At 39.5% G+C, this 70,552-nt stretch overlaps 7 protein-coding genes across 14 annotated transcripts in view; 2 read left to right on the top strand and 5 right to left on the bottom strand.

Annotated features, from left to right (window-relative positions):
• LOC117591243 (zinc finger protein 236) overlaps positions 1-3,607 on the top strand; it is a 3,680-nt gene extending 73 nt beyond the window's left edge. Inside the window, exons 1-3 of one of the 2 annotated variants that reach the window (XM_034284422.1) lie at positions 1-1,326; positions 1,393-2,170; positions 2,224-3,607. The exon at positions 1-1,326 is cut by the window's left edge and continues 73 nt beyond it. In XM_034284422.1, the coding sequence (XP_034140313.1) occupies positions 73-1,326; positions 1,393-2,170; positions 2,224-2,807 (2,616 nt within the window). In that variant the 5' untranslated portion in view covers positions 1-72 and the 3' untranslated portion in view covers positions 2,808-3,607. Of the gene's footprint in view, positions 1,327-1,389; positions 2,171-2,223 lie in introns of both variants that reach the window. The other variant, XM_034284421.1, reaches the window with a different exon arrangement.
• The window catches only part of LOC117591246 (protein commissureless 2 homolog), a 22,967-nt gene extending 7,980 nt beyond the window's left edge, over positions 1-14,987 (bottom strand). Inside the window, exon 1 of the mRNA XM_034284425.1 lies at positions 14,184-14,987. Coding sequence (XP_034140316.1) covers positions 14,184-14,739 — 556 coding nt within the window. The 5' untranslated portion in view covers positions 14,740-14,987. The remainder of the gene's footprint in view (positions 1-14,183) is intronic.
• A 17,185-nt stretch (positions 14,988-32,172) lies between these two features.
• LOC117591266 (glycoprotein-N-acetylgalactosamine 3-beta-galactosyltransferase 1) lies at positions 32,173-34,038 on the bottom strand. 2 transcript variants are annotated; one of them, XM_034284460.1, is made up of 5 exons: positions 33,490-34,033; positions 32,904-33,431; positions 32,755-32,848; positions 32,407-32,703; positions 32,173-32,352 (listed from the first exon to the last, which is right to left on the bottom strand). In XM_034284460.1, the coding sequence occupies exons 2-5, from the start codon at positions 33,311-33,313 to the stop codon at positions 32,191-32,193; spliced, it is 963 nt and encodes a 320-aa protein (XP_034140351.1). In that variant the 5' UTR covers positions 33,314-33,431; positions 33,490-34,033; the 3' UTR covers positions 32,173-32,190. The 2 variants fall into 2 exon arrangements, with proteins under 2 accessions (XP_034140351.1, XP_034140352.1); XM_034284461.1 differs by lacking the exon at positions 32,173-32,352 and having other exon boundaries at positions 32,626-32,707; positions 32,762-32,848; positions 32,904-34,038.
• Positions 34,039-34,401: 363 nt separating this feature from the next.
• Positions 34,402-37,535, bottom strand: LOC117591265 (glycoprotein-N-acetylgalactosamine 3-beta-galactosyltransferase 1-A). Of its 4 annotated transcripts, none has more exons than XM_034284455.1 (4): positions 35,906-37,535; positions 35,087-35,192; positions 34,748-35,032; positions 34,402-34,685 (listed from the first exon to the last, which is right to left on the bottom strand). In XM_034284455.1, exons 1-4 carry the CDS (start codon positions 36,412-36,414, stop codon positions 34,548-34,550), a joined length of 1,038 nt encoding a protein of 345 aa, XP_034140346.1. In that variant the 5' UTR covers positions 36,415-37,535; the 3' UTR covers positions 34,402-34,547. The 4 variants fall into 4 exon arrangements, with proteins under 4 accessions (XP_034140346.1, XP_034140348.1, XP_034140349.1 ...); XM_034284457.1 differs by having other exon boundaries at positions 34,550-34,685; positions 34,744-35,032; XM_034284458.1 differs by lacking the exon at positions 34,402-34,685 and having other exon boundaries at positions 34,916-35,012.
• Positions 37,536-40,513: 2,978 nt separating this feature from the next.
• On the bottom strand, positions 40,514-43,685 carry LOC117591262 (protein commissureless 2). The gene is made up of 2 exons (XM_034284451.1): positions 43,048-43,685; positions 40,514-42,042 (listed from the first exon to the last, which is right to left on the bottom strand). The coding sequence occupies exons 1-2, from the start codon at positions 43,511-43,513 to the stop codon at positions 41,501-41,503; spliced, it is 1,008 nt and encodes a 335-aa protein (XP_034140342.1). The 5' UTR covers positions 43,514-43,685; the 3' UTR covers positions 40,514-41,500.
• A 13,840-nt stretch (positions 43,686-57,525) lies between these two features.
• Positions 57,526-59,481, top strand: LOC117591249. 2 transcript variants are annotated; one of them, XM_034284432.1, is made up of 6 exons: positions 57,526-57,763; positions 57,811-57,955; positions 58,008-58,139; positions 58,201-58,356; positions 58,408-58,666; positions 58,720-59,481. In XM_034284432.1, the coding sequence occupies exons 1-6, from the start codon at positions 57,639-57,641 to the stop codon at positions 59,097-59,099; spliced, it is 1,197 nt and encodes a 398-aa protein (XP_034140323.1). In that variant the 5' UTR covers positions 57,526-57,638; the 3' UTR covers positions 59,100-59,481. The 2 variants fall into 2 exon arrangements, with proteins under 2 accessions (XP_034140323.1, XP_034140324.1); XM_034284433.1 differs by lacking the exons at positions 58,201-58,356; positions 58,408-58,666; positions 58,720-59,481 and having other exon boundaries at positions 57,529-57,763; positions 58,008-58,054; positions 58,114-58,146.
• Positions 59,482-61,739: 2,258 nt separating this feature from the next.
• On the bottom strand, positions 61,740-67,522 carry LOC117591263 (protein commissureless 1). 2 transcript variants are annotated; one of them, XM_034284453.1, is made up of 3 exons: positions 67,065-67,518; positions 66,484-66,977; positions 61,742-62,675 (listed from the first exon to the last, which is right to left on the bottom strand). In XM_034284453.1, exons 2-3 carry the CDS (start codon positions 66,902-66,904, stop codon positions 62,092-62,094), a joined length of 1,005 nt encoding a protein of 334 aa, XP_034140344.1. In that variant the 5' UTR covers positions 66,905-66,977; positions 67,065-67,518; the 3' UTR covers positions 61,742-62,091. The 2 variants fall into 2 exon arrangements, with proteins under 2 accessions (XP_034140343.1, XP_034140344.1); XM_034284452.1 differs by having other exon boundaries at positions 61,740-62,675; positions 66,484-67,522.
• Between the last annotated feature and the right edge of the window lie 3,030 nt (positions 67,523-70,552).

Here is a 70,552-nt window from a genome sequence, read left to right as displayed (position 1 = left end):
CCACAGAATTTGTAAAAGAAAATCAAGCTAAAAGAAATTTAAACTGGATATTGAGTGCTAATATTCCTAAAAATGGCCAATGTTTCAGTGCCGATGCCGTCGGTGCTGAAAGCAGCAAAAAAAACAAATGGAGACTCAGTAATGGTGGCTGCGTCGAATTCGGCAGCGTTGGGTGACAACGAAGACTCTGATGAGTCCGAATTGGAGGAAGATGACGATTTACTTGATGATCCTGACGATGTGATTCTACAAATCGACAGCGAGGACGAGGCCGAATTGGAGGCGCAGCGCATTCGCTTAGATGTGAAAGCTGCGGAAGCCGCAGCTGCAGCGGAGACAGCAGAAACAACAAAAAAGTCGCAGGTTGGTAACGGTAATAAACAGAAGCAGCAACATCAGCAGCAGGCGAATAACAAAGCAGCGTCACGAAAACCTCGTGGACGTCCTCCTGGAACGGGAAACAAAAACAAACGGAACAAATCGGGTGGAAGAAACTCGAGGTGCTCCGAGGCCTCCTCAGCATCCTCTTTGGTCGCCGCCGAGGTCTTGGCAGATGAAAAGTGGCATCGCTTCTTCTACAAATGTTCCCTCTGTTGCAACCAGTACGGCGACGGACTGTCTCTCTCCCGGCACTTCCAGAAGGAGCACTCGGTGCAAGACTGCCATCAGGCCAAGCGCAAGCGTGCTAGAAGCAAATTTTCTTCTAGCGGAATCGAGTCGACGCCCCCTCTTGATATGTCCAGCTTGAATTTAGGTTATTTGAAGCCTTGTGCCCAGCTGCTGATAGAAGGGGAGTCCCTGTTGCAGCTTTGTTTGGCTTGCAACTCCCAGTTCGTGGATGTGAAACATTTTCGCCGTCATCTGAGCGAGCAGCATGGCTACTTTAAGTTGCTCGTACCTAAGGAGGAGCCCACAGAGGTGCCACCCACAGCTATGGTGACTATACCTGCTGCTATAGCCATGAGCAAGTCCAGTCCGCAGTTTCAGTTGCCCGTCCCAGCACCGGACACCCCACCGCCCGAGCAGGATGGCAAGGACTCGTCGGGGACTGGCTCGCGCAATGATAAAGATGATCTCGAAATATTAAACGGCATGGTGGCCAAAATGGCAGCCGTAAGGGGCAAGCAGAACTGCGATCACAAGGTCAACAAGATCATTATTAAGGTGCCAGGTGTGGCTAAGCATGGCAAAAAAGTTCATGATCAGGCAGAATATTCTAAGCAAACGGAAAAAGAGCAGAAACGTCTAGACAACCTGGAGAACCCTGAAACAAAGAACCAGGAAAAGTCGGAAAAAGCAGTGCAAGATCCGCAGCAGCGTCCAGAGGTAAGTTTGCTTTTAGGATACATGCTACTACATTGCTATTTTTGCATCTTGTTTTTCGCCCAGGAGATTGACCCAGCCAAGCGGAAACGTGCTTGCAAAAAATTATTACCGTCATCCTTGGATCCTGAGAAAAATATAAAAAAAGAGATGGAGTCAAGCGAGCGTTGCATGCGCAAGACTCGAAACTTTGTCGACTATGTAATGGATTTGAAGGATGAGGAGGACGAAGGCGCAGAGGAGACTGAGGGCTCGTCTGCCACAGTTTCGCCTCGAAACAGCTCGAGCGATGAGAGCCTATTCTCCATTAAACGGGAGTCAATAGAAGAGTCTCAGAGCACTGGTAGGCTCATACACACTTGCAACTTTTGTGGAAAGACATTTCAGCGCTTCTCACGCATGCAAGATCATCTACGAATCCACACAGGCGAGAAACCATTCATTTGTAACCATTGCGGAAGAGCTTTTCGCTTGAAGATGCGTCTTGCAGAGCATAAGTTGCGACATCGTACAGAGAAGGCCTATCAATGCGAAATATGTTCCATGCCCTTGGCCACCAAACAAGATCTATCACTGCATATGCGGCATCATAAGAATGACAGGCGGTACAAGTGCGACAAATGTGACAAAGGTTTTGTGCGAAGCTCCGATTTGGCCATCCATGTAAGAATTCATACTGGAGAAAAACCGTATGCTTGTGATCTGTGCGGGAAGGCCTTTCGGGCTCGTCAGAACCTTGTGGTGCACCGACGTACTCATTTAGGCGATAAGCCGATACAGTGTGAGCTTTGCGAGAAACGGTTCGCAAGGAAGATTGACATGCGAGTGCACATGCGGAAGCATACAGGTGAATAAACTTTATTATTTTAAATTTACTTGGAACTGAATATGATTTTATAGGTGAGAAACCTTTTAACTGCGAATCTTGTCAGCGTGGCTACTCCTCCCGTGTGAATCTGCAGCGTCATCAACAGCGCGAGCATGGCAAAGGCTCGCAAAATGCAGTACGAAAAACGACCGGGCAAGGAAAAGACATAAAGGAAGCGGGAAACGATTCCATCCCACAGAATGAAACTCAATCCAAGACAGAGCCAGGAACAGAACCAAAAGAACAGGAAAAACCTGATCTGCGCCGCCCGCGGCGTGAGCAAAAGATCTCTGCTCAGGAAAGACTACTGAATGATCTGAAGCGCAGCTTTTGCTCTCTACCGGAAATAGCAGGGGAGTCTTGTACAGGAAAGAACGAATTGGACATGGCTAAATTTCCAACTGATATCGGGGCTGGTTGCGTCCCTCCCGCTCAGGTGTCAGTCACAGTCTCCTTGCAAGTGGAGGCCGCAGCTAATGTAGAAGATGATGAGAAAACTCCGGAGAAAGAGAATGCCATGTCAAGCGGATCTCAAGTTGATGGCAAGTCAAAAACAAATCGAAAGATTACGAGCTACTTCACCGTCGTAGGCCAGCAGGCAGAGACGAAAACCTAAAGACTTAAGTTCAGGATCCACAACTACTTTTACTTTTACACCTTAAGAAGCCACAGTACTTTGAAATTTCGAAAAGTTTACCTAGCGTAGACCTGGCAATTTGTATTTTTCATATAAGAAATACATCCTTGCGTCAGGGACTAAGTATTCTTTTTATACAAACTATATATAAATATTAAGGTATAGTGAATTATTCTAATTTTTTGGTTTGAAGGAAGAGACACCCAATAAATCGTCGATGTTGTGAAGTACATATAATCCTCGAGAACAAGAAAAGACTACTTTTAAAAAGAAAAATGATATTTGATATAAAAATTAAGCAAGAGACTGGAGAGTATATTTTTATTTTTAAAATTATATGTACAACTATTTTTATATTGGGAGCAAAGGTTAAATGTAAAACGGCAGTAGATTATTTTATAAGCCGGAAATTATGAAAATATTTGCCAACTCTCAAGGAAGCTAGAGTTACTTGTCGAACTTTTAGTGTACAAACAAACAAATCCGTTGTAGAAATGCGGATACTACGCTAACACTACTGTTTCAATGAAGTATATAAAATGCAAATAATTTCAATCTTAACGAGTTGCCAAATAAATTACTCCAATAATTCCTCAAATGTAAACCTATTAATTTTTAAGTTATAAGTAAAAAAAATTGCATTCGGGAGAACACTCTTTCCCCCGAAAAACCCTCTATCTCAGAACAATATTTACTACATTTAGTTTATATGCATTTATGTCACAGTTTATGTAATTTCTCGAATCATAATTGAAATGGAAAAGACAATGAACAATGAATCGAAAAATGTTTTTCTTGAACGATTGTTTTTTATACCCGGTACTCGAAGAGTAAATAGGGTATATTGTATTTTTGGGGAATAACGGTTGTATGTAACGCACAGAAGGAAACGATTCCGACCCCATAAAGTATATATATTCTGTAGGGAATGACCATATCTATCAGATCACCAAATTGGGATCCGATTGGATCATTATTATAGCCAGCATGAAGAAATTAATTTCCAGTGGCTAAACCCACCCTGTCCCGCAGCTTTTGTTGTTCTTTTTACATTCTCTCATTCACACTCTGCTTCTGCTTCACTCGGCCCCTGCCTCTGCCCTCCCACTGACGATGCCTCTTCCGACTTTTAACCCACCCCGTCCCGCAGCTTATATTTGTTTTTTTTTTGTGTGCGGGCGCTGCCTCTGCCGCGAGTCTGCAGTGTGTTGGTCTAGGGAAGGGCGGCGAGCTAAAGGAGCGTGTTGGTGTGAAAAGTATTGTAGATGTAGATGACAGATAAAGAAAACATTTAAAATTTGACAAAACATCGCTAAGGTGCAGATGTAGTGCTGAGTGCCGGGTATAACAGTTGTAACGCGTAAGAAGCGTCTCACACGTCCCCTCTCGTTGATAATTGAATTTGTGGACACTTACTTTGTCAAGTATTTTGAAAGAGTTTTTCAATCTTTTTTTAACTCTGAATATACGATATTTTTAGAATTTCTTTTTCGACCTGAATTATTTGCTGTTATACCCGGTACTCGAAGAGTAAATAGGGTATGTTGTATTTCTGCGAATAACGGTTGTATGTAACGCACAGTAGGGAACGTTTCCGACCCCATAAAGTATATATATTCTTGATCAGCATGAATAGACGAGTCAATAGAGCCATGTCTGTCTGTCCGTCCGTCCGTCTGTCCGTCCGTCTGTCCGTCCGTCTGTCCGTCCGTCTTGTTTGTCGGCTAGTTCTCAGAGACCATAAGAGCTAGAGCCACCAAATTTTGCATCCAGACTTCTGTATGCTCACACTGTTACAAGTGTATTTAAAAAAGCCCACGCAAAAGGGCGAAAACCTCCCATCCCTACAATTTTGAAGATGACAGATGAAGCAAAAATGTAAAATTTGACAAATAACCGCTAAGGTGCAGATATAGTACTGAGAGCAGGGTATAAAAGTTGTGACGTGTAAGAAGCGTCTCACACGTCCCTTCTCGTGCTTTTTTATTTGAACCCATAAATGTTTCAGTTATCTGAATGTGATGTGTCTGTCTGCTGAGATTCGAGTAGAGAGAGTAAATTCAGGACTACTAATGGGGTTCGATCCTGTCCATTTCTTAGTGCCGACGGTGTTACACGTTGAAGTTATTCAAGTCAAATACTCGATAGATTATGTACATCTCGAAGTTTAAAGAGTTCCATCTCTTTGTATCCTTTTCCGTATTATTCCTTCTTACTTTGTTCTCTCTCTTAATAAAACGCGTGTCGTGTTCACATCGTTCGTCATGTGTTCTCATTTTAAAATTTCATCTTGCAGTCAATTCACGCTAACATTAATTACTTGCGAGAGATTATAAACAAGAGTAAAATAAAGACATATAGTATGGAGCTTTTACTGAATAAGCTAAACATATTTATCCGGTAAATTCCATAAGTTTATAAATTCAAATTATCTATTGTACAATTTCTCAGATGTGTTTGACGTATAAAAGGAACCAAAACTATTTTGAAATTAAGAATAAATTCACATTTTGGCAAAATACAACACGATATTTCGTTCTACGTTGTCCTGCAAGAACTGCACCATCAAGTGGCCCATGCAAAACCAAGCCAAAGCCTGTTACGCGCGGAACCCAACAGAACGCCTCCCGCCCAACCGACCCTGGGGCGCTGCCGCATGACGCGCGGCGCGTTTAACCGAACCGGTCGCGAGCATGCAGGAAAGATAGATGTTAGGCTTATATTCGTGGAAAATTAGAGCTAAACAAAAGTAAACTAGAGAAACTATAGCTAAGCAAGCAAAATTAGCAAAATTAGAAACAAGACAAAACTAAAATGAAACTAACTACGGGAGAGGTAGGCTAGTGTAAGAGATTTAAAAAGAAGAAGGGAGTTAATCGAGGATATAATGTGATAGGGGGAATTATAATCCGAGCATAAAATCTTAAAGGGTAGTGTAAGGCATAATTCGATCTGCACACTGGAAGATACAAAGGAATATAGTTTCTAGTGGGTCTAATGGGAATCGTAAAGTTTATGCGGCTCAGCAAGTCAGGGCTGTCTACATCCCCCTTGATCAAGTTGTGCATAAAAATTACACCAAGCATTTTTCTACGACTAACTAAGGATGGAAGATTTATTAAAAGAAGTCTACTACGGTAGGATGGCAGTCTCACAGTTGCATCCCAGTTGAGGCCCCGTAGGGCAAATAATAAAAAGTTTTTCTGTACTGATTCAATACGGTCTTGATGTATGTTGTACTGAGGGCGCCATACACATGAGCCGTATTCTAAAATCGGACGAACAAGCGAGATATAGAGAGTCTTCGTTATATAGGGGTCATCAAATTCCATTGATCACATCTTTATAAACAAGCACACCCATGGCTTTATTTACCATTGTAGAAATGTGTTCAGAAAAACTTAACTTGGGGTCTATTTGAACAAAAAGATCATCAACCAATGTAATTCTCTCAAGAGAACTACCGCAGAGGGCGTATGGAGCCACTAAGGGGTGGAGTTTGCATTTCGAGGCATTAAGGTATAACATATTTGCATAACACCATGACTGAAAGTTATTGAGATCTGATTGCAAGCGAGAGTGAAATGAAATGTCCTTATACTGGACGCAGAGCCTAACATCATCCGCATACCTAAGTACTCGAGAATTTGTTAATACAGAAGGCAGGTCATTAATAAGGAGTGTGAAAAGTAAGGGCCCTAAATGGCCCCATAACTCCAGAAGTAACCAGAACAGGTAAAGATAAGGAGTTTTGGAAAAGGACTCTTTGAGACCTAGAACACAGGTAGCTAGAAATACATCTCAAAAGATAGAGCGGAAAGAAGAGAATGGTTTACAGAATGGAATGGATGTAAATAACATCCGTCTGCAAGTTACCTTCGAAGCCTTTAATGACGAAGGAGGTGAACTCTAAAAGATTAGTGGTTGTTGATCGTCGCCGTATAAATCCGTGCTGATCTGGAGATATAAGTGATTTGAGGTGGAGCGCTGGCTGCATGTTCTCCGAGATGATCGATTCGGTAGCCGAAATTTTGGGGGAAACCACAAAGCGACGTCACACAGGGAGAAGCTCAGAAAAGGCGGAACACGTCAGATCGTATATCTGGGCAAAGACGCCAACGGATAAATAATGTAATACAGCAGGCCCCTAATCAAGGGGAACAAGAATATGCAAACTTAGCCGAGGCCGCGGTTGCGGATATTGACGAAGAAAGTGACTCGGCTGGCGGCAACGACCTGTTGAATTTTTTAGGGAACGCTCCCAATTGCCGTTTGTCGAGCGACAGTTGGCTGGCAGAACACTAAAAATTTTAATCGACACTGGTGCACCTAAAAATTACGTAAAGCCCGTAAAGGAGCTGAAAAACGTAATTTCGGTCGACACCCCCTTCACCGTGAGCTCGATACATGGCTCCAGTGAAATAAAAAACAAGTGACTAATGAATATTTTCGGGCAAAACGCCCCATTTTTTTTGTTAGACACTCTAAGTACGTTCGATGCCATTATAGGTTCCGATTTGCTAACGCGAGCGGGAGCGGCATTGAACCTGCGCAGTAGAACAATCAGATACGGAAACTTTACTGAACAACTTAGGTTCCACAATTGTGACAATGTAAATTTCACCAAAGTCGATGACCTGGTGGTCCCAGGCTCGGTAAAATCCGAGTTTAACGAGAAGGGACTTGTGAGACGCTTCTTACGCGTCACAACTTTTATACCCGGCACTCAGGACTACATCTAGATGTAGAAGACATCGCCAACCACTAGATATCGTTCACTTTACAGAACACGTAGTAAAAAGCCTACTTAATAAAATGCTTCAAACAAATTGGATCAGTTAATATTTTCCAATTTACGAGATATTTAAAACAGCAATAAAATTGGTACATTCTTGGACCGATAGGTTTCATAGCAAATTTTTCGAAAGTGGCGCCATCTATGAAAATTTCTTGTATGCAACTTTGATGGTCACTCTTTTTCTACTACAGAGCGTTTAAAACCGAGTCTTCGTTAAAAGTCGGAAGAGTCAACGCCAGGGGAAGGGCAGAGGCAGGGGCCGAGTGAAGCAGAAGCACAGTGTGAATGAGAGAATGTAAAAAGAAAAACAAAAGCTGCTGGCCAGGGTGGGTTTAGCCATTGAAAATTAATTTCTTCATTTTGGCTATAATAATGATCCGATCGGATCCTAATTTGGTGATCTGATAGATATGGCCATTCTCTACGTTTTTAGTTTTCTTTTATCTTCAAAACTGTAGATTTGGGAGGTTTTCGACCTTTTGCGGGGGCGGAAGGGGGCGTGGCTCATATTTTAAATAGACTGGTTTCAGTGTGAGCATAGAGCAGTCTGGATGCAAAATTTGGTGGCTCTAGCTCTTATAGTCTCTGAGAACTAGCCGACAAACAAGACGGACAGACGGACAGACAGGCATGGCTCTATCGACTCGGCTATTGATGCTGATCAAGAATATATATACTTTATGGGGTCGGAAACGTTTCCTTCTGTGCGTTACATACAACCGTTATTCCCCACAAATACTATTTACTCTTTGAGTACCGGGTATAAAAAGATGATACTGAAGAGAATTAAAGTTTTTTCGACCTCTAACGAAGCGCTTCCCTTTAACACCTCAGTCGTCGCCACCATTCCAACTGAGAATGACGAACCAGTCTACTCGAAATTACACCCCTACCCTATGGGAGCAGTTAACAAAGAAGTCAAAGAACTGCCGAAGGACGGCATAATCAGGCCATCTAGGTCGCCATACAACATCCCAATTTGGGTTGTAGACAAAAAGAAATCTGACGTCAAAGGCAACAGGAAAAAGCGGCTGGTAATCGACTTCAGAAAACTGAACGAGCGAACAATTGCCGATCGATACCCTATGCCGAGCATACCCATGATTCTAGAGAACTTGGGAAAGGCAAGATTTTTTACTACCCTAGATCTAAAATCAGGGTACCACCAGTTATACATGGCGGAAAAAGACCGTGTAAAAACTTCGTTTTCAATTAACGGAGGGAAATATGAGTTTTGCCGGTTACCCTTTGGACTAAAGAATGTTGAGAGCATTTTCCAAAGGGCAATCGACGATGTTCTACGAGAACAAATTGGGAAAATATGTTATGTCTATGTAGATGATGTAATCATTTTTTCCGAAAACGAAAATTCCAACGCCTCTGCGATGCAAACATGAGAGTGGCCCCAGAAAAGACAAAGTTCTTTAAAGAAAGCGTAGAGTTCTTAGGCTTCATAGTTACCAAGGGAGGAGCCAAGACCGACCCAGAAAAAGTAAGGGCAATAAAGGAATACACTGAACCCAAAACACTGTTCAGCCTCAGGTCCTTCCTCGGGCTGGCGAGATATTACAGGAGCTTTGTCAGAGATTTCGCGACAATAGCGCGACCCTTAACCGCATTACTCAAAGGAGAAAATAGCACAGTCAGCAAACACATGTCCAAGAAAGTTGCGATTCAGTTCGGTGAAACGCAACGCAACGCATTCGACCGTCTGCGAAACATTTTGGCGTCAGAGGACGTCATCCTTACGTACCCTGATTTCAAACTACCCTTCGATCTAATTACCGATGCCTCAGCAAGTGGCATTGGTGCGGTTCTGTCCCAAAACGGCAGTCCAATCACAATGATATCGCGAACACTAAAAGATTGCGAATTAAACTACGCCACAAACGAAAGGGTTGGCAATTGTATGGGCTATAGGGAAGTTACAAAATTACTTATACGGTACCAAGGAAATGAGAATCTTTACCGATCACCAGCCCTTAACATTTGCTGTGTCGGATAGGAACACAAATGCCAAAATCAAAAGGTGGAAAGCCTTCATAGAGGAACATAACGCTAAGGTGTTCTATAAACCGGGCAAGGAAAACTTCGTGGCCGACGCCCTGTCCCGACAAAACATAAATAACCTACAAGAAGAGCCTCAGTCCGATGCTGCCACGGTGCACAGCGAGCTCTCTCTGTCTTACACAGTGAAAACCACGGATAAGCCCCTCAACTGTTTCAGAAACCAAATAATTCTGGAAGAATCTAGCCAGTCTCTACGGAGAAACTTCATAATTTTCGGCGGCAAAACCCGCCACATTATTCACTTTAACAATAAGGACTCACTAATTAAGTCAGTAAAGGAGGTGGTCAATTCCAACGTCGTGAATCCACTGTGATCTTCCGACTTTAGCTACCCTCCAACACGCTCTGGTGCTTGAGTTCGTAACGATATCACAGATGCAAGCGAGCAGGCGGAGATAATTACAACCGAACACAATCGCGCCCATAGGGCCGCCCAAGAAAATGTTAAACAGATCCTTAGGGACTACTATTTCCCGAAAATGACCAAACTTGCTAACGAAGTGATTATGAACTGCAAAGTCTGCACCAAGGCAAAGTATATCAGACACCAAAAAAAAAAACAAGAGCTGGGGTCACCCCTGTTCCGTCATACGTGGGAGAAATGCTACACATTGACATATTCTCCACAGACCAGAAACTTTTTTTGACCTCCATCGACAAATTCTCAAAGTTTGCCATCGTACAGCCCCTCTCTTCCAGGGCTATAGTCGAGGTACGAGCCCCCATTATAAAATTGATACATTTTTATCCGAATAACAGAACCATATATTGTGACAATGAGCCTTCCTTCAACTCCGAAACAATTACATCTTTGATTAAAAACCAATATGGCATCGACATCGTAAATGCACCCCCTCTTCATAGTAGCTCCAACGGGCAAGTAGAGAGATTTCACGGCACTTTGGCAGAGATAGCAAGGTGCATAAAAATCGACAAAAAGATTGAGAACACCTTCGAGCTAGTCATGCGCGCCACTGTAGCATACAACAGGACGCTACATTCGGTCATAGGCCAAAAGCCTGTAGAAGCAATCCATGTAAGCAACAACGATCTGAAGTTAGCGATTAGAACCAAAATTGACAATGTACAAAAGGCCAATATCGACAGGCTTAACATTTCGAGGCAGAACAGAGTCTTTGAAGTGGGCGAAAAGGTTTACCCAAGGAATAATAAAAGACTAGGGAACAAGCTAACCCGGCTGTACTCAGAAGAAAGTGTACAAGCGGACCTTGGAACGGCTGTTCTAATTAGGGGGAGGGTGGTCCATAAGGACAATCTGAAATAATCAAAACTTTTCGTATGCGATTACTACAGAGCAAAGTTATCATTCCCGCAGGAAAACTGCGCTCGCGAAGTACACGCCGGCGGGTCTGCTTCATGCCGCACGCAACCCCGCCACCTGGCCAACACCATCCTGTTGCATCAATCCTGAGTAGTTGGACGATGGCATAATCATCATAAATGGGCAGCGAGCAACGATCAGCGTTGACAATGGACCCCTAATGACGACAAGAGGGGCCAACCTTATCACGTTCGAAGATAGAACCGTGATCAACAGCACCCTGGTCTTAAACTTCAACAAAGCATTAAGGAAAGTTCCAGGCATCGTAGCTTCGCCTTTGCTGTCCATAACGGGTCACGATGAAGTCCTAAGCCTACCACTACTACAATCGATGAAGGAGCACAATCAAAGGGTCATCCAAGAAGCGACATGACATCCGGTGGGTCTCCCAAGACCTGGTTTATTGCAGGAGTGGCGGCTAGCCTCATGCTCTGTGGCCTTACCCTGTTGCATCAATGCTGGAGTCGGAGAAACTCCTCAATAAAGATGCGAATGTTCATGTGCCACCCTAACTTAGCGCATAAGAAATACGAATTATCATGGGCCGCCTTAACTTATCCAGTCTGATACTGATTGGGCGCCAGCGATCGCATGATTTTGTTTTGTGCGCGGGCGGCTCTTATCTCTTTTGTTCGCTGCCGGCTCGCCAGCTAAGTTTCGGTTTAGGTTTAGAAGTAAGCTTCAGTTTAGAATTGGAAGAATAAATGAACGGAGCGTTCATATCAACTCCGACACGAGTCGTAAAACGTGTATTAATATAATTATATTGTTGAGCCTTAAGGGCCAACGAAATAGATGGCAGTTACCTTCTCAACATAATCTTCTGTAGAAGACTCAGTTGCCAACCGCAACCACCGTCCCCCGCTATAAGAGCGGGCCTTGGGAACCCGATCGCTGCCACCGGAGCCAACGCAACGCATACCGCAGCTCGGACCATTACGACATAAAGATAATTTATATATACTATGTGGGATCGGAAACGTTTCCTTCTCTGCGTTACATACAAATACCATATACCCTATTTACCACTAAGATACTGACGATACTATGACTGTGAGAAATACTGTGACGCGTATGAAGCGTCTCACAACCGATATTAATCGTTTTTGTGCTGGCTTTTTGCCTTTAGCAAACAAACACTAATAAGAATACTACATATTATATTTATATTTACAATTTAAAGAATGAAACATGATACATTTTTTATGAGTTAAATATGTACTATGTATATACATACATACATATGTGAACAAAATGCTGTAATGTAGGTGGAGTATCTTCAAGGTCACTAAAATAACTGCAACATCTTTGTGAGGAGCTTATTGGGTGCATTATTAATACAAATGTTGACTACTGTTTTAGTTGCTAATTTGTGCAACATTTTTGGAAACATTTCAGTTAGCATATGTGTGCGAATTTCACGCTTCGATTCAATTAAAGATTGAAAATAACAAATATTACTTTCACACATATGTAAAGGCATCAGAACAAACAAACCAATCTATATTGGCATTACTCTGTCACATGCTTCATGTAAAAGCAGCATTAATCACCCCGGTGTACCAGGGACTAAAGTGAAAGCTGGAATCCAATTGAAGACGAACTGAAGTGGGAATTGGCCCTATGCGTGAATATGCATAATTTCCATTGGCATTGCTTATTGTCAATTTAATTAACCTTTATGAATATGTAATTAGTTTTTTAAATCCAATTCATTTTGCATGAATAAATAAAAATTCATTGGAATGGTAACAAAAATATTATCGTTTCAATTGAACCAATATATGAATGTGCCGACAATGAGTAAATAGAGTATACTTTATTTGTCGGGAAAATATGTAACACAATGAAGGAAGCTTTCCGACCCCACAAAGTATATATATTCTTGATCAGTATCAATAGCCGAGTCGATCTAGCCATCACTGTCTCATCATTGCTCCCCACTGTATATGACAGATGAAGAAAAAATGTAAAATTTGACAAAAAACCGCTACGGTATTGATGTGGTACTGAGTACCGGGTATAAAAGTTGTCACACATTTTAAGAATTTAAAAAAACTGTCATTTGCTTGTTAATATTTTGTCAGAGGTAGCGGTTTGATTTTTTATATATGTTAGTAAAGTATCTTAGATTTAGTTGTAAAGAAAATTGCAATTCTGAAAAGTAAATTATGCACCTAAAAATGAGAGCTGTGTGGCTTTAGCCTACCGTCTGGGAAATATTAAGCTTTGAAATTAAACAATTCTGATTTTTGTGAAGTATTTGTTACGAAATTTCGATTTTGAAAACTTAGGAAATAAATTATATCCTGTATCCTTTAGTTTTTTGTGTACAGGTGATTTATTTTGGGGTCGTTAAAGGTACTGCTCATCTAAATATGTGTGAAGACGGCAGAGATGAAATAACCCTATAAAACTGAAAAACCTCAAAAATATTAACGCTTGTGTTCTGATCCAACTGACAGAGTATTTCTGGCTTCAGTACTCACACAAACAACTGAAAGAATGAGGACGTGTGAGACGCTTCTTACGCGTCACAACCTATATGCCCGTTACTAAGTCAGTGGTTTTTTTTTATCTTACATTTTACATTTTTTTGCATACGTCATCTACATTTACATCACTTTTCACGCCAAGTGATGTGCCCTCCCCTAGAGCCACACACTTCACGAAGCAGAGTGAATAATGAAAGAATGTGCAGAAAATAAACAAAGCTGCTGGACGGGGTGGGGGTAGCCAATGAAAATTAATTTATTCATTCTGGCTATAATAATGATCCAATCTGATTCCGATTCGGCGAACTGAAAGATATGGTTATTAACTACAAATGACGTTTTTAGATTTTTCTTATCTTCACAATTGTGGATACAGCAGATTTTCGAACTTTGTGGGGCGTGGCTAATTTTTGAAATAGTGCTAGTCGTAAGACAGATCTGATTGAGTTTCACTGAGTTATAAGATAGCGAGCTAATATTTTAGACTTCATAAGTGCTTTAATGAATAATGAGTATTGATTGATAGAAGATTATTGAATTATGAAATATGTTTATGATCCATGGCCTATTGATGCGTATTAAAGATTTTTGCTGATCACACATTTGAATACGTAAACACCAAACCCCCAACCCCCCCCCCCACGACTTACATGAATTTTTCCACTGCTGGAACTTGTGATAGACAAAGCACGCACAGATGAAAAAAATCACGAACACGATGAGAAGAGTCAAAATAACACCAATCCAGATATCGCTAACAACATGGGCAAAGTCCTGGCCATCATCACCAGTATAGATTCTCGATCCATGAGCTATATGTGGCGGCGGGGCCCGCGCAGCTGGCAACACATCGCTAAAAAGCAAATTATCGGTCATATCGGTGGCGCCTTCACTCAGATTGATCTCGACCTCCTGGCGGTCGATGGTGAAGTTGCCCAAAGCAGAATCAAGACCCAGAGCCAGCTGTTCGAGCTTATTGATAAGAATTGAGTAGTTGCCAGGCAGATCAAAACCGCTAAGATCCAACTTCTCACCGCTGCTAGCCATTGTTACATTAAAGGCAGTTGTGGCATTGATACTTTCCGGCAGTGTGGTAGTGGTGGTCGAACTTGGGGCGGCCGCAACCGATGGAGACTCATGACTGGTGTCCTCCAGGCCCGCCAGCAGGGTTCCCGTGAAGTTCAGAGCTTTCAGTAGATCGGCCATGTCGGAGAACCTTCGGATTAAGTTTGAATTAGATTTATTTTCGTCTCGCGTTTCATTCGCTTCTCAGCCGCGACGCTGGAGCTTCATTTCATGACTGAAAGCACTCGACGAGTATAGCGTTGCAAATTCTGTGGCGAATATTATTGGTACTGTCGGTTGGCATATCGATTTTTTTATTTGATCTGTTTTTTCCAGCTTAATGTAATTTTTCACTATTGTGCTAATTGTGTTAACGCTTCGGTGTTAATCTGTTTTACGCATCTCACGCTAATCCGCACGGATTTTGTACAATGTTGTAGTCCGCAGACATCGTTTCTGTTCCTCACAGCCCGCTCCGCCGTGGTTATTGCTAATTTAATTTTCAAATATTGATTATTGCGTTTAAAGCTGGGTTAAAAACGTATGAATCTCCTTCTTTATATCTCCGTACAAGTACATACATACATATGTATATGAGTTCGATTTATTGATTTGCCAAGTGGAAAAAAGGGAAAACATTTGTCATGCCTCTGCGCTTTGCTCTGATTCACTTAATCTGTGCCACTCCGGGCTGTAAAATCGTCGAGTGTTTGCCACGCTAATTCCCGATGGCACCTAAGGTTCATTTATGCCATGAGAGCACACGTGATGATTGTCGTTTTATTTTCAAGTGAAGTTCTTTCTGACTGAGAGATGAGATTCTGATTTTATTACGATATAGTTTTGATTTTTTGTTTGGTTCAAGCTTACTAAGTTCTCTATAAATCTTAATAATGTGTTTAAATTTCCAACGAGTCAAAACGAGGGTCGCGGAGGTTCATATTTTGGGAGAATACCTGGACAATTCCAAGTCCCATTATTCCAATTCCATTTACAATCGCTCGTGTTCTATTTAAATATAGACAATTAGGCCAATTGTTAATGCCATTTATACAACATTCATTAAAACGATGGGAGGCTCATTTCCCATATCAGATATATAGAGTCTGGGTTAAATAACAATGGGCCTCCCATCGTTTTAATGAATGCGCATTATGTATTTATAAGTATGTGTATGTGAATAGATAGTATGTATAGGTATTTATAGTATAGGGTGCAACTATGGAATAAATCAAGTGTAAAATATCAAGTTTTCAATGCCTTCAATGTATACAAAATAAGTGGATTCTGGGCTGAGTGGCTGGAAAACAAGTCTGGACTCTTCTCTGATACTATCGTTAAGCGAAAAATAAATAGCAAGTTGAAGAAACCCTTTTAATTAATATCAACCCGCTTGACTTGTTTGATTTTAAAACGATGAATATTTGAATTATTTGATCAACTGATATCTTTTTATCAAACATATCAAAGCACGATTTGAATGGTCAGCATTATAGAATCCTATAATTGTATCTCCCCTTCTTCAGTTTGCATACTTCAAACATTGCTATTTCCAACTCCCAGAATTTATTTAAGTTTAAAGACACGTCCGTTCAACTTTCAAAAGATAAAACACATTTCAGTAAATTTAGCAAACTAAAATTCTCTTCTTGGGACTTACTGATATAGGAGAATTAAAACCAACTAGTCAAAAAACGATTTCAGTCGACTGCTACATCTGCGACTGGGCCGGCGAGTTCCGTGTCTATCTAGAACACCGCGAAAAATTCGATTATTGAATGACTGACTGGCGCAAATAACTTAGTGATTGTAGCCAACGGGGTCTAGATGATGTAAAGACGTCGTTAAGAAAATAAACTGAATGAAATAGTCGATGGTCCCAGATGCCTTCCTCGATCCTTGATCCTTGATGACCCAGTATCTTGTTGCAAATTAAAAATTAAATACGCTAACTTCTCATACATTTTGAAAATCAGTTCGTTTTGATTTGAACTGTTATAATTTGCACGACCCTTAAGTAAATAGCGACAGGGCAGGATAAAGCGATGCGCTTTTCATCGCAGATTATAATTATATCCGGTACTCGAAGAGTAAATAGGGTATATTGTATTTGTGTGAATAACGGTTGTATGTAACGCACAGAAGGAAGCGTTTCTGACCCCATAAAGTATATATATTCTTGATCAGCAACAATAGCCGAGTCGATAGAGCCATGTCTGTCTGTCCGTCTCTCCGTCTTGTTTGTCGGCTAGTTCTCAGAGACTATAAGAGCTAGAGCCACCAAATGTTGGCTCCGGACTGCTGTATGCTCACACTGAAACCAGTGTATTTCAAAAATGAGACACGCCCCTTTCCGCCCCCGCAAAAGGGCGAAAACCTCCCAAATCTACTGTTTTGAAGATAAAAGAAAACTAAAAACGCCATTCCGTAGGAAATGGCCATATCTATCAGATCACCAATCCGGGGATCCGATCGGATCATTATTATTTATTTATTTATATTATCTATAATCTATAAACTATTCTCCACAATGTAGAAATTAATTTCCAGTGGCTAAACCCACCCGTGTCCCACAGCTTTTGTTGCTCTTTTTACTTGCTTTAACTTGCTTTGCTTTAACTCTCATTCACAGATCCAGGCGCTCAACAAGACGGACGGACAGACGGACGGACAGACAGACATGGCTCAATCGACTCGGCTATTGATGCTGATCAAGAATATATATACTTACTTTATGGGATCAGAAACGTTTCCTTCTGTGTGTTACATACATTCACTTTGTGCACAAATACAATATACCCTATTTACTCTTCGAGTACCGGGTAAAAAAAAAAAAAATATCAAAATAAAGCGTGAAAATCTATCTACTCTAAGATGAAGTTTGATTTACAACATATTGTAGCTGTTATCTCTAGTTGTTTCAATATTCGATTTGCGACTTCAGGGGATTTTCTATGACAGTACTGATACAACATTCAAGACATAGCTAAGACAGGTAAGCAAACAAAGGTGCGAATGGTAGGGTGATACATATGTACATACCTACATTTGTATGTATATGTGGAAGCTTATATTTAATGAGTTATAATACTCTCTCTTACATTATTATATTATATTATAGCCTCCACTAACTCCCTTCCTCTTCTAAAATCTCCTATCCTAGCCTACCTCTCCGTTAGTTAGTTTCATTTTATTTTTGTTTTGTTTCTGATTTTGTTAATTTTGCTTGCTTAGCTCTTTTAGTTGTGTTTAGCTCTAATTATACCCGGAACTCGAAGAGTAAATAGGGTTTTGTATTTGTGCATAAAGTGGATGCATGTAACGCACAGAAAGAAACGTTTCCGACCCCATAAATGCAGTCATTGCATAACAACGTCCATATGTTTATTGGGTAGATATTTAATATGTAATGTCTTTCTCACCTAAGCTTTTCTTTAACACGATCAAACGGCTTATTAATATAAGCCAAGACCACCCTTGTTGATAGTAATCGCAACAATGTTTATCCATGCCAACAGTTGCGGCTGTTCGACACTCCGTGGACAACGATTGTTTATTCCTGTAAACCAAATCTCCTTGTCCCCATTCATCTGACTCCGATGGAAGGGAAAATTTTGATTTTTATACCCGGTACTCAAAGAGTAAGAAGGGTGTATTGTACATGTGGTGGGAGCAATGTGAGGGGCCCCCTTCCTCCCAGTACTATATAGTGCATAAGTCGATGATGTGCATGCCTTTGTTAATATATAATAAAACAATGCCAGCTCGACAGCTCGAAGAGGTTATTCTCTTGCTCAGTTCCAGATATACAAATCTTTGGGGAACAGTTAAAGAATATGTTTCCAAAACGAAATCAAGAAAAAAGATTTATATTTGGGGGTTCTGCTAGATTTGTGGAGATGAATCACCCAGGAAAGATGCGAAAGTAGGGTTACCTTATATGACAAAAATCTGAGCTTTTTTTGTTTCTGCCAAAAGCTTTACAACAAAATATTAACCTTTCAATACAACTATTGAACTTTTATGAAATTAGTGCTATTTTTATTGTCTCCCAAACAGTTCCTTTTTTGAAATATTTCCAGCTGCCTTTAAACCTTAATTCTACTACATATTGCCGAGGAATTGTATGCGTTCTGTCAAGTCGTGATGTTTTTACCAAAACCACAACACCTCCCAATATACATAAATCAGAATTTTCTAGATTTTCTTCAACTGTGAGTCCTCTGGAGCAACAATCAATCATAATTCTTTCTTAGTTTGTCAAGAAACGACGCTTCACCTAGAGTTCGAAGTAGCCGTTGTCTGTTATCGCAATGCAGTCAGGCTTGCCAGCATATCAGCAAAGTTTCAACAAATGCCGTTGACTTTTATTAGGAGGCAGATTGGCAGATTGCTTTTGGTTTCGGTCGAACCGAGCATAAAGTTGAAGAAAATTAAGCACCAGTACAAATAGCAACAATAGCGAAGGACGAAAATTGATAAGAGTGGACACGGCACTCCCACACCGACAGAACTGAGCACATATTTAAAAGAAGAAAGCCCAGAGCCAGAGTAGGGCAGACATGCACTGCCAATGGAGGAACTCCCCGTTGTGTACTGACCTTGAAACGTTGCGTGCCTGCATGAAAGCCCGATAACGCTGCCATTATATAAAAGAACTCCCCAGAACGCTCCAGCCTTACTTGCACACAGCCGCCAAAAAGTATATAAGAGTATCTATGCGAGTGGTGAAGATAGAGTAGTCGTGCTGAACGCGTTGACATGTGCAAAAATGATTGTCGTCTGGCTTCACTGAACATAAGCAAGCACATGCAAGCACACAGATGCATGCACACTCGGAAAGGATACGACATGGATTTTTTTTTATACTGTAAACCTGATACTATTTTTCGGCAGGCATTTCTTTATTTGGCTGCCCAAACTATTAATTCATTTACATACACACATACATTCAAACATATTGTATTCAAGTTGATTGGAGTAACGACTAGTAGAAGAAGAGAGAATGGGTCATGAACATATCTAAATATTGTTAAAGAAGGTAACATACTTTTAAGGATTTTTTTACTCAAGGTTTTGAATTTTTATACCCGGTACTCGAAAAGTTAAGGAGTATTTGTATTTGTGGTCCAAAAATGTAACACACAGAAGGAAAAGTTTCCGACCCTATAGCATCACACTTAAATTTCGACCTACCCCTTTCCACCCTCAAAAAGGTCGTAAATATCCAAAAGCCAAATTTGAAGATAAGAGAAAACTAAAAACGCCTTGCCGTATATAATAAATAGCCTTATCTATCTTTCTGGTATTTCCTATTTTGCATCCAGACTTCTGTATGCTCACACTGTTACAAGTGTATTTAAAAAATGAACCCCGCCCCCTTTCGCCCACGGAAGGAGCGCCATTCCATAGGGAATGACCATATCTATCAGATCACCAAATTGGGATCCGATTGGATGAAATTGAACTTGACCTGCACGCTTGACCGAAATTCCACTCAAGTCAACGAAAGATCACGCGATTGTACCTTTAAAGCTCCCAAATATCATCACTTCTTGAGCTTTATGTTCGGTACAACCAAGCTTCACTGGGATGAGTTTTTCTAGAGTTATTAGAGAAAAATCGATCGACAAAACCAGACGTGATTGTGGCAAGCTATATATACGTGGATATACATAGCCTACACATAACTTACATAATCCCTCGTGACGAAGTTTTCTTGCAAGCCATAAATTCAGAGGAATCTGTGTGGATCTGTGCTAGTGCCTTGTGAAAAATAACCAACCAAGGTATGTCTGCCGAATTAAGTTTATAGGACAGAGGCGTATCACTGAAGTGATCCCCCAAACTGCAAGGAGTAGCCAAACAAGTCGAACAAAAAAAAAAGTTGGTTTCTTATCGTTTGCATGGGAATAACATCCCGGATTCGGTCGACTAAAAATTTAGCGCATCTGAGTACCGGGCTTAATGCAACGTCTGTTGCATACTTTTCGCTGGTATGTAATCCATAAAGGGTAGGAAGTTGTGAGAGGCGCTCGTACGAGTAAACTTTTAAGCCCGGTACTCAGTCAGTACATGCATAAATACATACGTGTATTTTTTAAATTTTACATTTGTTCTGCATTTGTCGTCTCCAAAACTTCTCACACGAACACGCCTTTTAGCTCGCCCACCAGGGCCAAGGCCACACACTGCACGAGGCAGGGTGTGCGAGCGAGAGAGAATCAGAAAGAATATACAGAGCTACTGGACGGGGTGGGGAGTAGCCCCACAAATTTCTACATTTTGGCCAAATTATTGATCCAATCGGAAAAGATCTGATTAAATCTATTCCGGGAGTCTGATAGATATACAGTTGCGAAAAAAAATAATAGCACCACGACAATACATATATATATATATATATATTGTATTTGTGTGAATAACGGTTGTATGTAACGCACAGAAGGAAACGTTTCCGACCTTCGATGCCAGTTACATGAACACCGGACTTGGCTGCTAAAAGTGTTCAACCAACCAACAAAAATGAAAAACGTCCTTCGGGTGCGATTTACGTAAAGTTGGGAAGCAAGCGATCAGAGCTGGGATTCCAGGCTAAGCCAAGAGTCTGCAATGTTTATTCAATCTTTGAACTCAACAAGCTTTTCACAATCGAATTCTCTTTCTCCTTTCAAAGCATCAGGCTCGTTTGAGCACCATTTCCTGATTGGAAAATGACCCCTTGCCAACAGCAGTTTTACTTGCTGGAGGATGTTAATGGATTCCAACAAAGAGTCTCCTACCTACTACCTTAGTTGCTAGCCGAAAGCTGCTGTATTGCTCGAATTGCTAGAAAAGCATCTGGGTTTCTTCCATACTGTATTCAGGGTGTACGTCCTTATGCTTTCATTTTCATCACGCACTAAGTTGCGATAAGTTCTTAATGAGTTATTCGCACGCAGCGGCACGTTTTACAGATGTCCCCGCAAATGGCAAACTCGTAGAAACGTAACTAAATCAAAATGTTTAATAATTTTGGTTCGATTGCTGGGCCTGTGTGCAAAAAGGGATACGCCTGATGTGGGTTTAGCTGATAAATAAAAAACGACGAGCAATTCGGTGGTGGAGATATCTGGCTTTTCTATGGAGGGATGGGGTAAATAAAACTGTGGGAAAAGCTGCTCGCGCATGTATGCAGAGTAGCTCTCCTTGTTTCTTTTTAGCCAAGTTGCTAAGACTTAAAGCTTGTCAGAGCACGTTGATATGAGTCTCCTAGGGTATTAAACCTGAGCTTTTCTGGAAGTCGCACTGAATACTGTCCCGACTTAAGTCTTATGCAGCCTTGGAGAAATAGTTGCTTACATAGGGGATCTTCATCAGAAAGCGCAGAGGCTGTGCCACAGCAATTGTCGATATCTCAAAATAGTTACACAATGAGATCGAAAAATAGTCCGGCACCAAGGCAAAAATCTATTCTCTGAGGTTTTAAAAACGTTAGGTACTCGAGTGAGATATTTTGAGGATATTCCAATCAGACACGTTCAATCGTTCAAATGCGGTTGATAAGGTCCCTCAAGGAACCAAACCGACTTTTTCTGATAGATTTCGGACATTGCAATTTTTATACCCGGTACTCGAAGAGTAAATAGGGTATATTGTATTTGTGCGAATAACGGTTATATGTAACGGTTGTATGTAACACACAGAAGGAAACGTTTCCGACCCCATAAAGTATATATATTCTTGATCAGCATCAATAGCCGAGTCGATTGAGCCATGTCTGCCTGTCCGTCCGTCAGTCCGTCTGTCCGTCCGTCTTGTTAAGCGCCTGGATCTCAGAGACCAAAAAATCTAGAGCCACCAAATTAGGCATCCAGATTTCTGTATGCTCACCCTGTTACAAGTGTATTTAAAAAATGAACCACTCCCCATTCCGCCCCCGCAAAAGGGCGAAAACCTTCCAAATCTACAATTTTGAAGATAAAAAAAAACTAAAAGCGCCATTCCGTAGGGAATGGCCTTATCTATCAGATCACCAAATTCGGATCCGATTGGATCATTATTATAGCCAGAATGAAGAAATTAATTTGCATTGGCTAAACCCACTGTCCCGCAGCTTTTGTTGTTCTTTTTAGATTCTCACATTCACACTCTGCTTCTGATTCACTCGGCCCCTGACTCTGCCGCCCCTCTGCCTTTGCCTCTGCTGACTTTTAACCCAGCCCGTCACGCAGCTTATATTTGTTTTTTTTTTGTGTGCGGGCGCTGCCTCTGCCGCGAGGCTGCAGTGTGTGTGTTTAGGCAAGGGCGGCGAGCTAAAGGAGCGTGTTGGTGTGAGAAGTGTAGTAGATGTAGATGACAGATGAAGAAAATATGTAAAATTTGAGAAAACACCGCTAAGGTGCAGATGTAGTACTTCGTTTTTTTTTTTTATGAGAGAATTTGTTTTTTTAAGGTTTTTTCAGTGGTAGTGGTTTGGTTTTTCACATAACTTAAGTATCTTATATCAGGTTGTAAAGAACGTTGCTTATATGAATAGCTGATTGGCGCAGGTAAAGAGTGGACCTAAACACTTTGTGGTTTTAGCTTACCGTCTGGAAAATATGTTGATTTTTGTGCGGCATTTCTTACAAAATTTTGACTTTAAAAACTCCGAAACAATTATATATTGTGTCCTCCATTTTTGGGTTAAGGTGCATTTTTTGGGCGTCGTTTAAGGTATTTCTCATCAAAATCAATACAGAGAATGCTGAGCTAAAAATGCTCGATCAGTTGATCAGAATTACAAATTACATCAATTATAACCAGATGTAAGATGCTTAAGAAATGTGAAAAAAGAGCGCTACCTCTAAAAACACGTTTCAAAAAATACCAAACTTTAACAATTCTTTAAAATAAATTTCTGCCATAAAAAAACCATAATTCTTTAAAACAATTTAAGGCGGAAGCGGAAAAAAATATCGATTTTGTCGAGTAGTGTTATTTATTTATACATGTAATACATATTTGAAAACTTCCATTTTTTATAGAATTTTTGATTAAATTAAATTCTTCTACACACCCCTGTTGAAGTAAAACCACCCCACCTCGTAATGCATCTCGCCACCCCCATTTGGCAGCTTCCCCTGCGACATAAGTATAACACCCAAGGAAACCCAATGATGGGCACACGTTTTGTTGCAATCCCAATGAGTAAATGCTAATCCGCATGTAATATTCGAAAATTATATGAAAATGCCAACCCAAACCACCCTCTAAAGAAAGCTCACCGAGAACCCCTGTTACGTCCCAATTTTGTCTCGAATCCGAATCCAATGCAAACGCTTCGTTTAACGAAACCAACATTACTCAATGTCAACATAAAAATTGCTTTGGAATTCATGCACTAATTTTATTTCGTCCAACATAAAAGCTTACGCAGTAGAATAGTTATATTCATTTCAGATTAATTTTAATTTCGGAATCTCTCCTGGATATCCATACCCCTAAATATCTGAACACCCGGTCTAAGAGACGAGGGTGTTTTTTTACATGTACATATGTATGTATATACGGGTATGTATATACATATGTACATACATATGTATTCTGATTGAAAGTGGTACGAATGCTTTTTTTTTATTTCGGATTGCAACCTTTTCTACCTTTCCCTCGAACGGGGCTCCTCTGACTCATCTGAATGCTACACTTGTCTGCGGCTCTCTGTCTATACAAACCTTCGTCACAGACATACGGTGGCGTGAAATTTCGTAACGAATTTTTGAATCTTTGATTGTTATTTGTATGGTGTTCCTGAAATGTTATCCTATACATGCATGCAGCAGGGAGTTATTTAAAAAAAAAATTATTGGAGTCAGTTGTTTGTTTTGCGGGTGGAATTTGTGGTGGGTTATTGGGTTATTTTACACTGCCAACAGCTGCTGCTCATAGGCCGGCATGTAACCGCATACTAAAATACTTACTTATTATTACAGAGAGTGTTTTATAATAATTTCGATTTCCACCCAGACAATTTTTAATTAGTTAATATGTAATTCGTGAACTCTTTGTATAAGAAAAAAAATAAATTCATAAACTGTCGCTGGCCATCGATTGAAAGGAGGGAACCGTGCGACGTAAGTTGTTGAAATTCCACAGCATTTAAAAAAATTAATATCCGATTTTGATAAGTATGACGGCTAATCAAAGTCCACCATCGACCAGACAACCAGTTGTATACAATGCAGGTCACTACACGTGTCGATTGGAGCTCGGTCTTTGCCTGGATCTGGACACGTATATATGTTTCGGTGAGCAGGTGTTTCGGCTAGGCCTTGGTCCTGGCTACTAGACCTGACTATGGGAGCGGTTCGATGAGCGGTCGCAGGTAAATGTATGCCGATTTCTCGCACCAAGCATGAAGCGCAGGTAAAATTACATATCCAGCTGTGCGCCGGTCCACTTTCATGAGACTCTAGATAATAAGATCCTTAAACCAACCCACCCAATTTTGTAAGCTAAGTAGTTTTCTATGTCTATTTATATTCATATTGTGTGTACTTATAATAAGTTAAAAAAATTTAAAATGCGTGCGTATTTCGTGTTTTCTCGCGCTCAAATCTTAAGTCATGCAAGAACAGATAACTAATGTTAAGTTAAACAGTTAAAAAAGTTAAACAGTGTATGTGAATCGTTGATTTCGTGGAGTGTTATAATGTCTTTCGATTGGACCCTCAGGGACATGGTTATGTGAACGTAAGATTTAAATCTAGGGTAGTGCTTAGAAAACCAGTGGGAAGTGCAATAGATTACTTGATTACTACCGTGACAAAAATGACAAATACGTCTAATACTCTAATAAGCTGCTTGTACCGTCCGCACCGCAAATATCGAATATTCTGATATGCTAAATGTTATTACTGAGCTATCCTTGACATGTGCTGATATAATTTTGGCTGTTGACTTCAATAATAATATATCTCGCAACAACTGGGTCTAGAACTAGTTAATTCAGCCAACCTACTCACGCAACACATGAAACACCCTACTGGACCTATTCTTTGTAAGCAATGCACACAAAATACTTTCTACCAACTTTCTGTACCCGTTTTCTCCAAACAAGACCTGATCTTCTTTATATACATATGACACCCCCACTGACACATAAGAATATGTGATAAGCTACGGAGACCTTAAAAACATTGACAAAAACCTGCTAGCCGATGAATATCATAGAATTAATTATGCACCTAGGACCAACTTGACATTTCGGAAAATAACATCCGAAATCTATATAATACATTTGCTCCACTCATTATAAACACCATCAAACCAAAAGAAACAACATGGTTTAGCAATGGCGTGAAATATAGCATCGGAATAAAGCGTATGACAAGCGGAGATCATGGGGGACATAATATCATTTCACCCTGTTCAAAAGTATTCGAAACAGAGTTAGCAAGTTAACAAAACCAGGAAAACCCTATTATTATAGTTTTCATTTTCAACGATCAATAAACCCTTGCTAAATCTGAAAAAAACTTAAAAATATAGGAGTAGGAAAACAAATCACTCAGAGTTCTGATAAGCTCTGTGATACTAACTTTAAATGTCTGCGTGTTGATCAATGTGATGTCCTGGAGTATAGCCTAATAATCAAATCAAACGCTGTTAGCCTTGAAGATATCAACCCGAAATTTGTTAAAATACTGGATCTATCAAAATTATACAGTTGCAAAATGGTAATAAATGATAAACACTTTCCCTCACGCTGTCAAAAACTTTAGATTACATTATAACGACTGGGACGCAATTGGCATATTATAGTTGTGTGTGCTTCTATCCTGTTTAACATGCGAAATGCAACTTGGTAGGTTGAGACAGTAACGCATTGCACGCATTGCCATAGTCCAAGCTTACAATTAATAATTCTGACAGATCTCTGAAAAATGTTGAATGTCCCTGTTGAAATTTGCATATATATTAAAAACAAACAACAGACCAGAGCAAGGAGCATGAGCATCTCAACCAGGGACACGAGGACAACGTCACCGAATTCTGCGACTTGTGGCATAATCACACGTCACCAACAGCCCACGGACGGACCAATTTGCAATTAAGAGATACGCCCCACAAACTACCTTTTTCTCCCTCTTCATCAGAGCACACCCACCACAAAACTGTAGCACTTTGCCAAAACTGATTTCGTGGTCTGGACTTTAATTACAGCTAATATATCAGAGGTTGACTTGAATAGTGGCATGACTTGTTAAGAGGTTGAATATGGCACAAAAATTATTTGATTTTGGTTGCAATATCTTCCCCAATCACCAGACCGACAGTGTCAAGTGCAGTGCTCGAGGGTTGCTTGCTCCTCTGTGTTACAAACGAGTGCTGCAATTGTTTGTAGTTGTGTTGCCGGAGACAGCCCTTCAACATTTGGCTCAAATTCTACCATATCAACATCCATAAATCGAAATTATTTAGAAATTAACTTTCCGGAAATCAAAATTTTTGCATCCCTTCATGTAGTGGGAAAAAGAGGTTTTCCGATTTATTATGCATAACTGTTAACTTACCATACGATTTAGACATTTGAATGAATTTAGGGACGTGTGAGACGCTTCTTACGCGTCACAACTTTTATACCCGATACTCGGTACTACAACTGTACCTTAGCCACTGCAAATTAATTTATTCATTCTGGCTATAATAATAATCCAATCTGATCCCTTTCTGATAGATATATTCCTTCCCTACGGAATGGCTTTTTAGTTTTCTTTTATCTTCAAAATTGTGGCTGTGGGAGATTTTCGCACTTTGTGGTGGCGAAAGGGGGCGGCCTCACTTTTGAAATACACTTGTAACAGTGTGACATACAACCAAATGCATGCAAAAATTAGTCTCTGAGATTCAGGCTCTATCGACCGGCTATTGAATCTAATCAAGAACACATATATTCCATATAGGGTCGGAAACGTTTCCTTCTGTGCGTTACGTACAACCGTTATTCCACACAAATACAATATTCCCTATTTATTTACACTTCGATTACAGGGTATAATTATACTTTTTGATTGTTTATTTGATGGTGGTACGGATCTGATTATATTTAAAAATAATGTAACATACTCTCTGGAATGGATTGAATAAAATAATCTACGTCTTTTAAGTAACAACTTTCTGATTGATGCGTGATTTCATAATTCAAACTGATGGAAAGGCCGCATATAAGAAGTCACCTGCTCGATGTCAGCCTACCTTTTTGCTAGCGATCAAAGTGCCTTCTGTAGCTGTCTGTCAGCTACTTGAGCCAGCCAGGGGCACTTAGTGATTTTTTGCTTATTTCTTTGGGTTGTTGTTTGCTGCTGACCAGACAAGCAGCTGCCACTTTTTCCTGCCTGGCCTTCCGAAAAAAGACGACATGCACTTGGCGACGACAGGTTACCGGCATAAGAACGATCGCAACATGGTGACAACATTTAACGATAATCGTCTAAATTAAGTGTGCTGTGCCTCAACTGTCTCGGATACTTTGAGAGTTATGTGAGTGATGTATGTTGTCCATATGAAAGATGTAGAGCTAGCGTCTTTTGGGTTATACCCGACACGATTTTTCCGCTTCGAAACATACTAACTTTTTCTGATAGATATACATATCTTAGAAATGGTTTCATGATAATTGTTTTTTTCTAAAGCAGAACTTTTTTTTAAAGAATTGTTTAAATCTAGTATTTTAAGAGCGTTAGTTTTTTAGAAGTAGCGCTTCTTTTTTCACACAACTTACGTATATTACATCTGGTTTACTTAGCCATTCTAAAATACTGATGAATGCATCTATAATATATACAAAAAAAAAACTGTGGTTTTAATTATTAAGCTTATATTAAGCTTGCAAATGAAAAAATGAAGATTTTTGTGAGGTATGTTTTATGTTGACTTTTAAAACTCACGGAAGGTCGAAAAACAATTATATCCTCGGTAATTATCCTTAATATCGTCCATTAACTTAGCGTCGTTCAAGGTATTTCTCATTAAAATTTTTGGGGAGTCGACTGAGCTGATATAAGTTGTCTCCTATTGGCTAAGAATGGATAAGTTCATTACAATCAGCTGTAAGATACGTAAGTTATGTGAAAAATAATCCCTACACAGAAACACTTAATTTTCCGTTAAATACCGCCATAGATAAAATTGTTTGGAATTTGAGTATTTTTCAGTAGTTTTCGAGTACTGAAGCCAAAAATACGGTGGCAGTTGGGCCAGAAACCTCCCAAAAGGTATTTTGTATGAATTTTTACATTTTTATACGGTAAGTTGACCAATTGTAGCTACATAGATTTCCAGTGTTCTTTACAACCAAATATAGTCGAAAAGTCAATTTGGTTCATTGAGGAAAAAAAATATCGATTTTGTCGATTAGTGTTATGTACTATGTGTATGGTATAGTGTATGGCTGTCAGAATTTTGTAGATTTGAAAAAATCAAAAACGCAGTTCCGTGGAGAATATCTGCTTCACAAATTATAATCAGATCAGATCGTTATTATAGCCAAAATTGGAGGGACGGGAATACCCGGTACTCAGTCAGCATATATGGCTCGTATGTAAGTACTATTTGTATACCCGGTAATCGAAGAGTAAATAGGGTATATTGTATTTGTGGGGAATAACGGATGTTTGTAACGCCCAGGAGGAAACGTTTCCGACCCCATAAAGTACATCTATTCTTGAGCAGCATCAATAGCCGAGTCGATTGAGCCATGTCTGTCTGTCAAGCAAAGGCTCTTTGGAAAATGGTTGCCCTGCCTGTATCAGATGTACGGATCCTTAGATGATAAGAAGATCTCAACATTGTTTTTTGCATATGTACATATGTATGTATATTACAAATTATATATAACTATGTACATATATACAAACATATGTCAAATCGGAATCTTTTTCAAACTTGTGTGAGCTTTTTAGCGCTTTTGATTATATTTATCTGGTACCTTTTAATTTGAGCTTAATTTATTATTCCATCTAGCAAATACTATCTAACTAAATGATGAATTACATATAAATATTAAAAAACTATAACCATACGGCCTGGAAAATAATTGAAACTCATCAAGTTTTATTTGGTTGTGAGACGGTGGTGGCTTAGGCATAATTAATACTCTTATCACGTATAGAAGCATCTGACACTCCCCTAAAAAATCCCTCAATTACATTTCCTGTTCAAACGAATCCGTCGAACAACTACCGGAAACACCTTACCCCAAGGATTGTCTTAAAATTGCCACCCTTAATTACTTATAAGCGCTTCGAACTACCCGAAGACTCTGTCTTCCCCCATCACCACTGAAAGTTCATTCTGTATGACCAGGCATTTGGGACGCCATGACAGAAACTCGCACCGACACTCATGCAGCAGGCCCCGGTGCGCTGGCCATTGATTAAATTGATTATGTTTGATGACTGCAGAAGCCGATTTCATAAAAGATTTTTTTCGAGTAAAGGGGTACCTTATATGCCATTACGCTGCATGCATCAAGATGCCTTGAAGTCAGAATCTTTAACGGAGAAGTGTGTTTGGCGTTCAGGAAGAGGATGTGTAACTTCACGCATCACAGGTTGAACTGTTTCAAGCTTGAGCTCCTTGCTGACCTGAAAAAATCTGTTGAGCCACTTTTCTTGGAGTCAAAAATGCGAGCTAGGACTAGGTACTCAGTCAGTGTATACATAAATATACATACATACTTTCTGCGCATAAATTATAAAAGTAATTCACCAAATTGATTTTTCTAAATTTTTGAAAAAAATTTCGGTATACATATTGCCAATTCTAAGTATGATGAAGTAATCCCGTACAGGCCTACAATCAACATTTGATAGCTATCAACCACGGTTTTTCCTTTAGGAACTAAAGCCACTTTTTATGAAAGATATGGGGCTTGGAAATGGTCTGATGACAATTTTTTTTTTCTATTGCCAAACTCATTGAAAAGTTTTTAAAATCTTGTATTTTTTTTAAAGCTTTTTTGCAGAGGTAGCGGTTTGTTTTTTCACATAACTTAAATATCTTATATCTAAAAATGGTTAAAAAAATATGTCCAAGAAATATAGGGACTTCCTGAAAACTCCTAAACCTACCAAATATTAATTATTAATTGTCCTGTCAAACAAAAACAAGTTTAATCTGTTAACTAAGAAACTGTTAATTTTTAACGCAGACATGACATTCAAGCTGCATTCTTCTTCTGTTCCTTGGAATTATTTGTTTAATGCTTTGAAGTAATTCAAAGCACTTTCCACAATCACAGAAAAAATATAAACTAGGATGGACGTGTGAGGACGTTTATACCCGGTACTCTACTCAGCAGTACATCTGAACCTCATGGTTTTTTGCATTATGTTTTATTTAGGGATGATCTTAACATAATATAATCTTAATGACTGGAGTGTTCCAAAACTGAGACAAGTCAAAAATGTCTTTTATAGGCTATATAGGTTGAAGTCAAGTTTTCGATATAACTAAATCCAAACTCATTCATTAACGTAAAATAAACTTAAATTTAATGCCGTCCTCAATAAATTCCACTACTTTGCGCCTCATTAAAAAAACGAATGCTCAAATTTACCAAGCGGCAAAGTCAGACAATAGAATAGATAGAAATTTACATGAAGTAGACGACGGTCGACATTGAATTTCAAGCATGTGGTGCTATGATGAGGTTGGAGGCCACCAAAGGCAAACCACCACCCATCAGCCACCCACCACCGCCATCCACCGGGACTAAGATGAATCCACCCCAAAGTCTTGGACGTAGACAGACAAAAGGGCGGTACGGCCTTGCTCCGTACGGAGTTAGCAAAACGATTTTTTCAGCATGATATTGTGGGGGAATTCCCTTAAAACCCGATACTGGCGAGTACGTGCCGTTAGTTCGCCCTCATGCCAATGCATTGGCATAATTTCAGGCAATTGTCCAACAAAACGAGGGGTGGCAGTCGGGTAAATTTGATTTGATTCTTGCGCAATTGCACAAAGCCCGGCACGGAAGCCCTCAGCCCCAACCCCATCTGGAGCATTTTAATGCTCAAAGGACCCACTAGTAAATATTCATTGCATACGGTCGGGCGTTCGAGCTTAAAGTTATATCACTCACCTCGGTTCTTGTTCCTGCTCCCCTACTGTAAGCTACGATTTTTTCAAGGTCTTTGCCAAATTTGGGCGATAAGACATTTTTGCCAGACACCCAGTGTCCTTGCTATGCGTCCCCTAACGAATTGGGGGTTGACATTATCCCCTAAGGGTGTTGAACTATAAATTGAACCTTTCGTTGCAGCTTGTGCCTGGGTTTCCTGAGTCAGATGTGATCCGACAGCCCTTGTTTTGAGGTTTCTTCAATAAATGCTTGGATGTTTCGTTGGGATATTAAGTGGATTCTATGTATAGCATGAGTAATGATTGATGCATAATGTGCACGCATGTGGCAGGTGTGGGGTGAGTTAAGGGGATGAGTTGTGGTTCAAATACCTAAAGTAAGGTACTGGGGAGTTTGGAATTTTGACATGAAAGATGTTACATTTTTGTTGTGTTTCTGTATTTTATTTTATTGTATTTATTTATTTTATTAAATGTTTTAGTTTAATTATGGAAATGCTTAATCTCGAGCTCCAAATTTTCGAGGTCCCATTTCTGTGATGCTCCAAAGATGTGAACATTTTCAGTGAAATAATATAAATCATATGTTATAGGAATCAGCATTAAATGAAAGCATATCGATCTCAGTGAGACAGGCAGGTTCATCTGTTAAATTATACATGTTATTCACTAAATAAAAATAACAAATTTTAGACTTGCATCACTAATCGGATGGTAGGAATGCTCCAGGAAGTATTTGTGCAGCTCAACGGAGGCATTCATCTGACCACCCAAGTGTATGTCCACTTCGAAGGGCAGAAATCGATGTTTTTTAAACTCATCTCGGCTGTCGCCGGCTATAACATTGACATTGCTCAGGCATCGACCCAGCTCTTTCGCAGCCTCACTTCCTCTACTATGAGAGCTGCACAGGTTTTCATTGATTAATGCCTCGAGCACGAAACGCTTTAGACTGGCAGCACTTAACACAATTCCAGAGTCATCATACATGTAAATCTAAAAAGATGGAGGCTTAGAGAGGATAATCAAGGGTTAATACTAACTCACCAGACCCTTGCTTCTCATCTTGCAGCCAAAGTAGATGAGCTCTTCTGAGCTATAGGACTGCAGCATATGCCGAAGATTTTCCACAACCACAAAACTTAAAACAATAAAATGAAATGCTGTTTTTCAAGGATGGTGTTTAAAATTATTACTTATCATCGTTGGCATAGAGGAACCAGTCTCCTTGATAGAAATGATACTTGTAGATGTACTCCAGATGTGCCCGTATCCGCTGCCATTTATCCCTAATATTCCTAAACACGACGGGCTCCAAAAAAATATGCACATCGTCACTGATGAAGACATACCGATCACAATGCCGAGCCCAGGTCTTTTTAATGTGGATGGCGGCATGTTCGTGACGGAACGCGTAAGTGACAATTACACAGAAGATGCGCGGACGAGGGAGCGGTGTCACCAAAATATCTGCGGTGGTTGCATCCCTCTGATACAACAGAATAAGCATAATAATTATCCCTCCAAAGAATATCCAGATATTTAAAACACCAAACCTATTCTTGCCACCGTACAAGAGTCGCCGTGTATTGAAATGTCGAACCATTTTCAATTGAATGTGGGGCGGTCGATTCTGTTGTGTTCAGGGAGTTCCATTTACAACTTAATTATATTAAGTGGTGACTTCTGTATGAAGTAGTTTGTGCTGTCTTTGAATGGGCCCGCTTCGTAGACAATGCAATTTTCAATTACAATTATTAACTCATATGACACAAGACTCACCTGGTCTTTTCTGTTGTCTGTTAAAGTTGGGGATTGATAAGTGCTCCCAACGCAATTGCGAGTGAGCAAATACATTTAAATAAACGAGTAGGAACGTTTGTGAGACGCTCGTCTTTTCACCACAAGTACAATATACCCTACTTACACTTCGAGTACTAGGTATAAAAACTATTGAAGAATTGCAAGTTTTGATTCATGAGTACCGTCAAAGGGAATATGACTATAGGCCTATAGGGCACACCACATTAAAAAACAGTGCGCCTTTCACTTTACCTCTATGGTGGTGCGGAAAAGAGTTACAAAGATACAACATACTTTAACACATCTCCTTTCCTAAATACATACATGTCTGCGAGCGAAGCCGCGTGGGGCTTGCTAGTATGTATGTAAGTATATAACACTACTCCACAAAATATATCTTGTGGAATTGTGGACACAGCAAATGTTCGTGCTTTGTGTGGCCAGAAGGGGGCGTGCGAAATTTTGGGTAACTTGTAATGGTGTGAGCATGCCTACATCTGGTGGCTCTGGCATTTATAGTCTCTGAGATCCAGGCGCTCAACAAGCCGGACGGATAGACGGTAACATATATCGACTCGGCTATTGATGCTGATCAAAAATATGTATACTCTATGGGGTCGGAATCGTCTTTTTCTGTGTGTTACATACATCCATTTTAGCCACAAATACAATATACCCTATTTACTCTTTCAGTACCTGATATAAGTATTATCATCAGACCATTTCTAAGCCCCATGTCTTCTTAAAAAGTGGGTTTGCGGTAAAATCGTGCCGGGTAGTGTAATTTAGTGTGACATTACTCATTTCGCAAATCAAATACATACTATGCATAAGAAAAATCTGACTTGCATAAAAATATATATACCATACTTTTTAGTAAATCATCACAAATAGTTGTCATAAACATTTACATACTTCAATGAGTTTAGATTTAAATCTGGTTTTAGAAACAATAATTTACGGGAACTACGGGGAACTAACCATACTTTCTGTGTTTAGGTTATTAAACTTAGAAGTCCTGCCGAGACGCTCTTTTATTAATTCGAGAATTTAGGTGAGCTTTGCATAGGAATACCGAACAATTGCACTCGATAAATAAAATAATAATAATCGTATATTTCAGGTGGATATCCAACACGAAAAGCTATGGCTCGCTTCGACAAAGGGACTTTTGCCTAACGAGAGGATAAAATATAAGTTATTAGCACAGAACTTTATAATATTATTATGTACTCACCGTGTCCACCTTATGGTATGCCAAGTCCTTTAGCCAGTTTATGTAATCATAGCCCTCCAAAAAGTGGTGATTCATTTGAACAGGCATGAATGTCTCATTTTCGTCATCATCAAGGCTGTCTATAGTGATGACACCTGCTCGTCCCAGACACCGACTCAGCTCCAGCTCCTCCGTAAAGCCCTCTAAGTGTTGGCAGTGGGTAGTCTTTGTATTCCTGTCTAGGTCAACATAGCGTCTTAGGCCTTCATGGCTTATCACATAACCACTTTTGGAGAAGACAAAGGGCTTTAAAGCAGAAAAAATAGAGCATATTCCAAATTAAAGAGGAATTTAAATCACCTTATGTGTGTATGTATTTTCCAGTTCATGGCCAAAGTAGATCGGCGCATTAGGTAAAAGTTTCTTGCTGTTTATTATATGGCGGAGGTTCTCTATAACCACAAAGCTATTGGTAGAAAATTATATATTTGACTAATTAATAATTGTAATTAATTAATGCATTCAAAGACATCGTAAGAGAAAAATATCTTAAAAATACACACTTATAATTATAAACATTATTGCACTCAGTACTACATCTGTACCTTAGCGGTTTTTTGTCAAATTTTTTATTTTTTCTTCATCTGTCATCTACATCAACTGACAATAGTCAGTAAATGTGTACGTACATTCATGCTTATTGCAACATTATATATCATATCAATCATATGTACATACATTTGTATGTAGCCTTATGTTTGAATACCCGGTACTCAATGCGTACTCGATGGGTAGCCACTGCAAATTAATTTTTTCATTCTGGCCATAATAATGATCCAATCTAGTTTAGATTCTGTGTTCTGTAGATTCTGTAGATATGGTCATTCCCAACGAAACAGCGTGCCTGAAACCTACCTTTTAGTTTTGTCTTATCTTTAAAAGTGTGGATGTGTGGAGAAGTGGTTGTGGTCTCTGCTACTAATGCTGAAAAAAATAGACAGATAGACGAACAAACAGATAGACATATATAGACTCGGTTATGCATTTCCTTTTATGCGTTATACACATTGCTCCAACCACAAATAAAATATACCCTATTTAATCTTCGAGAACCGTGTATAAAAGTACATACATAGCAATAATGACGGAGATGAATTTGTAAGATGGGAAGGTCCTTACCTAGAGTCTTCCACTTTAAGAAACCAATCGACCTCGTCTTTGTAAACCTTAAAGGCATGTATCAAGCCTCTATGCACCAGAGTCCAATTGTCTGTACCATTGATTTCTGGTACATAGGGCTCCAGTTCATTATCGATATTGCCACTCACAAAGAGCAAGACATTGCAGTGTTTGCCCCACGTTCGTTTTACATATTGAACGGTGCTGGGATAGTTGTAGTTGTAGGGTATCATGCAGAGTATTCTGATGTCATCGTAAAGTAAGTCTACTGCAGCTTTATAGATGATTTTAGTTGGCGACTTCGCTTTGGAGCCGCGTAGGTTCACAGCGAAATATAAAGAAAGAACGGACAGGAAAATCAGAATCAACACCACGTAGAACGCATAGTAGACACTTCCACGCACAATCATTGTAAGTAACTTTACTGACACGGTTCTGAAAGAGCGAGCATGGAACAAAGAATTCATAAAAGTAGATAAGAAGTTAATCAAACTTATATGTAGATACATACATGGTAAGACAATTTCAAGTCATTTAGGGAGCGAACAAACATCTTTGATTAAATACTAGCTACTACTATATGATGAAAAGGTAGATTTTTGTATGTCGGTTGCTTTTTTGTTCATTTCTGTACAAAACGCAGTAAACCTAACCTGTGATTTGGTGTAGATTTAAAACCCGGTATTCGAAGAGCTCTTGTGGTCGGAGCAATTTTTGTAACGTACAGAAGAAAACGTTTCCGACCCTTTAAAGTATGTATATTGTAAATGGATACATATTACTGACTATACTACGAAGTTGCTCGTTATAGCTGGTGCTCGAAGAGCACCATTTGTCCGTTTGTCCGTTCGTCTTAGTCAGCGCATGGATATCAGAGACTAAATAACTACAGCAACCCTATTTTGCATTGAGATTGCTGTGATATCACACTTTTACAAGTGTATTTCAAAACTTCGCCCACCCCCTTTTGCCCAAGAAAGGGAAAAAATCTGCTGTTTCCACAAATATGAAGATAAGAGAAAAACAAAAATGCCATTTCGTAGGGACTGACAGATTGGATCATTACTATAGCCAGAATGAAGACATTTATTTTCAGTGCTACCCCAACCCCACCTCGAACAAACCATTAGGTTAAATGTAGTTGTGACGCGTTCGAAGCGTCTCACAAACGTCCCTAGTTGAGTTTTTGTAAGATACGTTTGGAAATCCCTATAGACCATTATGACATTTGTGGTTTATATAGATTTTAACCTCTAATTAGGTGATGATGATTTTTTTGGATTTCTGTAAAATTGTAACGATAATGAAGAAACAGGCCAACTTTACTACTGTAAAGCTTCGTTTAGACGATGAGTATGAATCGCAGATTCATGTAGCCTTTTCGGCTATGTCTCTCTCGTTCTGGCCTCAGCTATGATCCACGATTCATGCCAAATGATTCAACGCAAATTCAACAAAGCGCGATTGAGACTCAAGAGTCTAAAACAACATTAAGAAGGCTGAAGCTGGTATTAGAGCAAAGAGCAGAAAAAAGAGCAGATCGCGAGAACGAGAGTAGGTCAGAGAGCTCTCGCCATTTCTTAGTCGTATTTTGCATCGGTCGTTTTTTTGAGATCAGTTGTATTTTATATTAGTCGTTTTAAATGTTATTAAAAATAAAATTCAATTACAACACAATATATTTAAAATATTTTTTTCTCTCTCTTTATATTTAAAATCTGTTTGTTTAAACAATAAGTAAATTGTATAATTAATATCAAATTAAGAGAAATATCAGTTTTCCAATGAGCCCTACTATTATATATAACATCTTTTCAGTTTGTTGGATTTATCTATCGGGGAGATCGAGAATGTGGTATCTTTTCAGTCTTCTTACTGTTAAGCTATTGTCTAATAGACTTAAGGCTAAATTATTTTCGTGGTTGTGGAGTCTGTCGATGTATTTCTTACTAGTTTTCATTATTTCTTCTTTAATGGTTGGAATATTAAGATCTTTTTGGAATTTAAAATTTAAATTTAAAATATTTACTCAATAAAACAATCATACACATATTTATGAATTTATCAACACATAACATTTCACATATGTATATATGTATAAGTGCATGTATGTATGTATGTTCATACATCTGAAAGTATTTGTGAAGTGTAAATATTCTCTCGCTTGCCTTATTACAAGGGCAAACACCATAAAATTGCAAAATGTTTGGTCTGGAGACGGCTGATGTTCTTACTTAATTTAGTTTATTTTCTTATCTTGTACATTAAAAGGCGTTTGCACAAGATTTCAAAATAAATTTGCGCTTAAAAAAGTCGCAGAGGTGTATCAAGTTAAGTCAGTGTTTCATTAACAGTCTAGTCTCATAAAATTACATCGTAAATATGATTATGGCTTGGTTCGATGTTGGAAATTAATGAGTAGGTGGAGCTCAATAAATATACCTACAATGTATTTAATATTCAAAAATAGAAAATCTAGCTTTGATAACCATAGGTTTTGTTTTTTCAGTGAAATATTTAAAATACTATTAAAATACTTTTTGCCTAGTTTCATAGACTGATGACCGCGCTCGGACCGTTTGGAAAGACCGGCTTGCCAATTTCGAAATTGTGCGGGTAATTTGTTATGCCTTTTTGTACAAAAAAGTAGGTCAAAAGTTGCGACGTTGTCGCTGCTGTTTCTGGGTATCTTTGCGTTGTTGTTGACCAACCGGTTTCACTTTCAATATTTGGCTGAGCGATGTCTGAACTTGCTTTGTGAGTCGTGGTCAAATCGGTGTCTCTTCCAGACGGCTGTAGTCTCATCATCAGCTTTAGCTTTAGGTAAGCTCAGCAGAAAGCGAGGGTTAATGTGCATTTTATTCATAGATTGTTAGTTTAATTAGTTTGAGCTGGTTGCAGGGTGAAATTTTGGTGCCCCGTGGCAGCATTAGACTTTCACCCGACGAATGCATCTTCTATTAATAAATGAGTTTTCTGGGATGAACTAAAATTTGAGTTAATTGAAAATTATGTCTCCAAAATTGCATAATTTTTGATTTTGTGAAAGAGTTTCTTACTGCATCTAGGTAACTGATAAGTTAAGTAAAATCAAAACCACATAACATATAAACCGATATTGAAACTCATTAGAATATATGAATAGATTTGCGCTTATTTTAAATGTTAGAGAGAATGGTGTTACATGGTATGTAGAATGAGTACAGGTGCGTTGAGCAATCCACTATAGAGCCCAGATGGCTGACAGAGCCAGTACAGTCACGGCTGACTTCGCTTTGAGGAAGCTTTCGATTGGGCTCAGAACGTGAGTTGATTACCAGACTGCTGGCCACGCGATGTTAGACATATTTTGCATTTTGTTAGTGGATCAAGTCGCTTAATAAAACAATTTGCACACATGGTTGTGTCTCCCCAAATTGGGAAGCATATATTGGCATTTAAATAGTGAGGAATAGCCCGCTTCGTCCATGGAATCCATACATACGTACTGTTGGTTGGTAGAGTGCCAAATTGAGTAATATTTGAAAATGTATAGGTACTAGAGATGAGCCTTAGTTAGTTGAGCGGCTCGGAAACTGTCAAATAAACTATAAGCCATCATAAATTAAAATTCAATTTTAATTTAGTAATATTTTGCTCTGCATAAACGACTGCATAATAAGGCAATATGCAAATGACTTTCGGTTAGGCACGGTAAGAGGTTCTTCCCAGAACGGATACAGAACCCCGGATCTACCTGCACCCATTTCACATCCCTGATTCGATCATTCGATGGTATGAGATAAATAATTTGTATTACGATCGCATAGTAAACTGTATTTGAGCTCCCAAAAACTGAATTTTCGTGTGGCTTTCCAGCTAGTGTCGAGTTTTTTAACCCATTCAAGAGATAATAGCAACAAAGAAACTGACTGACTCGGTCAGGTCAATCTTAAAATAAAATAATAAATAAATAACACATACCAGCCAAACTCCATACAATGGAAACACTAGAATTCATTCCATTTGTTATTTAAGAAAATTGAGTTATGTCTGTGAATGAAGAATAAGTGACATGGTTCTCGTATTTAGAAAGATTTATTGATTTCATAACACAAGACCTACCACAATCCACATTGGCTTCAGACATGGCCATCTTTTGGTCTTGTGACTGACTCGTAGGCTGGCTGAGCCGAGGATCACGTATACAGGTGAAACGAGGAGGGACGTGTACATTCATATGAATGTATGTATGTAACTTTAGTTTGATACACATGTAAATTGTTTTAAATTTTTTTACATAACTTCTCACACCAACACACCAACACCCTACCCCAGAGACCAGAACCAGAGACGCGAAAGAATTACAACAACAAGCAAGCATAAGGAATGCTGGAATGGGGAGAGGCCGCTGCAAATGAATTTCCTCATTCTGGCTATAATAATGATCTGAGCCGATCTTAATTCAGTGATCTGATGGATATGGCCATTCTCTACTCGAAATTTGTAAAATACACTTCTAACACTGTGATTTGGTGACTCTACCTCCTATAGTCAGTGACGGACGGACAGACAGACTTGGCTTTATCGACTCGGCATCAGCATCAATATGCTGATCAAAAATGTATACATATGTATATATGTATACATTATGGGGTCGGAAACGTTTTCTTTTGTGCCCTCCGGGAATTTAAAGGACAACATTCATGCTATGAAATCAGTGTTTGAGATTATGTCTATTGTCTATGCAGGGAGGAATCAAAAGCGATTTGCATTCCTATAGTTGGATTTACTAGCTTATCAATACGAAATAACAATTGCACAAATGCATTGTGTACAACAATTGCAGTCGCAGTTGCTATACGATTCAATACAGGGAACAGAAATCAACACGGTCGCATTTAGAACAAGCTATCAAGCGCCCTTAGCTCAATGTCAAACCCAAGCTATCGCTATCTGTCTAACTATCTATCTATCTATGAAACTCTCTCAATCTATTTTGGTTGGTTCTCCTCAGCCATTTGCTTTGAACTGTTGCTGTTTGCTACGAACTGAAGCTGTAAGCTATTTATAAATCTCTAAAACGATAGAAATTTGGGTATGTTAATGGACGGATTTGTGGGCCAATCCAATCCCTTTCTGCAGAATCGAAGACTTATATTAATGTATTTGGATTGATTTTAGAATAATAATGTACATATGTATGTTACTGGGGGCTTAAGTAATTCAGTTCATTATAAGGGGAAGGAAGAGGTTAATCTTTCTCCCTCTAATTTCAGTTTAAAATATGTACACTTTAAAGTTGCATACAATTTGCTTATTATTTAACAATAAAAATTCGGTTGGTGGCCTAATCTTAATCTAATATCAATATAAATATAATTTTTAAGTCCGAAAATAAAAACTTTTGAATTAAAATTTTCATTAAACTATATGACCGCCTAATATTTTTCAGCAACACGTTTTGCAGTAACGTCTTTTTTATAATCACAGCGCTTTGCTAAAACTTATGTACCTACACAGGTGGTTGGTGAGGCCCATCGATATCAATATAATGATTGATATCACACAGCTCAGTTAATTTGTTATCTATAAGAACGAATCATATATCCGCCTTTATCGCCTAAAGTCTTTGCACAGGTTGTCTTTTGTTTTTAATTTATTTTTCTCATCGACCTCCGCATAACTGGTAACAACCGGCATCATTACATAGTTAGTCTTAATCTCTTCAAATGTGGTCGTGGGAGTGGCTATAACCGGTGCTATTATTGATGCATCCATTAATGTCGCTGATGGAGTGGTGCTAGGTGGTAGGAGGGGCATTGTTATCTCACTAAACGAAACTGTTTGTGGAGTTGCTACATTTTCAGCTGCACCATTTTCAGTTCTTATTGTTTGTTGGCCTGTTGCTGATGCGGATGTTGCTGTTGAGTCGGAGATAGCTATTTCGTTCCTATTGAATACATTAAACACGCTTGGATAGACAAGCAAGAATGATGATTGTGGTGCTTTGTACAAAAGCTCCAATGCCGCTTCGTAGCTAGGTAAGCCCGATACCAATGTATATTCCGGCACAGGATCAGCTGCATCCGGATGCAGCTTCAATGCTTCGATATCAACAATTGTGCACTGTGTGGAATTATTCGGATTACTGCGATCTAAAAATGAAACATAAAATGGGTTATTATGTTTGTATGTAAATCGAAGTGGAAAGTGTGTAAGACTTTTATATATATATATATAATTTAACTGGAAAAATATTCCGAAAGATGAAATTATCAACATTTACAATGAGATACATACAATGTACGAAACCTATGAATGACCTCTGCATACATTGCGAGGTTGACGAATAAATTAAAAAACAAAAAGAGAAGGGACGTGTGAGACGCTTCTTACGCGTCACAACTTTTATACCCGGCACTCAGTACTACATCTGCACCTTAGCGATAATTTGTGTGGCACAGTGTGAATGTGCAAAAAACAAATATAAGCTTCGGGACGGGGTGGGTTTAGCCACTGCAAATTCATTTCTTTGTTGTGGCCATAATAATGATCCATAATAATGGTCATCCCCTACGGAATGGCGTTGGTTTGGGAGGTTTTCGCCCTTCTGCAGAAGGGGGCGGGGCTAATTTTTGAAATAAACTGGTTTCAGTGTGAGCGTACAGCAGTCAGGATCCAAAATTTGGTGGCTCTATCTCGTATAGTCTCTGAGAACTAGCCGACAAACAAGACGGACAGACGGACGGGCAGACAGACGGACAGACAAACATGGCTCAATCGACTCGCCTATTGATGCTGATCAAGAATATATATACTTTATGGGGTCGGCGTTTCCTTCTCTGCGTTACATAAATCCACTTTGTGCACAAATACAATATATCCTATTTAATCTTCAAGTACCGGGAATAAAAATCATTGAAACTCTACTACGATTTATTGTAATGGAATATTTATTTATGGATTGCAATCTAGGTAACACTTATAAATGTTGATTATAGTTTACTTTGTTCGTTAATTTTTAATCAGAAATCTCACTTTTCGGGTCGACTAAGATTAGAATTTCTATCGTCATCAAATTTCTATGAGAGAGCGTAATCACTACATGCTTTCCACGCGATACCCAAAACGGAGTTATGATCGCATTGCTCAATACTTACTGTTGTGTTTCCAAGTCCGAAACTGATGGTAAAGAAAGCACGAGCAGATGCAAAAGACCAACGATATGAGGATCATTGTGAAAACGATACCCATCCACACCTCGTTCATGAACTTGTCGTATTCCAGCTGCTGCTGCAGCTGATCCACAGTGCTTCCGTCCAGGATCACATGGTTGGCCACGTCAAAGTCCATAGCCGCCTCACTGGAGTTTCTTGGGGGGGAAGTAGCTTCGCTAACCTGATGATGATGCTTTAGCTGAATGGAGTTAATAATCGTAGCTCCAATGTGCTGCAGGAAATCACTTATGGCCAGGGCGTCCAGAGTGGTGATTCTGGGTGTTGATTCCTCGACCACAGACGACTGTTTGACACTGTTCAGAATCTGCTGAGCCGCCGTTCCAGCGTAGTGGTCGAAATGTATATCATGCGACAGTTCGTAAGTCAATGCGCGTGGCAGGCTTTCCATGTTTTACTTTTATACTACTTAAATTATCCGAGAAAGTCATATAGTTTATTGTGTCTCCGTCGGCACTTTCACTGTTTCAGTATCTTCTTGCTGAGAATCTTACGTTCTGAATCTTGCTCTACGCTCACGTCCGGAAAGCACGGGGTCTAAAAAAAGACTGATCGTGAGCCGAGCAAACAGAGATTGCCCGCTAAGCTAGCACTCGGTGGAATTCCAGTCAAGAGAGATGATGAGAGTGGTTGGTTTCCAATTTCCATTCCTCTCTCTATGTTGGTTTTACGCATATCTGGGGAAAAGGTACTCTGAACTGCTGGAGAACAATCTTCGTTATTTCTCTGAGAGAAATCGAACAACGTTAGTCTTCTGTGCTCACAGACAATGCCTTCGCATTGTGGTCCCATAATTGGCGTTACAAAGCGGCGGCGCACATGTTGCCCGGAAAAAGAGGGTAGGGGAATGGGTGGAGGTGCCCAAACAGAACTGTTTCTACAGAAACAACGATCTGTATTTATCTTTGGGTTTCGTTTCTCTTCTTCTTGCAGCCCGTCAAATGACATATCTCCTTTTACAGTTCTTCTTGCATAGTTCGTCGTGGGTTTTGTAGCTCTATATTTGTTGTTTGTACCCCGCCTGAAGGGTCCATTGGCATGCCAAACCAATTCTCTTTTTCTTCTTAGCCTTTAATTTATTTCTTTTGAGGTGGTATGGTTTTGAATTACATTTACGTGCAGATATCTTATTTCTGGCACGCCTATATATGTACATATGTAGGTATAAATGTCTATCTGCTATTCTGCATAACTGAAATGACTGGTATAGGAATAGCTGAGTTCCAAACGTGTTACACCTGTGGTTTTTTATGTCAAATTAAAATGAAAGCTGGTTTAATTACGACTGATAACTTACTTTTACTTTTCCTCGCTAGCACCAAGGGATATTAATTGACTAAAATATATGTATAGCATATTAAAAGCACGTCTAAAATAAGTAGGCAATTTTAATTTAAGACACCCAACATATTCCTGATCAGATCACTTATTGCGCCAAAGTATAAGGGAATACAACTTTGTTTTATAGGTAAATAAAAAATAAGTAAATAAAACTAATTTCGATTTTTAAAGCATAACAAATTCTTATAACATGACTGGTGTGGCATTCTCTTCCTACGATTTTGAAACGAGTTTAGTATATTTGTCCTCCAGCCCAACCGACCGAGGGGCGCTGCCGCATGACGCGCGTCGCGATTAGCCGAACCGGTTGCGAGCATGCAATAAATATAGATGTTAGGCTAATATTCGAGGAAAATAAGATCTAAACACAACTAAACTAGAGCAAGTATAGCTAAGCAAGCAAAAATTACCAAAATCAGAAACAAGACAAAACTAAAATGAAACTAGCTACGGGAGAGGTAGGCTAGTACAAGAGATTTAGGAAGACGAAGGGAGTTAGTTAAGGATATAATGTGGTAGAGGGAATTAAATTCCAAGCATAAAACCCTAAAGGGTTCGTGTGAGGCATAATTCGATCTACATAGTGGAAGAAACAAAAGAATAAAGTTTCTAGTGGGTCCAATGGGAATCGTAAAGTTTATGCGGCTCAGCAAGTCAGGGCTGTCTCATCCCCCTTGATCAAGTTGTATGTATATGTAAGCCGGCCCGACTTGCTAAGTACAGGTACAGATACTGATCTAAAGTACATATTTAGTACTGAGTACCCAAATTGACTAATTAGCAACAGATCTGTTCCTTGAATACATTTTGAATCGCATCCAAGAGCCACAAGTGGGTGTTGAAATCATGTTTTCCAGCCGGGCAACAAGAAGCACTTGTTCTCTTCTTTCAACGGCGTCAGCTTCCCATCTTCTCTTTATTTTTGAAGCTCAGCAAGGCGCAAGGAAGACATACTGTTGGGCAGCCAAGGGGCAAGGGGCGAACCGTCAAAAGCAACAATGGAACAACAACTGCGTTTCACAACTGTGAAACGCTATCCTTTCCCATTCTTATGTTAAGGCAAGTCGCTTTGTCGTGTTATGTACATTTGTATACCTTATGATGTCGCCGTTTGTTTTCATGTGTTCAGCATTAAGTGCACAATTGAGTGAGCCTTTTACCATGCACAATTAAAAACGCGGTTGTGTATAGAGCTAGAAAAAACCAAGACTTAAGCGGGCGCAAAACTTTTCCTTTCTAGTTAAGCCTACATTTAATTATCCTATAACTTTCAACTGCACTCTACAGCCGACCCACCAATTTAGTGTCAATGAACCGCAGCTGTAATGTTTATATACACATCACTCCGTCCACAGATACACACAATCGCACGATGAGCTCTCCAGAAGTTGTGCACCTTCCGCCGTTGTCGTTACTTGGATTTTACTTTATTTGTTTAAGGGTTTTCCGACTGATTATCTTGAGCGCGTTTGAGCGTCAAGTTCGTTGCGCTTGGCCGGTCGGCTTCCTGGTAAGTTACTTTTGATTTTATTTTATTTTATTGTCATATATGTACGTACATTGTATTTTTCCTACCCTTTTCTCATAAATGGCTTCCAGATTTTGGTTTATTTTATGGTTAATCGGTCTAAATTTTCTCCACACAACATTTCATTGAACAGTATGAGGAATCCGATCAGTTTCCCTTAATCACCCCAATTGCTGGCATTATGTAGCTGATATGATTTATTCATAACCTACGCTTACAGAAAAAGTAGTTCCATTAGATATCTGAAATTATTATTGATCTTACCCCCGATCCGTTGTTGAAACTAAATTACTTACTAATAAATACAACAAATATGCTAGATACATACATATGTATGTACAAAAATATGTATATTCTAAATACCTATGCAAATGCATTTATCAAAAACAGGTGGGATTTTATATATTCAAGAGTTAAATGAATCCATAGTTTTTCTACGTCAAGGAGTTAAGGAGTTAAGGTGTCAGACTCAACATAGACCCGACACACGTAGGCCAATAAAACCATAGGTAAATGGGAATAAGAGTACATATATATGTAAAAAACCACAACAAATAATTTTGTATCTGAAAAAAATGACAACAGTCAAGTCTTGCATGCACAATTATATTACTTGTGAAAAAAACGAATTTTGATCTATTAAACACACTGCTAATCTGCGTGTACTCGCTTCGATTTCTGCTTATCAGAAAACCCGCATCGCGCACTGGGTGTTATTTACAAATGATGTGAAAGGTGTTAACGTAATTTATCTGGCTGTGGCCAGATGCACGTCATCACTGCACCTTTTCTGTTTCGAGCTCCGCCCTCGTCCGGGATATTTGGCTCTTATAATTTTGTCATAACAAATGTATTGGATTGTAACTTTATTTTATTAATTTATAATATTTTCCTTTCCAGTGGATTTACTTTTGGTTATCATTGCGTTGTATACAAAATCGGAAATAAAAGCACACGCTCATTTTTTTTTTTTTTTTTTTTTTTGAGGTTTTAAGTTACCGCTCTACCCTTAGGTAGAGGGGAATTATTTGGCCACCCGCCTTTACAAGGGTAATATGTAACTTGTTACAGCTTTGCTCCAATACTTACCTGGCGTAGAGGTTATGTTCCCCACGTGCTTGCAGTGTGCCCAGACACACGCTTCTTACGCTCATTTTTTACACACAAGCAAGAATCACCTGCCTTGATTGCAGGACCCAATTCCTTTTCTCTAAAATGTCCTCTGATAAGACCTCAACGTGGTTGGTTCCATGGGTTAATTCTATGGGTATTACACGCATTTTGGGATTTGACCAAGGACCAGCGAATTTGATTGAAATTACTTATGCACTCAATTAGAGTGGAGAAATAAGTGAAAATAATTTTTTTTTTAACAGTATCGTTGACGTTTGTACAAAGTTTTAATGGTATACAGTCATCCGTGAATACTCTAATTAAATCTGTTTTGCATAATTCCGTAAACATAGACCGTGAGCGTACTGCATCATCTACAAAAATTATATTCGTAAAATAACAGAACCAATGTATAATGCCACGCATTTATGGTACTGAGGCAAGTCCACGGCCTGAAGCGATATGGCAGATAGCAAGAGAAAAAGCCATACTACAGACAGCGGATCCAAATCCAATTAAACGATTTACAACGACACTGCATCTAATAAAAGAGCAAGTGAAGAAGAGCCCGGGCTCTTGAATTAAGCGAAATGTGAAATGGATTGAAGCACAGCTATGTGGCCTTGCCATTTTTCAGCAACCTGATGTCTACTTTCCACTTAAAGCGAGGGGGGACGTTGTGAGTCGCTTTTGACGACTTTTATTACTACTTTTATTTTTTTAGACACAGACACAGGTAAAATATTTAAAATATATAATTCAGGTTAAGAAATTGCAAATATTAGATCTAGAACATATAAATTGTTTGATAATCCACGAATCAGCGCTCAACCCTTTTAATTATAACCATCGCGAGAGGTCCCTCAGCCGGAAAGAGGTGACATAAGTTGAAAAATGTTTGAACGCTTTGGATACATTGAAAATACGCATCTCATATTATTTTTATGCGCGTAACGCTCAGAAGGAAAAGTTTCCGACCCTATAAAGTACATATATTTTTATTCAGCATGCCTGTTTGTGCCTGTCTGTATTGTGTATTTCAAATTTTCACTCCGCTCCCTCCGCCACATTTGTAAAGATAAGAGAAAAGTAAAAATACCATTCCGTAGGGAATGACCATATCTATCAGATCACTGAATTGAGATCATTATTATGGCCAGAATGAAAAACTTGTAGTGTGTAATGATGAAAAAACCACACCAAAGACCACCAGTGTTTTCATATTTTAACTGGAGAGAATATAAAGAAAGAATCGAGGAACAACAGGTTTTAGCCATAAATATTAATTAACTCAGACAAAGAGCCACAAATCGACGAATTGGAAAATAAATCTAATTGCAGCTAGTTGGTGGTCCACAGATAACAAGATCCCTTAGACTCAGGCTCAGACTCAATGCAAGAGGAAGTCGTAAAATTGATAGAGTCTCTGGACGAAGGAGCTAGTCTTTGGTCTGATTGTGGGACTGTCACTAGAGTGCCAGGTCAACGAAGCTGACTCACACTGTCCGACCAGCTCATTTTATTTACTGGAGCAGCTTATCAGCTAGCGCTATATTTCGTTGACGAAGCAGCTAACGAAAAGTAAAAGTATATCTTCCCGGCACTAGTGCTATAATTTCTTGTAAATTGTGTTTGATAATCCCGCGACATATGATTTGTCCTTTTCTTGAATGTTTTATCTACGGCCTCTGGTCCATTAAGAACTTATCAGCAGTTTACATACATATGTTTTTATAGACTACGTGTGGTCCGCGTGTGCTTCAACTAATGTGTCGGCGTAAGTCCAAGATTCTGCGATATTCTTTCATTTATCATATTTTGTCATCTGACAATGCATAATTTCGAAACCTCAGAGTCTGCGCTTTACACTTAGCTAAATTAAACTACAACAAACTTAAAAAAAAAAATTAAAAAGAGCTAGCTTTTCATTTTGTATTTGGTTGACTCAATATAACTCAATGGAAAATATTTTTTGTATACCCGGTACTTGAAGAGTAAATAGGGTATATTGTATTTGTGTGGAATAACGGTTGTATGTAACGCACAGAGGGAAGCGTTTCCGACCCCATAAAGTACATATATTCTTGATCAGCACCAATAGCCGAGTCGATTGATCCATGTCTGTCTGTCCGTCCGTCCGTCTTGTTTGTCGGCTAGTTCTCAGAGACTATAAAAGCTAGAGCCAACAAATTTTGCAATTTTGTCTCGAAATGAGTTGGAGACACGCTCATCTTAGTATCTGATTGTGAATGGCGCAGTCATGATCTTTGTTGCTCACACGCACCAAGTGTTCACGACTATACTGAGTTTATACTGATATTTGTGTATTTAAACATGTTTCGAGTCTATTTTTTCTCTGTCACCTGTCACCCTGCTTCGAAGGTTTACCCAACAAAGCCGATATCACACCGTAGTCGATTTAGCGATGTTCGTTAATCTGTTTGTAAATGAACAAGTCTCTTAGCTTTAACGAATACTTTTCTTTAAAAAAGGGGAAATGGACGGAACGGACACTCTCTTGAGCACTCTCAGCAAGGATCGTTAAAAGTGGCGTATGAGTATGAGTCAACATATATTTTTTCTGCAAATTTTTATTACATTGGCGAAACTGTGATCAGGAAAGTCTTGATCAGGAAAGCCTTGTTCAGACAAATTTTTATACCCGGTATTCGAAGAGTAAAGGGTATATTGTATTTGTGGGGAATACGGGAAGTATGTAACGCACAGAAGGAAGCGTTTCCGACCCCCATAAAGTATATATATTCTTGATCAGCATCAATAGCCGAGTCGATAGAGCCATGTCTGTCTGTCCGTCCGTCCGTCTTGTTTGTCGGCTAGTTCTCAGAGACTATAAGACCTAGAGCCACAAAATTTTGGCTCCAGACTGCTGTATGCTCACACTGAAACCAGTGTATTTAAAAAATCAGCCCTGCCCCCTTCCGCCACCACAAAAAGGCGAAAACCTCCAAAACATATCTATCAGATCACCAAATTGGGATCCGATCGGATCATTATTATAGCCCCTACCGCTGTCTCTTCCGACTTTTGACCCACCCCGTCACGCAGCTTATATTTGTTTTTTTGTTTTTGTGTGCGGGCGCTGCCTCTGCCTCTGCCGCGAGTCTGCAGTGCGTTGATCTAGGGAAGCGAGGGCGGCGAGCTAAAGGAACGTGTTAGTGTGAGAAGTGTTGTAGATGTAGATGACAGTTCAAGAAAAAATTTAAAATTTGACAAAACACCGCTAAGGTGCAGATGTAGTCCTGAGTGCCGGGTATAAAAGTTGTGACGCGTAAGAAGCATCTCACACGTTCCTTTTGGTTTTTTTGCCTCTCTCTTTTTTTATATTTATCTGTTTGTTTAAACAATAAGGAAATTGTATAATTAATATTAAATTAACAGAAATATCAGTTTTCCAATGAGCCCTGCTATTATAAATAACATCTTTCAGTTTGTTGGATTTATCTATCGGGGAGATCGAGAATGCGGTATCTTTTCATTCTTCTTACTGTTAAGGCATTGTCTTATAGACTTAAGGCTAAATTATTTTCGTGGTTGTGGAGTCTGGCGATGTTTTTCTTACTAGTTTTCTTTATTTCTTCTTTAATGGTTGGAATATTAAGATCTTTGTGGATATTTGCATTAGATATGTAAAACGGAGCATTGACAATGTGTCGCAAAGTTTTTGATTGGTAACGCTGAAGTATCTCAATATTTGAGTTGCTAGCAGTCCCCCAGAACTGTATAGCGTAGGTACAAACAGGCTTCAGTATGGATTTGTAGAGGCGAATTTTGTTTTCCTAAGTGGTTTCTGATTTTCGACTTATCAACCAGGACATTTTTTGTGTTTTAAGTCTAATTTGTTGTTGTTTGCTTTAATGTGGTTTTTGTATGTTAATTTGCGGTCGAGATGCAAGCCGAGATACTTCACACAGGTACTTTGTACCTGATCTTAATGAAAACGTTATTTAGACGGATTTCAGGGAGTTGATTCTAATTTTCCATCGAAGGAACCAGTCTTCAATTAGGCTTAGCTCACTCTGCAGGAGTTATGGAGCTTTATTTATAGATGTGCTTGTGGCTAAAACGGCTGTATCAGTGCAGTTGTTTGTAACTGGCATGTCGGTCGTATATAGGGTGTATAGAGTTGGTCCCAATACGCTTCCTTGTATGACGCCTGCGTTGATGAGAAGTAGTGATGAAGTATCCGTTTTCTGCTGCACGTAAAAGCATCTTTTAGCCAGATATGATTTGAATAATAAATAGTACGGATCAGGTAGCTAGTACAACAAACCTTTGTGCCAGACTCGATCGAACGCTTGTTGAACATCAAGAAATGCGGCAGTGCAGTATTTTTTGTTTTAAAATGCCGAAACTATTTCATTAATAACCCTGTGACATTGTGACAAAATATAATCAGGAAAATGCTGCTTAAAATTTCATCAGTCGAACGTAAGTGGCGTGATTTCCCTCCAATCCTTTTCCTGTAGGTAGAGTTAGTAAAATATATTACACCAGCAGCACCGCAGTGCAACGCTTCCACTGCAGTGCGGATGTAAAACGTCATCACCGCCTTTTCCTTCGCCTTGATTTTATAGGTCCAGGAAGAATGTACACATCGCATTCTTGCATATCTCAGCTGCAAGCTGGTTGCTGATTTCTGGCTCCTCCTGGGCTGCCGCAAATTCGGATAAAGCGTAAAATTTGTATGGCTGACGCAGAGCAGAGTAGACACGTCAGTGAAGTCAGCGTCGTAAATAAATGTTTTCTCGTAATCAGAGCTCGACTGATTTTTGTTCTGCACGTTGATATGCAATGACTGCACCATAAAGTGGCCCATGCGACACCAAGACAAAGCCTGTTACGGGCGGAACCCAGCAGAACGCAGCCCTCCTCCCGCCCAACCGACCGAGGGGCGATGCCGCATGACGTGCATCGCGATTAACCGAACCGGTCGCGAGCATGCAGGAAAGATAGATGTTAGGCTACTATTCGAGGAAAATTAGAACTAAACACAACTAAACTAGAGCAAGTATAGCTAAGCAAGCAAAACTATCAAAGTCAGAAACCAGACAAAGCTAAAAGGAAACTAGCTACGGGAGAGGTAGGCTAGTATACGAGATCTAAGAAGAGGAAAGGTGTTAGTCGAGGATATAATGTGATAGAGGGAATTATAATCCAAGCATAAGACCCTAACGGGTTCGTGCAAGGCATAATTCGATCTGCACAGTGGAAGGAACAAAGGAATATAGTTTCTAGTGGGTCTAATTGGGAATCGTAAAGTTTATGCGGCTCAACAAGTCAGGGCGGTCTACATCCCCCTTGATCAAGTTGTGCATACAAATTACACCAAGAATTTTTCTACGACTAACTAAGGATGGAAGATTTATTAAAAGAAGTCTACTACGGTAGGATGGCAGTCTCACAGTTGCATCCCAGTTGAGGCCCCGTAGGGCAAATAATAAAAAGTTGTTCTGTACTAATACAATACGGTCCTGATGTATGTTGTACTGAGGGCACCATACACATCAGATGTATTCTAAAATCGGACGAACAAGCGAGGGGTCATCAAATTCCTTTGACCACCTCTTTATAAACCCAAGCACACCCATGGCTTTATTTACCATGGTAGAAATGTGCTCAGAAAACTTTAACTTGGGGTCTAGCTTAACACCTAGATCATCAACCAATGTAATTCTCTCAAGAGAACTGGGGTGAGGGTATAAGGAGCCAGGAAGGGGCTGAAGCGATAAAAAGTCATTACATTGCACTTCGAGGCATTAAGTTGTAACATATTTGCACAACACCATGACTGAAAGCTACTGAGATCAGATTGCAAGGAATAGTGAAATGAAATGGCCTTATACTGGACGCCGAGCTTAACATCATCCGCATACATAAGTACTCGAGAATTTGTTAATACAGAAGGCAGGTCATTAATAAAGAGTGTGAAAAGTAAGGGGCCTAAATGGGTACCCTGTGGTACACGGGAAGTAACCATAACAGGTAAAGATAAGGAGTTTTTGAAAAGGACCCTTTGAGACCTAGAACACAGGTAGCTAGAAATCCATCTAAACAGATTGGGCGGAGACCCTAGAAGGTAGAGCTTTTGTGCAAGAAGAGAAAGGTTTACAGAATCGAATGCCTTAATGAAGTCAGTGTAAATAACATCCGTCTGCAAGTTACCTTGGAATCCTTTAATGACAAAGAAGGTTAACTCTAAAAGATTAGTGGTTGTTGAACGTCGTCGTATAAATCCGTGCTGAGCTGGAAATATAAGTGATTTGCAGAGATGCTGCAAGTGCGGAGTTAAAAGTTTCTCGAACATTTTAGGAATAGCGGATAACTTAGATATACCTCTATAGTTCTTAGCGTCAGACTTGCTACCTTTCTAATGGAGAGGAATTATAAAGGATTCATTCCAGATGGGGGGTAAGCTAGAAGAATGGATGGATTGAGTGAATAGTTTAAGCAAAGGTCCGTACAGAGACTCGGCCCAGTACCTGAGTACACAGCCGGGAACTCCGTCAGGGCCCGGTGAAAATACCGGCTTAACTAATTGAGGTTCATGAAGTAAGGAGCCTTCATTAAACAAAGGGCAGAAAACGCCATTCGACCTTGGTAAACTATATGGATACATATGACCTGGGTAGCTTTCCTGGGAATAGGTGGCTTGAAAAAATTGTGCAAAATGATCGGCAATTGCCTGATCATTGTTTGCCGACATATTCAGAAATGATAGCGAGGATGGATGTGCGGACGTTCTACGCTTACTGTTTACAAAGCTGTAAACTGTTTAGGGTCCTGTGAAAAACGTATCCTGCATCGAAGGAGGTAGTTCCTATAGCATTGAGCATTAAGAACAGTGAAATTTGACCGAGCTATTAAGTAATTAAAAAGAGAAGAGGGAGATCCAACTCCTTGAGATTTTTTAAATAGTCTTGATTTTAGGTTCTTTAGACTGGATAGCTCTTTGGTGAACCAATGAGGTTTCGCAGATCTAGTCGGACATGAAAGTGGGACACACTTGTCAAAAATTGTGTCAACTACATTTTAAAAAGTGTTTGTTCCTCAGTGCACAATCAAAATGTCTAATTCTGTTATTGAGCTTCGAAAACTCGGCTTTACGAAAGCAGCGGAAGCGTTCAGATAGCCTACCCGCACGATCCGATACAGTGGTCCAATATCTACCGAAACTTCGAAAGTAGGATGATAGCAGTCTTCAGGTATAGTGAGCGGGAGTGCTCGTGTTAACAACGCTACGGTCAGATCCGAGACAAAGCACAGATCAAGCAATCGAACAATCGAGGAGTTTCTTACATGGTTGACTTGAGACAGGGACAGGTCTAATAAGCCATCAATAAACTCATGTCGTGACATGGGCACAAGGTTGTTTGACTCGTTAACCGAAGACCAGACAGTACCTGGCAGGTTGAAATCCCCAAGAACTATTAAATGGTCTTTATCAGATAGCAAGGAAGAAACAGTTTTTAAGGCGGCCAAGTGCTGCTCGTATATTAATACTTCCGAAGTCGGTGGAATATACGAGCAAGTGACATAAATAGACTGGCCGGGAAGAATCAGTCTAACAAAGACGAATTCCAGGTCTTGTGAGACCTGGACTATGAAAAGTTCCGACGTAAAGTAAGAGTTTACTGCAAACATAACCACTCCTCCACGTCGAGACGAACGATCATTCCTATAAATTGTGTACCGATCTGCCAAAACTTCGGAACTAAGAATGTCCGGCTTTAACCAGGTTTCGGTAAACACAATAACATGGGATGAAAATGTGAAACTATCCATAAAAAGAGTGCTCAGTTTACTACGTAAGCCGCGAGCATTTTGATAGGCTACAAAGAGGGATGTTAGTTTTTTGACTGCAAGGAATTGCTGTGGGAAGAGGTGGATGGAGCAGAGGAGGAAGGACCACTGGTCTCACTCCTAGGAAGAGTTATGGGGGGCCTATTTTTCTCTTAGCCTTAAACTCTTTCACAACCAGGTGCTCTGGCCACAATTTGGAAGAGCAAATGGTCTCGAAATGAGTTGGAGACACGCTCATCTTAGTATCTGATTGTGAATGGCGCAGTCATGATCTTTGTTGCTCACACGCACCAAGTGTTCACGACTATACTGAGTTTATACTGATATTTGTGTATTTAAACATGTTTCGAGTCTATTTTTTCTCTGTCACCTGTCACCCTGCTTCGAAGGTTTACCCAACAAAGCCGATATCACACCGTAGTCGATTTAGCGATGTTCGTTAATCTGTTTGTAAATGAACAAGTCTCTTAGCTTTACCGAATACTTTTCTTTAAAAAAAGGGGATTTGGCCGAAACGGACAACTTCATTGAGTTGAGCACTCTTAGCAAGGATCGTTAAAAATGGCGCTGAGTGTAAAAACTTGCTTGTTAATCAAATCGAAGCCACTTTATATATAATATGAGTCAACATATATTTTTTTCTGCAAATTTTTATTACATTGGCGAAACTGTGATCAGGAAAGTCTTGATCAGGAAAGCCTTGTTCAGGCAAATTTTTATACCCGGTATTCGAAGAGTAAAGGGTATATTGTATTTGAGAGGAATACGGGATGTATGTAACGCACAGAAGGAAACGTTTCCGACCTCATAGAGTATATATATATTCTTGATCAGCATCATTAGCCGAGTGGATTGAGCCATGTCTGTCTGTCCGTCCATCCGCCCCACCGTCCGTCTGTCCGTCCTTATGACCGCCTAGTACTCAGAGACCATAAGAAATAGGGCAACCTTGTTTTGCATCCAGGCTTCTGTATGCTCACACTGCTACAAGTGTATTTTAAAAATGTTTCCCGCCCCCTTCCGCCCCCGCAAAGCGCGAAAATCTCCCACAGACACAATTTTGAAGATAAAAGAAAGCTAACAACGCCATTCTGTAGGGAATGACCATATCTAACAGATCACTTTTGTGATCTGATTGGATCATTATTATAGCCACAATGGAGAAATTAATATCCAGTGGCTAAACCCACCCCGTCCCGCAGCTTATATTTGTTGTTTGCATATTCTCTCATTCACACTCTGCTTCGCGCAGACACATCTCTGCCTCTGACTCTTCAGTGTGTGGGTCTAGGGAAGGGCGGCGAGCTAAAGGAGCGTGTTGGTGTGAGTAGTGTTGCTGATGTAGATGACAGATGAAGAAAATATTTAAAATTTGACAAATAACCGCTAAGGTGCAGATGTTGTACTGAGTGTCGGGTATAAAAGTTGTGACGCGTAAGAAGCGTCTCACACATCCCTACTCGTTCGTTTTGTGCTGGTCGCGCAAGTGCGGCACATTACAATTTTCAACCATATTGTGGCCTTTGTCATCGTGAGTTGGTCGAACAAGTAAAGTCGCAGTGGTATACGCTCAACCATAACCAACTCAACTCACCAATAGGTGGGTCTGCATATTCGATTTAAGTTCTGTTAGCCCGTGACTGTTTGAGCTTCTTCATGCGTTACCTTATTATTGGCTGTAACCTACCATTTTCCTTAAGCAGGTATGTATGTATGTATATAGTAACTCCGATACTACAATTGACTGTCATTCCCTTACAGATGGATCTGACCGCGCACGTGTCCTACTTTTTCACACTGACCTTCATTATATTGTTTGTATCTGTGTATTTCTTAATATTGCATCTCCATTTAACGACAGTGCTGCCATATGCCTTTCTACTTTTTGAAATAAGCCTTTCTATACTTGTGTTCTCCGTGAGTTATCCTCCCAGTCTAGTTGATTTCCTTATACTAACCAAATAATTTTTGACTTGTTATGCTTCATGCTCAGACCATCAAGGGCGATCGCTATGCTCATTGATAGTGTTTCAAGAGTTTCTAATTGTCTACTCGTTGACTTTTTATTGTTAAATCAACTATGCATACTTACTCCCGAAGAAAACTCTTGGGTCACGGAGAGTAGAAAAAAATAATCGGTTCGTCTGAACTTTGCTGATTTCGGAGATGAAAGTTAATATATGTATGAAGGTATGTATGTTTTCTATAACGGAACTCATTATAGCTGATAATAATCCTGCGATTCTAATGGCTCATCTGAAAGTAAGCGTAGGCGTAGGCGATGCTGAAGCCTGGCAATGAACAGTCGGCGATGATATTGGTACTCATCGAGAGACCGTAAATGCGATCACAAATAGTATCGAAAACTCTCCTAAGAGTCACGTGCATTGAATGTAGCTATGAAGAGGATGGCGATACATTTTCATATAATTAATTGTTCATTTACAATATTTTCATTGAACCTGTGAATCAATGGTATTAGGGAAAAATATCAATTAAATTTAAAGTTCCTTTGACCTTAATTATTCGTCAGTATCATGTTGGCTTTGACTATGTATTTATAATATTTCATAATAACTCCATTTTCGTTTCAATTGTTTTCATTTGTTCGCTTAACATTAATTTATGTACATTTGAACAAATTCGCAGACGTGCTTAGACAAACATACGCAGGCCCAGACTGAAACAACTTCTGCCGCAGGGATAAATAGCTATGTATGCCTCGAGCGATCTGCGCAGCTATCGGAAGTCTCGACGGAAGTTTGCTTTGAAGACATATATTCTGCTATGCGTCTGGTTTTCTTTGGCCCTTATCCAGTGGACAGTTTTTTGCCTTTTGTAAGAGCAAATCATGATCTCTATCGATTTCATACTATTTTCCACAGAAAAGAGTTGCGCTGGATATTCCAGGACCTTAATTACATCAGCTTTGCGACTTTTGCCCTGTCCGTTAGCGCTTTTATGATGTTTATTTTCGTTGAGAAGCTTCGTTTTACGATGTGCTTGAACTTCTTTATGGCATTTTTAATCGTAAGTGGTTGTGATATTTAATGGCAGGGCTCCCTCTTTCCTTCCATCTCAGGTGGAGCTTCAGATCGTCTCCTTGTTTACTTTGATCACTCGCAGTTGGTGGGCGGAAATGCTGTCCTTCTTTTTTCTGTGCGTTCTTCTGATTGGGTTATTCCTAGTTATAGGAGCAATTCTTCCTAAGAAAGTAAGAGGTCTAGAGGGGTATACTTGATCACTTTTTTCTAAGCTGATACCAATCACAATAGATGGATCTCACTCTGGATATAGCAGTTTTGTTTATATTTGCATTCATATTTCTGATTGTCGCAGTCTTCTTCCTAATGTTCCTGCTGATAATATGGAGAACACTCCCATATAGCTTCTTGATTGTGGAGTTGTCCATTACCATCACAATACTAGTTGTAAGTTGATCACCTGTAGCTCCTGTTCTTTACTAAATAAGAGTCTGCTAGTTTGTTATGTACCATGCTCAGACTATTCATGGAAACCGTTTTGCCGAAATGCGTTTAAATGATTTTATTCTTGGATCTTTGATACTGTTCCATGACTTTCTCATAATTTACTGGTTGACATTCTATAATCAAATCCACTATAGGCCCATCACCACAGATAAATACATAGCCAGCAGCTTAATTGTTCCAATTTCTGAAATTTCAGTAAGACCCTTCAACTTAAATGTTCACAATGATGACGACCACTTTTATGATAAAGGTAAGTTTTAAAATATCTCTTAAGAAAAACTCCTATTGAATGATATTTCGTAGCTTATAAGACTTATCAATATAGACACGATAATAAAGATCACTCAAATAAAGATTATACTGATCAAAGTTGGGAATATCAAGATAGAGAAAATGACAAGTCTCGAAAAAAAGGTTCCGGCAGTGCCAGAGGTAGGGGTGACTACACCGCTTGGCATCGAAATCGAGAAAATCGGTCGGAGCAATTGGAGGGTGTAACTGTCCAGCCAACACATAGAGGAAGATACATGAACTCGAACAACAAAGGAGGAGGAAATATAAATATGGATTTAGGTAGAGATTCAAAAAGAAGCTCGATTGAGTGTGGACATGCGGGGAAAAATTGGGGTAGAGTCGAAAGACTCTCGAATGTTTCGGGTGGGGGACATTATCCGAAAGCATAAAAAAACCCCTACTCCACAGGATACCTCTTCTTTAAGAAACAAAAATGTACAAAATAAAGACACGTACCTGAAGCAAACAAGTTATGGTCGGGGTGGCTATCAAAATGTACCAAAGAGTGATGATTCCGATGATGATTGTGATGAGCGGCATTTTCGCAGTAAACTTAGAGGCGGAAGTAATGTCGAAGATGCACTTAAAGCTCCTGCTGGTCTATCCAATCATGATCATTAATCATGTTATAGTGACACCAGTGAAGAAAAGAAAAGGCGCACAGAACCATTAAAAGATAGTGTGGGTCAGTGTCAGACATATGTATACATTCCCATATTTTAATTCTTCCAACCTTAAAAAGTAACTAATAAAAATAAAAAAGCACGGTGATTAATTGAATAATTAAAAGAAGGGATCCGGAAATGGGACATCTAAATCCAAAAGAGATCTATTAACTGACTGTTCATTTGGAAGTAAAGAGATAATTCTTACGAAAGGGAAAGAAGACAAGTTATGGTACGCACTTAAAGGTTGACATCGAAGTCGATAAGGAAAGTTCTACCTATGATGCCCTCTTAAGTCACTATAAGCGGATGAAAAAGGTTGATTGAACATTGTGTCAATTGAAAAGAATTATTTTAAAATTTCAATTTTTTGTTAAAAGCAATTTATAAAATATCTCCTCCCAATACATTGTTCCCATCCTCAAATGAATGTCTTTAAGACGTATGACCCGACCATAGAATAGGCGCCCATGCGAACAGGCTGGGTGCCCCGTACAATGATTTCAGCCGCAGCTGTTAAGACGAGCAAGAGGAGCAAACAGTGGAACAACTGTTTGCTGCTGCTCGGTTCACAATCTGTCCCAGAAAGATAGCAAACTTCATATTTGCATCAGGATAAGATAGGAAATAGGAAATAGGGACGATGCTTCTACGGTACACCGAAGGATGTAGGCCGTAGGAGGTAGGACGCCGGACTACGTGGGTCAGGCTCATGTAGAGCGTGACGGCCGCTGTAACCTAACCTATCATAGTGCAGCTGTCTGATATCCGCAATACACTTATATACTAATATATACACTTCCAATATTTAGAGATGCAAAAGCATGCTTAAATTCTATACACATTTCTCAATGCCCACAGGAAAACATCGATTTCCTTATTGGTGTTTTTGGTTGCCGTTGTTCTTTTTGTTTGCATGCGTCTAGGATGTGCCAATATAATGCAAAGCTACCCAGAAATCGTAAATAAAGTGATTTGTTTGTGTATATTTCTTGTTCCATTTGCATACGCATGTAATTGTCTGGTATCATTTTTATACCCGGTACTCGAAGAGTAAATAGGGTATATTGTATTTGTGCACAAAGTAAATGTATGTAACACAGAAGGAAACGTTTCCGACCCCATAAAGTATATATATTCTTGATCAGCATCAATAGCCGAGTCGATTGAGCCATGTCTGTCTGTCCGTCCGTCTGTCCGTCCGTCTTGTTGAGCGCCTGGATCTCAGAGACCATAAAAGCTAGAGCCAGCAAATTTTGCATCCAGACTTCTGTATGCTCACACTCTTACTAGTGTATTTAAAAAAAGAGCCACGCCCCCTTCCGCCCCCGCAAAAGACCGAAAACCTCCCAAATTTTCGTAGGGAATGACCATATTTATCATATCACCAAATTGGGATCCGATTGGATAATTATTATAGCCAGAATGAAGAAATTAATTTGCAGTGGCTTAACCCACCCAGTCCCTCAGCTTCTGTTGTTCTTTTCACATTCTCTCATTCACACTCTACTTCTGTTCCCCTGCCTTTGCCTCTGCCGACTTTTAACCCACCCCGTCCCGCAGCTTATATTTGTTTTTTTTGTGTGCGGGCGCTACCTCTGTGTGGGTCTAGGAAAGGGCGGCGAGCTAACGGAGCGTGTTGGCATGATAAGTGTTGTAGATGTAGATGACAGATGAAGAAAAGATTTAAAATTTGACAAAACACCGCTAAGGTGCAGATGTAGTACTGAGTGCCGGGTATAAATGTTGGGACTCGTAAGAAGCGTCTCACACGTCCCTTCTCGTTGTGTCTACTTTTCAGTTAGCATTTGACTTTACTCTATGTAATGAGTATAATTATTATACCCGGTACTCGAAGGGGTATATTCGAGTTAAAGGGGTATTTTAGATTTGCGGTCGATATACCACAATAAATATTCTTGGTCGCATTCAGTTGCAAATGGCCTCAACTCAGCATATGCTTTCTCGTTGTCGACTGACTGAGTACCGTACTGACTGAGTACCGGGTATAAAAGTAGTGGCGCGTTTGAATGCGCCTCCTCGTTTAATATGAATGGATGATTTCCATTAAGAGGACAAACCATTCATCATTGCTCGTTTCTCCACCAGCACTCCACCCAGATTCACTTCATTCCTTCTTACCTTATCCCGTCCGTCCATAAGTACCCGAATGTCATCGGAAAATTGCTCAGACCAAGTAAAACATGAATTTCTAAAAATCGAGGCTAGTCATGGTTACAATGCAATTTTCAGATCAACGATGTTTGAAAAGTTGTAGACTGGCAACTTCAGAGCTGAATAGCTCCCAAAGAAATTAAAAGAAAATTATAATATTGTTAGCACGAAGTTTTTACGATTAAGTGTTGTATATTTTCTCTCTTCACAGTCAAGTTTAATGGTCATACAACTAGGTTCAATACAATATACAGTAATATATAAATTAAATAATACTCAGTCTTGCATAATACAATAATATAACAAATACTTTTGAGGGGGCAATGTTGTGAGAGGGTCTATACGAGTATAGATAGCAAACATTGAATTTTGGTTAATAATTATTTTATAAGGCTATATGTCTCTACGTTAGAAACATCTTTAGCATCAGACGACGCATGTATTTACAAGTGACTAAGCAATTTGCTGCTATTCCTGATCCCTCCACGACTCGAGTCGCTGACTCGAATCGGTACTCTTCCTCTGCCTACTATCTGGGCAATCACGAGGCAACTACAACAACCAATGTGGCGTACTCATCGCCAGCAGTAGCCGCTGGCAGTAAACTTTGTGCTGTCACCACAGCCAGATCCCTGTGCTCCGGCTCAGACTGCTCCTCATCCTGAATGTTAATGCGAACAGCAGGCATGGCCGTTTCGGACTCGGATATGGAGATGCAGGTTTTGTCCTCCTCCGTGGCAGCTGCTGCTGACAGTTTGCACTTTTGCAGCTTATTCAGTTGCTGATGCTGCAGTTTGGTCTTCTCCCTAATGGGTGTGCAGGTGGTGCGTGGATGATGGTGATGATGATGATGCACAGGTGCCAGGCAGGGGTACACAAACTTCATGCCGTAGGCAAAGTGATGAGGCTGGTGATGCAGAGCCTCATCATAGCTGGGTAACCCGGTGGCAATTGTATAGCAGGGTGGGGACTCGATTTCGTAAAATGAAGCTTCATTGCTGTTAGCAGCAGATGGCTGTTGCGACTGATGGAGGAGCAGGCGACTAGCATCACAGCTGTCTAGGTGAGACCCTGCTCCGTGGGAAGAATCGTTGGCGGAATGGATCTGTGTACTTATATCTTTATCTGCAATGGCCAGAGCATAAGAAATAGTATTCGTTAGTTGAGTTTGTCGGTGTAAAGTTGATTATGTTTGGGTCTTAAAAAGGTTCTATGGCTTAATCAGGTTTCAAAGTTTCGGGTCAGACACTGGTGCGGCTTATTACACTGTGTATGCATGCCAAAGTTTATAAATTTTGGGCAAAGGCGCATACGCTTGATCATCAAATCCATGTTGAAAGTAATGAGAAACGAGAAGGGACGTGTGACACGCTTCTTACGCGTCAGAACTTTTATACCCGACACTCAGTACTACATCTGCACCTTAGTGGTGTTTTGTCAAATTTTACATTTTTTCTTCATCTGTCATCAACATCTACAACAACAAAGGAAGTGGCCTCACACAGCAGAATCAGAGTGTGAATGAGAGAATGTGGAAAAAAAATATAAGCTGCGGGGCGGGGTGGGTTAGCCACTGCATATTAATTTCTTCATTCTTGCTATAATAATTATCCAATCGGATCCCAATTTGGTGATCTGATAGATATGGTCATTCCCTACGAAAATTTGGGAGGTTTTCGGTCTTTTGCGGGGGCGGAAGGGTGCGTGGCTCTTTTGAGCATACAGAAGTCTGGATGCAAAATTTGCTGGCTCTAGCTTTTATGGTCTCTGAGATCCAGGCGCTCAACAAGACGGACGGACAGACGGACGGACAGACAGACATGGCTCAGTCGACTCGGCTATTGATGCTGATCAAGAATATATATACTTTATGGGGTCGGAAAAAACATAAATTCACTTTGTGTACAAATACAATATACCCTATTTACTCTTCGAGTACCGGGTATAAAAACGAAAAAAGAAAAAAAAATTTGTGCTGACCGGAAATGCCTGCGAGGATGCCAGGACAGCCAAAGTTCCATAAGAACAGACTGACAGCCACAGAAAAAACAATAACATCAACGGAAACTGCGCAATATTATGACGGAAGTGCGCGCGTGGCACAATGGAATTAAATAAAATACACAAGACTGCAATAAAATAAAAGCTCGGCGTTCGGCCAGGAAAGCATGCAACAGAAATCATTTAATTTTTATAAGCCCAAACGGCTGCTGCATATGAGTGCGTGTGCGTCGTTTGTATTTAACAATTAAGCGAAATAAAATTAAGTTTGGGAAACTCGCCATTTTCAGACAAAAATAATTTTTTTAATTTAAATTTTAGAATTTACGTACGTACATACACATACACACATATTTATTTTTGGTATGTATGTATGTATCGTAAGTGCTTAATTCCATTTGAAGCTTTGATTTTTATTACACATATACACACAATTATACGAGTAATGCAAGCTCAATTACATACAGACATAAATGAGTGATCGTCCTATAGCTTTTTTCTGCCTCTTTATACCTGGTACTCGGAGAGTAAATAGGGTATATTGTATTTGTGCACAAAGTGAATTTATGTAACACACAGAAGGAAACGTCTCCGCCCCATAAAGTATAAGTTATAAAACTTTATCTTTTTTGGTTGTCTAGGTTTAAGCCTGCTAAAAAAATTTGCGAATTACAACATTAAAAGGCATGCTTTTTATTACACATATACACAGAATTATACGAGTAATGCAAGCTCAATTCCATACAGACATAAATGAGTGATCGTCCTATAGCTTTTTTCTGCCTCTTTATACCTGGTACTCGGAGAGTAAATAGGGTATATTGTATTTGTGCACAAAGTGAATTTATGTAACACACAGAAGGAAACGTCTCCGCCCCATAAAGTATAAGTTATAAAACTTTATCTTTTATGGTTGTCTAGGTTTAAGCTTGCTAAAAAAATTTGCGAATTACAACATTAAAAGGCAGCACTGGAGAAGTACCAGTCAGCAGTTACAGTAGCAGTGGCAGCAGCTGTTGATTAATTCTTGAAACTGTATAGCATACATATATATGTACATGAGTTTTTTTCCGGAACTGGATTTCGGACCAACCCCATGAACCAACTGTATGGGAACACTCAGGGTTGGACAAGAGGCGTGGAACACACATCCAAATTCTGCAGGCTTCATATTTTATGCAAGTGTATACACCATCCCGCGCGTCTCGTGCCCTTTTAAGCATTGCAGATGGCCAGAAAGAAACCTAAAGAAACCTGAATGGTGAGAGAAGAGGCGAAATGTTGCAGTGTTTGCATCATGAACAAGTAAGCACGTCAGTTGGCTTTAGTTTTAACTTCGTTTTTTGCATTTTGCAGAGTATCCAGTTCTTGTAATTTTTGATGGCCAAACATTTTTGCATGAATTGATATCCATCGTATCAAATCGCAGCTGATGAAATGATATGCTGGATGACCGGAAAATGTGTCCTATTTATGTGTGTGCCACAAATGCTTGTTACATTTTAACATTCTGGATGCCTGGATCCTCGTCAGTGTGTAACAGTTTAATAAATAAGTGTAAGACTGAAACTTCGTAACTGGGCCAGAGCTACTCTTAAGCTCAGGGTTCGTTAATTATTTATAAGGGCATTAACCGTACACAAGTTAGAAAAGAGACAAGCTTACGAACAGTCGCTTAATTATAAATGACACGTACTACCTGAATATACTGTAGAGATTTAAATATGTATGGATGTTGTTTTTAGTGCCCAGTGCCTCATGGAAGAGATAAAAAAATAATAATAATGAAACAAATTAGCAAACAATTATCGCTCAAATTGATATTTTACGTATCCCCATCCAACGCACCTCCGCCTACGGCTCAGTCGCGTGTCGTATTCGGAACTACAACTTTTTAAGGCTCGTTAGCACAAAATTGACAGTTTGACAGTGAGTTGGCCATGCTTTAATGCCAAGAGACATGACCAATACATGACCAAACTTTCCGCCAAGAGGCGGAACCAGGCCAGAAATATAATTAAAAAAGATAAATCTTCTCTTTTTTCCTGGCATAAATAAATCATTTGGCTAAATTAGTCTGCAAAAAGTTTGACACTTCAGTTGGAAACTTATTAGTTGAGTAGGTTTTCAAGGTTTCTCTTTCGCCTGTTGCGTTCTATTTCGGCTGGGGTTTGGTTCTGTTGCTTGGTAGATATTGATGTTGTTTGGTAGGTAGGTACGGGTATGTCTAAGTAAGGATGTGTAAAGTGCCTAAGCATATGACTCGCATGTTTGCGAGTAGGTAAGATATGTACATTTGTACTTATGTACACTCTTATAAACGTGTGGTAATCTAGCTTTAGTGGCCTTAGTTGATTGATATTGGTATTAGTATAGTATTAGTGTGACACATTCAGGAAAGTCTTACTCAAAAGATAAAATATGTTATTTTGTTTTTTTTTACCACACATGTTTTTTATTTTTTGTTTTATTCCTACTTCGAGTCGCACCTCTAACTACACCGAAATAATCACTATGCTTTATGTGTTAGTATTCCCTTTTTTGATAAAGAACTGAGGTTCCCTCTTCCTTTCAATAAAATATTGCTCATTATTGCTCAACGCTCATTATTCCTCTTTTATAGGCATATGACAAGACAAATACCCCTCTTAGGCATACAATTTTATTGGTGGTTTGCTCCCGTTGTAAATATGCGCCACACCAATTTTGTGGAATAATAAATGTGTGTATCTAAAATTATAACAGAACCCGGAGTCCATCTGGTTGGTCCTGTGACTAGGACCATTCCCTGCATTTTATTTTGTTCAGCGCGCTGAATAATTGTCATAAGCTAACGTTTTGTGAAACTTTTTGAGTAAAGACCATGGCGGCGTGGAAAGGGAGGCTGATGGGACACTGGAATATGTATATGTGGTATAGCTTCTGAACTTACTGCATTTCTTCCATGTGCGGAACTTTCGATAGAAGTAGCAGCTGAATAGGATGAAGACAAGGGATAGCACCACCAGGGAGATGATTACTCCGATCCACAGATAGTTGATTAGCACGAGCATATCGGCGTCGTTGAAGATGTGATTCCACCAACCCGCCGGATCGCCGCTATCCTCGCCCCGGTCCCGAAGATCGGCCAAGTCCAGCACCACCGACTTGGAGAGCTGTTCGGTGCTGATGATGCCTTTATGCGTCCATCCAAAGGGTGGTGCGGCGTTGTTCGAGACGGCGGCATTGCCGATCCGCTGGAGCAAGGCGTTGAACGAGTTAAGTGTGTCGATGTGCCGCATATCGAGGGCGCTGGGTATCTCGAAGGTGATTTGATTCTGTTGCATGTGCTCAGCAATAGCTTCGGTACTCATGCTGCTCGTCGGGGCGGAGATAAACCTCGCGTACAGCTCTTCGCTGGCTCCTTCCGCTGTGGTTGGGTCTAATCTAGGGTAATCCGTTGTATTTTTCATTTTGGTTTCTGTATTGGGTGTTGGAGAAGTTTCGCTTTGGTTTTGGGTCAGGCACACTTACACAGTTCACACACCACACCGCACGTAAACAAATCGTTTGACTATATATGTTTTGTCATCGATATTTCAAAGTTCTGGGCTTTCGCACGCGAATGTGGTTCGTTGTCTAATAATAAACTTATAAGTGGCGGGCATTAGTTTAAATGCAGTTTAACAATTTTTTCTTTGATGCGAAATAACCGCTCGTAAACATTTTGTGGGAAATCAACGAAATTTTCTGAACTCAGAATTCTGTTCTTTCCTTTTCCTCGGCCCGAGAACGATTGAACAAAAATCAACACTCAAAAGTGTTTTCATCCACATTTTTTCTAGTTTTCTGGTTTTGAGGGAGATTCATGTTTTGAGGGTGAAGTCTCTCTCGGCTACATTCTCTCTGAAATGCGAGAGAGCAATAGCCAGCACTCTCGATACAGAATCGAGCGAGAGAGCTCATTTTAGGTTTTGAAAGCATGGTATAATTGGGTAGGTCTATGATAAATTAATAAACAGATGCCTGTGTACTGGGAAATCTGCTGTTAGATTCGTTTTTTTAATGATTTACAATTATCCACTACTAGTGCTAAGCGAAACAATTTAATAAAAATTCCCATTATCCTCTGAATATTCGATTTTACTAGCTCAATCGCTCAAATCTTCGGTTCAACTAGTCACATCTTGAATACAACGCTTTCAAAATAATGCTTTTATTTAAAGTTATAGGGCAGTTTTTTAATAATTTATCAATCTCATAGAAAATTCCCTTTGAGTTGGTCAAAACATTTAATGCGCAATCGCAAAATGTCTCTTTCAAAGAGAATAGTTAACTCTCTTTTATCTTTAAAAGAGTATACTTGCACTCTCTTTTATCTTAAAAAGAGTATAATTAAACTCTCTTTTATCTTTAAAAGATTACAATCTCTTACAATCTCTTCGATTTCTGCACCTGCTGCAAATGAAGGCCCTTATTTTTCAAAGGTCGAATTATGAAGAATGTGTGTTCCACCTCCGATAGGTATTTTATAAAACATCAGGAAAAAATACGTAGTTTTCAAGCAACTAGTTTCGGCAAACTTGTAATTGCTTTAGGAAAGTGCAATAGATGCCCTATAATGATAAGGCATTGATAACTTTCCGAGCCTCGTAAGGCCTCTGCGTAAACTCCTGCGAAGAAGTACAGTGCACTTTGAGTAGAACCCTGGTAGAGTCACATATCGTCAATTAACTTTTGACTTATTTTGTGATTAAACATAAGTTTAACTTGCTCTAAATTGTATGTTTAAGAGAGTGTGTGTGGTATTATTATAGAGACCGTACATAATTTAAATAGTAAACGTGATTTTTGAGTCAGGTACTAAATGCATATTCCCATTTGAATCTCCATGAACATTTCCAATACATTACATGACGTGTCCTATCTAATTTGATTGATTGAAGAAAAGAACCCATCCTTAACCAAGGCCCGGATCACTCGGTATAGTTTTCACAAACACTTCATATATTTAAAGAACAACAGTAAGCCAACACGACTTAAATTCGTAACGAGAGGTTCCGATAAAGGTCGAATCGAATTGACTGAATCATAAAAAGCCTTTGAAAAAACTGTCAGCCCCGTTTTGCAAAAGTATGTACATACCCGTACATAAAAACTTCAAACTGTTTTACTAACTAGCTCAAAGTAAACCATTAATCATGCCATATAGGGAAGGCAAAGAAAATAGACTTCATCTAAAGAAGACTCTTCTTCCTCGACCATCTTTCTCGTTTATCCGACCTTCTTTCACACTTCACTTACATACATACTTACATATGTACATACATGCTCTTTAACATGTTAACATGTCAGCCGTGTTTGTTTATTTGTGTGTGGTATAACTTTGTATGTGCGTAGTATATCGGGGTTGGTTCATGGAAGAAGTGTGACTTAGTGGCATATAATATAATGTTACTTTACTTTAGTTTGCACTTTAGACGGAAAACAGATGCGTCTTCTGACTATTTGATGTCGCAGAATGGGCTTTTATGAATGTATTTTTTTTTTTTTTTTTAATTCGCTCCCTTAGAAGGAAGACGAAACGATTTTTTAAGGATAACCCGAGGAAATCATAAAAATGTTGTTGATTAGATTTCTCTCAATCCGAGCTTAAAAATTGTATTTTCTCTTTTACCTTAGCTAAATAGAGTGCATTTCTTATCTTAGAATACATATTTTGGCATAATTGCCAAAAATGAACCTAAATCACTTTTATTGAATCAAATATATTGTATATACAATAGGTGATCTCCTAGGAAGATGTGAGAAAGTAATTTCCGATTGTAAACATTTGCCGTATGTTCAAGTTGCTACAGTGAAGACCAACATATGTTGGATCGGGATAAATCAATTAGTTGATAAATTAAAAAAATATAAAATATGGAAGGCGTAAGATTTAACGAATAAATACAATTTACAGATAACGAAAATGTTAAATCTAGAGAACGCGGTATAAGTAAATAAACCATGTAAGGACTTTTTATACATGATTATACATTCTGATTATAAAAATAGCGTTAGAAGTTAGAAATTTCTAACTTGCCTTCCAGACATCGCACTCAAATGTGCTGTTGTCTATAACATAGGAGTATTCACGTTGGTAGTGGCACAATTTGCTATACCCGGTACTCATAGAGTAAATAGGGTATATTGTATTTGTGGGGAATAACGGTTGTATGTAACGCACAGAAGGAAACGTTTCCGACCCCATAAAGTATATATATTCTTGATCAGTATCAATAGACGAGTCGATAGAGCCATGTCTGTCTGTTCGTCTGTCCGTCTTGTTTGTCGGCTGGTTCTCAGAGTCCTATCAGATAACCAAATTGGGATCCGATTGGATCATTATTATAGCCACAATGGAGAAATTAATTTCCAGTGGCTAAACCCACCCTGTCCGCAGCTTTTGTTGTTCTTTTTACATTTTCTCATTCACACTCTGCTTCTGCTTCACGCGGCCTCTGCCTCTGCCGTCCCTATGCTTCGTGAAAAGAACAACAAGAGCTGCGGGACAGGGTGGGTTTAGCCACTGCAAATTAATTTCTTTATTCTGGCTATAATATTGATACAATCGGATCCCAATTTGGTTATCTAATATATGTGGTCATTCCCTACGGAATGGCGTTTTTAATTTTCTTTTATCTTTTATCTTCAAAACCGCAGGTTTGGGAGGTTTTCGACGTTTTGCGGAGGCGGAAGGTGGCGGGGCTAATTTTTGAAATGCATTGGTGTCAGTGTGAGCATACAGCAGTCCGGAGCCAAAATTTGGTGGCTCTAGGTGGTATAGTCTCTGAGAACTAGCCGACAAACAAGACGGACGGACGGACGGACAGACAGACATTGCTCTATCGACTTGGCTATTGATGCTGATCAAGAATATATATACTCCATGGGGTCGGAAATGTTTCCTTCTGTGCGTTACATACAACCGGTATTCACACAAATACAATATACCCTATTTACTCTTCGAGTACCGGGTA

This window comes from Drosophila guanche, unplaced genomic scaffold (genome assembly GCF_900245975.1).
Source record: "Drosophila guanche unplaced genomic scaffold, DGUA_6, whole genome shotgun sequence".
NCBI lineage: Eukaryota > Metazoa > Arthropoda > Insecta > Diptera > Drosophilidae > Drosophila > Drosophila guanche.
The sequence above is the reverse complement of the archived record's forward strand: the minus strand, read 5'-3'. Positions and strand labels throughout refer to the sequence as shown.

Bases quoted from the DNA above. Each gene is read 5' to 3' on its own strand.
- LOC117591266 (XM_034284460.1), bottom strand. From the start codon at position 33,313: ATGGTTCGACATTTCAATACACGGCGACTCTTGTACGGTGGCAAGAAT. The intron at 32,849-32,903 runs GTAATAATTTTA...TATTGTTTTAAG, and splicing joins CTCTATGCCAACGATGATAA to TTTTGTGGTTGTGGAAAATC. The intron at 32,704-32,754 runs GTGAGTTAGTAT...CCATCTTTTTAG, and splicing joins AGATGAGAAGCAAGGGTCTG to ATTTACATGTATGATGACTC.
- LOC117591265 (XM_034284455.1), bottom strand. From the start codon at position 36,414: ATGTATCTACATATAAGTTTGATTAACTTCTTATCTACTTTTATGAAT. The intron at 35,033-35,086 runs GTGATTTAAATT...TCTGCTTTAAAG, and splicing joins AAAATACATACACACATAAG to CCCTTTGTCTTCTCCAAAAG. The intron at 34,686-34,747 runs GTGAGTACATAA...TCCTCTCGTTAG, and splicing joins CATACCATAAGGTGGACACG to GCAAAAGTCCCTTTGTCGAA.
- LOC117591262 (XM_034284451.1), bottom strand. From the start codon at position 43,513: ATGGAAAGCCTGCCACGCGCATTGACTTACGAACTGTCGCATGATATA. The intron at 42,043-43,047 runs GTAAGTATTGAG...TTTCATTTTTAG, and splicing joins TCGGACTTGGAAACACAACA to ATCGCAGTAATCCGAATAAT.
- LOC117591249 (XM_034284432.1), top strand. From the start codon at position 57,639: ATGTATGCCTCGAGCGATCTGCGCAGCTATCGGAAGTCTCGACGGAAG. The intron at 57,764-57,810 runs GTAAGAGCAAAT...TATTTTCCACAG, and splicing joins TGGACAGTTTTTTGCCTTTT to AAAAGAGTTGCGCTGGATAT. The intron at 58,140-58,200 runs GTAAGAGGTCTA...CAATCACAATAG, and splicing joins GAGCAATTCTTCCTAAGAAA to ATGGATCTCACTCTGGATAT.
- LOC117591263 (XM_034284452.1), bottom strand. From the start codon at position 67,003: ATGAAAAATACAACGGATTACCCTAGATTAGACCCAACCACAGCGGAA. The intron at 62,676-66,483 runs GTAAGTTCAGAA...TGGCCATTGCAG, and splicing joins CCGCACATGGAAGAAATGCA to ATAAAGATATAAGTACACAG.